The sequence below is a fragment of the Dreissena polymorpha genome, chromosome 3 (assembly GCF_020536995.1).
Source record: "Dreissena polymorpha isolate Duluth1 chromosome 3, UMN_Dpol_1.0, whole genome shotgun sequence".
Classification (NCBI taxonomy): domain Eukaryota; kingdom Metazoa; phylum Mollusca; class Bivalvia; order Myida; family Dreissenidae; genus Dreissena; species Dreissena polymorpha.
The window spans coordinates 69,932,961-69,993,930 of record NC_068357.1 but is presented as its reverse complement, the minus strand read 5'-3'; the positions used below and the strand labels follow the sequence as shown (position 1 = coordinate 69,993,930).

The 60,970-nt window shown below is 36.2% G+C and overlaps 3 protein-coding genes across 7 annotated transcripts in view; all 3 read right to left on the bottom strand.

The window, feature by feature from the left end:
- Nucleotides 1-2,591: 2,591 nt before the first annotated feature.
- On the bottom strand, nt 2,592-18,574 carry LOC127872321 (neuronal acetylcholine receptor subunit alpha-7-like). Its single transcript, XM_052415650.1, has 2 exons — nt 17,544-18,574; nt 2,592-2,937 (listed from the first exon to the last, which is right to left on the bottom strand). The coding sequence occupies exons 1-2, from the start codon at nt 18,572-18,574 to the stop codon at nt 2,592-2,594; spliced, it is 1,377 nt and encodes a 458-aa protein (XP_052271610.1).
- Nucleotides 18,575-38,081: 19,507 nt separating this feature from the next.
- LOC127874648 (neuronal acetylcholine receptor subunit alpha-7-like) lies at nt 38,082-39,525 on the bottom strand. The gene has a single exon (XM_052419122.1). It carries the CDS (start codon nt 39,485-39,487, stop codon nt 38,144-38,146), a length of 1,344 nt encoding a protein of 447 aa, XP_052275082.1. The 5' UTR covers nt 39,488-39,525; the 3' UTR covers nt 38,082-38,143.
- Nucleotides 39,526-45,184: 5,659 nt separating this feature from the next.
- LOC127874632 (disheveled-associated activator of morphogenesis 1-like) overlaps nt 45,185-60,970 on the bottom strand; it is an 83,518-nt gene continuing 67,732 nt past the window's right edge. For 4 of the 5 annotated variants that reach the window (XM_052419091.1, XM_052419090.1, XM_052419088.1 and 1 more), the window contains 2 exons: nt 57,418-57,447; nt 45,185-51,151 (listed from right to left, as the gene is read on the bottom strand). In XM_052419091.1, the coding sequence (XP_052275051.1) occupies nt 51,024-51,151; nt 57,418-57,447 (158 nt within the window). In that variant the 3' untranslated portion in view covers nt 45,185-51,023. The remainder of the gene's footprint in view (nt 51,152-57,417; nt 57,448-60,970) is intronic. The other variant, XM_052419092.1, reaches the window with a different exon arrangement.

The following is a 60,970-nucleotide window of genomic DNA, read 5'->3' as shown; positions in this document are numbered from 1 at the left end:
ATAAAAGAAAGAATACCTAGCGCATGACTTAAACATTAAACAAATGTGGAAATTATATATCAAAGATTGTGAAAATAAAGGAATAACCAGTGTGAAATAATCAATGTATAGAAAGATTTTTTTGGGAAAATCACGATTTATCTTGTTTTCAAACCTAAAAAGGACCAGTGCTCCTTCTGTACATTATATGACAGAAGACAGGTAGCAGGCACAGTAAATGAAACACTGCAAAAAGAAAAGGAAAGAGCTCGTGAAGAAAATACGAAGAATAAAGAAAGAGCGAAGACAGACAAGAGTGTGTATGAAGCAACATTTGATCTGCAGGCAGTTCTTACAACACTATGTTCTTTAGTGAGGAAACTCTACTATTCAAGGAAACTATGCTGCTTTAACCTCACAATATATTCCTTAGGAGACAAGCAAGTCTGTCATGTATGGGATGCAACCCAATGTAAACGGGGAGCATGCGACATTACCACATGCTTATTAAAGAACACATTATCTGTGTGCCATAGAAGCAATAATAATGAAATAATATATTTTTCTGATACATGTGGAGGTCAAAATCGGAATCAGTATGTAAATGCGTCACTGTTGTATACACAAGTACCAAACCTTAAAGCCATTAGCCACAAATTTCTACTTTCAGGCCATTCCCAAATGGAATTTAGTCCATTCAACGACTGAACGTGCCAAAAAAAGTAACGCCAGTGTATGTTCCATCCCAATGGTGTACTTTAATTTCTCTGGCAAGAAAATCACAGCCATATTTAACTATACCAAGGAAATACAATCGTGTCATGGACTTCAAAGACTTTAAGAAAAAATGCACAAACCTGAAAACATCAGCCGCTGGACAAAGAATAAACTGGCTTAAGGTCAAGTGGATACAAGTACGAAGGGACAACTAAAGATCAGTATTTGTGAACTACAGATTTGAAGACAACCAATTTCAGGAAATTCAAGTACAGAAAACAACAAGAAAACAGAAAGGCGTTCATAACACTTTGCCAACTTGTGAGTCAGATTTAAAGCGTTGTTACGACACAAAACTGCCAATATCGATTCAAAAGAAAAATGACCTTGTTAATTGATGCTCAAAAAAAATAATTCCAGAGGAGTTTCATATTACGAGTCCTTACCGACGAGCAGTACGGAAAAGGATTGTGTACCTATGGAGTCAGATGAGGAAGATACTGATATTGAGTGAAGAATGTTGACAAAGTGGATATTATGGGTTCTCTGTATTTCTGTCAAAAACTGAAATTTGCAAAATTTAACTTTCAAGAATACTATTGTATTTTAACCTTAACAATACTATAATTGTTTACCTTTACAGATGTATCACATCTTCATAAACGTTTATACTTCACTGTTGTTAATAAAGTATAATCATCATATTCACTTTCCAGTTTTGTGGGGTGCAAAAATGTACCATATGTTATATGGTACCTTATTGTGCCTTTTTAGAATACAATACACATACACACGAAAAGTTCATGCAAAAAGGACCCAGGTGTGCATATGGTACCTTTTTGCATTTTGTTTACCTTAAATTGATATTATGGGCATTTTTCACTGTTGAATTGAGCTGAAAAGAATTAACAGGTCAAAAGAGTTAGTTAAAATGTGATTACTGTCCAATTATCTGCAACTCATCTTGCTACCAGTTGGTTATTAAATATATATTTTATATTCGATATCTTACGTGACTCACCCAGTTCTCTAAGCCGAAATGTCCGTAAAACAAAATTGTGTCTTTGTGTCGTATGAACGAATCTGCACTAAAACTAAATTTAGGTACAAATCCTACATGCATGATCAGTTTTCAAACGAAAGTACGGTTTATATTCAAATGAATTATTTTTCTCTTTCCGGGATATTGTTCTAGTATGTTGATGCGGCATTAACAAATCAAAGTGTATATGAAGTGAAAACACCAAAAAATAACAACGGTTGCGAAAGACACCTATAAACTGTTAGATGCCTATAATATCACTTAATATTGAATTATGCAATGTTAAATGTTTATGTTCATATAAAATCGTAAAAGGAACCATATGACATAATTGATCAATTATCAATTATACAACTGAAACATGTTCAATTTTTGCAAAAATGAAGGTTGTATTTATATCTAACCATATGCACAAGTTAATTTGATGTAGACTTTCAAATCTTTAAACGCGATTTTCTCAAAGTTATGAAAATGTCACTTGGTACCTTTTTGCACCAATGGGGCGATATTTACAGTATTTTACAATTACTGTGTGAAACGGTAGGGTTGTGTTTTCATGAAATGAAAAAGTAGGGTGATGTATTTAGCAAGCGGTCACGTGAACTATCAGTATATAAAGCGCTGCTCTTCTGGGAACAGGCAGTCTCTCAGTCAGCAGCTGGAGCGTGTGCGTCGCGACCGAGGCTAGAGTCACCCGCAGAAGATTCTCTCACCTGTACATATTTCCGTATAGAGGGGAACTTCTGCGGCGGCTCTGCTAATCCATCTGAGTCCGCCACCCTCGAGCCGGACGGCTTCTACACTGCTAGGCTCGCTGTCTTCTCAAAGATGCAGCGGTCTTTTCAACCGCTGTTTATCGTCGCGAGTGTGCTGGCCCGGACCTGCAAGAGGTCCCGTCTGAAGAGGGACGGGAACAGTGGGACAGCGAGATTACCAGTGTGGAGGTCATACGGGGCGGACATGGGGCCGGGCGCCGGCCCATGTTGATGTGGTCCCAAGAAAATCGAGGGGTGGCCTTAGAGAGGGACCCCGGGGCGACGGTACTCAGTACACACAACGCACTGGGGAAACCGTCTCGGGGATGACGACGACGGCAGGTGACATCCAGAGCGGCCATAAAGGCAGAGCTGGGAGCTAGAAGCGGGAAGAAGATCTCTTTGAAGATTGTCAGCACTCCCTTGGCGGAGTAGTCTTGTCCCCTTGAAGGCGGGGCATCCAGATATGAATTGTCTTGAATTTGTCTACCATTAAGGTCTTTTTGCCACCGTGCACTGGTCTATTTGGATCTAAAATATTTCTTTGGCGAACACCCGGGCAGCCGGGGTAAATATGACCTACTTTGGCCCAAAATTAAATTTTTCCCCTGAAAGGTCACAGGGTCTAGCCAAAATGACTCCGTGAAGGGGCGCGCTGGACCTGTAACTAAACTCTTGAATACACACACACACACGCGGAGCAGGCAGTCTGCGTTCGATTGCCGAACAGATCACAACGTTTAATACGTTGCAGTAATTAGAGACCATATACAATTAGAAGTATCTGTGACTTTGGATGCCTTTTGAGTGGGGGTGACTCAGGCAACTTTGCGCAATATACCATAGCCTGCTGGGTAAGCTTAAAACTCATATATTAGTCCGGGTCACAGGTTTCCTTTGGTAATATAAGACATTACACGTTTCTGGTCTTTTAGGTCAGCCTAAGCCAGGGACATTTCTGTGACTTTGGATGCCTTTTGAGTGGAGGTGACTCAATCAATTTTGCGCAATATACCATAGCTTGCTGGGTAGCCTAGAGACTCATATATTAATCCGGATCACAGTTTTCATTCGGAAATATTAGTCAGTGCACGTGTCAGGTCTCCTGGGTCAGCCTGAGTCGGTCAAGTTAATTATTATAGCTTGTACTACACTAATCCATTGTCCTCCTTGCACAGCGCATACATTGGACACGCTGCAAACACGTTAACATAGGTCGAAGTGACTCAAGTCACCCAAGTCGACCCAAGTCAACCCGAGTCGACCCAAGTCAACCCAAGATACCCCAACTCAACCCAAGTCGACCCAAGTCATCCAAGGTAAACCCAAGTCGACCAAAGTCAACCCGGGCAAGTCGACCCAAGTCACACATGGCATACGAAACCGGCTAGTAAAGTGATTAAACGTTCATCATCGAATAATACAATAATTATAAATCATTAATAGTATAAAAATTCATTGATTCTAATTTAAATTGAGGAAGTTGAGTATCTAATCAAACGACTAAGGAAAGCCTCAGCGAAATCCGTGTGTTGAAAAAAAATACCACCGGTGTTTGTTTCCATTGTATATATCCCGAAGTAACGGTAAACGCGTTACTCTACAACGTGGTTAACATCGACCAGCTCAGTTTTATTCTTCGTCCGATTACTCCAAGAGAGAATACAGTTAGCAGCAGGAAAACGGTTGCCCATGGGCTGTTGATTGAGGTTCTTGTGCAAACAATCGTGATGACAGTTAAGCCAACTGGTTAGATCAGGTCATGGGCCGTACTATGGGGTTAAGCGTAATTGCTGGTTGTCGCTGCAGCATAATCCGTCCCGGAGACGAGCTCTGTGATGCTTCCACGTACCGTTTAACCGGAAATACGGATGTGGCAAGGTTGCTTTTTCCGCCAGCCATGACGGCAGGGTGGGTCCCTCTGGGTTACCAGGGTTATCATCTTGTTCGAGCCATACGCCATTAGCTTGGTCGTCTAAATGATCGTAGCAGAGTCTTACTCTATTCACGGATAAGCCATATCATATCTCAGTCTCAACAACGAGAAACGGAAAAGCCGCTTTCCATAGCCAGATCGAGTAGTGGTCCCGACCTGCTGATATCTAAAATTGCACAGGATGCAATTACACGGAACATTGTCACCAGGTATGTGATCGCGCCTGATGCGGGATCATTATCCTTATTCCTTCGATACCGGAAAACTCGTCGATCCAGTGACTGAGGTTTGCCAAAAGAGCTCTCTGCAGCCATGCTGCCCACATGCGTGTACGGTACTTTGCTTAACAGCATCACCGCGCCATGAAACAATTGAGTGTAAAACATTCAAGCTAAACATCTCTGGACTCGCCATAACAAGGTCGACGTATCACAACCGAAGTAAGGGCTTTCATTTTGTATAGCGCAATACGCATTTCATTCCAGCGTCAACTTGTAACGTAAAGTCGAAAGACAAATGCCTTTGCATGATCAAATAGGGATCGTCAGACGCTCTTTCTTTCATCGAGCATGTCCCCAACTGAACGCGTCTCTTGAAGGCGCACCACAGATCAGCGACCTGATACTGGTGGAAGTTCACCTTAGCGTCATATACTTGTATCCCCTCATTATTCCTGGCGTTTTCTCGTGGTATTTACGCGCGCCCTCGGATTCCTTTTCAGGGACTTTAAGACCAGCCAGTTGGGCGCGAGTTTGTACCAGCCTGGCCTCCAAGATTTTCAAGGGTCTTGTCCTCCTACTAAAAAGGCTTCATACGGATTGGGGCTCGCAGAAATCTTTCTACCGGACCGTTTCCTCGCGGTTTGCTGGCTACTTATTTGTGAAAGAGCGCAAACCTCAGTATAATCCCAGTGCCGTATGCCGCATACTGGTCAGATTGGATAGACAAAGGAGCTGTCCACGTGGGAAAACATCATTTCATAGTTAGCTCGCACACTTGTTGTCGTTCTGAGTTGCAACATGTAGGTCCCTACACACTTTGGAACTTTCGTACGCAACCAGGTAATACCTGGTTCCCGTTCCATTATCGGGTAAGGTCCATTAAAGTCAATAGACATCAGGTAGTGCAAGCATATAAATGGCCTAATGGAGTCATAATTGGTTATGTCGACTTCCTTTCAGACTGACATTTGTCGCAACGCAGCATATGCAGCTTGATTTCAAGTTTCGTCTCTTACCAGTAAAAGCTCTGACGCAGAAGGACCTTAACCTTCATGCTTCTTTAATCATTCCTATAGCTGGTTATGAACCGCGTCCTGCTCAGCCTCTAAAATTGTTGCTCTAAAAAACATTTCTTAACCCTGTACGTTAACTGAATTTCGTGGTCCTTACATATTAATTAATACAAAATGATTAAAAACGCCGTCTAAACGTTAATTAAAAACATACGGGTTGTGCTCTGTTAAAAGGGGGTTTAATGTCTTTTTGCCACCGTGCACTGGTCTATTTGGATCTAAAATATTTCTTTGGCGAACACCCGGGCAGCCGGGGTAAATTTGACCTACTTTGGCCCAAAATTAAATTTTTCCCCTGAAAGGTCACAGGGTCTAGCCAAAATGACTCCGTGAAGGGGCGCGCTGGACCTGTAACTAAACTCTTGAATACACACACACACACGCGGAGCAGGCAGTCTGCGTTCGATTGCCGAACAGATCACAACGTTTAATACGTTGCAGTAATTAGAGACCATATACAATTAGAAGTATCTGTGACTTTGGATGCCTTTTGAGTGGGGGTGACTCAGGCAACTTTGCGCAATATACCATAGCCTGCTGGGTAAGCTTAAAACTCATATATTAGTCCGGGTCACAGGTTTCCTTTGGTAATATAAGACATTACACGTTTCTGGTCTTTTAGGTCAGCCTAAGCCAGGGACATTTCTGTGACTTTGGATGCCTTTTGAGTGGAGGTGACTCAATCAATTTTGCGCAATATACCATAGCTTGCTGGGTAGCCTAGAGACTCATATATTAATCCGGGTCACAGTTTTTTGGAAATATTAGTCAGTGCACGTGTCAGGTCTCCTGGGTCAGCCTGAGTCGGTCAAGTTAATTATTATAGCTTGTACTACACTAATCCATTGTCCTCCTTGCACAGCGCATACATTGGACACGCTGCAAACACGTTAACATAGGTCGAAGTGACTCAAGTCACCCAAGTCGACCCAAGTCAACCCGAGTCGACCCAAGTGAACCCAAGATACCCCAACTCAACCCAAGTCGACCCAAGTCATCCAAGGTAAACCCAAGTCGACCAAAGTCAACCCGGGCAAGTCGACCCAAGTCACACATGGCATACGAAACCGGCTAGTAAAGTGATTAAACGTTCATCATCGAATAATACAATAATTATAAATCATTAATAGTATAAAAATTCATTGATTCTAATTTAAATTGAGGAAGTTGAGTATCTAATCAAACGACTAAGGAAAGCCTCAGCGAAATCCGTGTGTTGAAAAAAAATACCACCGGTGTTTGTTTCCATTGTATATATCCCGAAGTAACGGTAAACGCGTTACTCTACAACGTGGTTAACATCGACCAGCTCAGTTTTATTCTTCGTCCGATTACTCCAAGAGAGAATACAGTTAGCAGCAGGAAAACGGTTGCCCATGGGCTGTTGATTGAGGTTCTTGTGCAAACAATCGTGATGACAGTTAAGCCAACTGGTTAGATCAGGTCATGGGCCGTACTATGGGGTTAAGCGTAATTGCTGGTTGTCGCTGCAGCATAATCCGTCCCGGAGACGAGCTCTGTGATGCTTCCACGTACCGTTTAACCGGAAATACGTATGTGGCAAGGTTGCTTTTTCCGCCAGCCATGACGGCAGGGTGGGTCCCTCTGGGTTACCAGGGTTATCATCTTGTTCGAGCCATACGCCATTAGCTTGGTCGTCTAAATGATCGTAGCAGAGTCTTACTCTATTCACGGATAAGCCATATCATATCTCAGTCTCAACAACGAGAAACGGAAAAGCCGCTTGCCATAGCCAGATCGAGTAGTGGTCCCGACCTGCTGATATCTAAAATTGCACAGGATGCAATTACACGGAACATTGTCACCAGGTATGTGATCGCGCCTGATGCGGGATCATTATCCTTATTCCTTCGATACCGGAAAACTCGTCGATCCAGTGACTGAGGTTTGCCAAAAGAGCTCTCTGCAGCCATGCTGCCCACATGCGTGTACGGTACTTTGCTTAACAGCATCACCGCGCCATGAAACAATTGAGTGTAAAACATTCAAGCTAAACATCTCTGGACTCGCCATAACAAGGTCGACGTATCACAACCGAAGTAAGGGCTTTCATTTTGTATAGCGCAATACGCATTTCATTCCAGCGTCAACTTGTAACGTAAAGTCGAAAGACAAATGCCTTTGCATGATCAAATAGGGATCGTCAGACGCTCTTTCTTTCATCGAGCATGTCCCCAACTGAACGCGTCTCTTGAAGGCGCACCACAGATCAGCGACCTGATACTGGTGGAAGTTCACCTTAGCGTCATATACTTGTATCCCCTCATTATTCCTGGCGTTTTCTCGTGGTATTTACGCGCGCCCTCGGATTCCTTTTCAGGGACTTTAAGACCAGCCAGTTTGGCGCGAGTTTGTACCAGCCTGGCCTCCAAGATTTTCAAGGGTCTTGTCCTCCTACTAAAAAGGCTTCATACGGATTGGGGCTCGCAGAAATCTTTCTACCGGACCGTTTCCTCGCGGTTTGCTGGCTACTTATTTGTGAAAGAGCGCAAACCTCAGTATAATCCCAGTGCCGTATGCCGCATACTGGTCAGATTGGATAGACAAAGGAGCTGTCCACGTGGGAAAACATCATTTCATAGTTAGCTCGCACACTTGTTGTCGTTCTGAGTTGCAACATGTAGGTCCCTACACACTTTGGAACTTTCGTACGCAACCAGGTAATACCTGGTTCCCGTTCCATTATCGGGTAAGGTCCATTAAAGTCAATAGACATCAGGTAGTGCAAGCATATAAATGGCCTAATGGAGTCATAATTGGTTATGTCGACTTCCTTTCAGACTGACATTTGTCGCAACGCAGCATATGCAGCTTGATTTCAAGTTTCGTCTCTTACCAGTAAAAGCTCTGACGCAGAAGGACCTTAACCTTCATGCTTCTTCAATCATTCCTATAGCTGGTTATGAACCGCGTCCTGCTCAGCCTCTAAAATTGTTGCTCTAAAAAACATTTCTTAACCCTGTACGTTAACTGAATTCCTGGTCCTTACATATTAATTAATACAAAATGATTAAAAACGCCGTCTAAACGTTAATTAAAAACATACGGGTTGTGCTCTGTTAAAAGGGGGTTTAATGCATGTGCGTAACGTGTCGTTCCAGATAAGCCTGTGCAGTCCTCACAGGCTAATCGAGAATGACACTTTCCACGGAAACTGGATTTTTGCTAAGAAGAGACTTCCTTTAATCGAAAACAAATCATAAAAGCGGAAAGTGTCATCACTGATTAGCCTGTGCGGACTGAACATGCTAATCTGGGACTACACGTCACGCACATGCATTAAACTCATTTCTCACAAAGCACGTCCAATATCAGTTTTAGTTTTGGCATCAGCAAATTCGGTCACAAACTAATCAAACATACGTTAAAATCACCACACAATTGAAATACTTAACAAAACAAGTCGCATAAAAATAATTAAATGAATAAGTGAATACATTATTGGTTTATATCGTTAGTGTTATCAAGATGCAAAAAATTAAGGTAATTCTTTCGTTTTAATATAGCATTGCTAATACATCTAGGAATACTTCTTAAATCTGTAGTGTAATCACTTGCCATTATAGATTTGATCTTATTAACATTAAGCGATTTGTTAAATTAATACTTAATTATCAAATCTGTTGTACATTTATATAAAACGTGATATTCCGATTTCTACCAAGTTTCCAAGTCCTGTTTTCTCTTGCAATGTTATTGTATCTGTCAGTTTCTAATGAGTTGCTCACTCCTTACTCTAAAACTTGTCAAAGCTTTTCAATAAATGGCAATCGTTATTAACAAGTTAAATATTTTGTGTATGCATAATAATTTCTAAGTTTTAGCATAATTATGTTACTTACTTTTCGAGTTTATCAAAATAGACCATGACTGGACGTATTGATCTCGAAGTCGTTGTTTGAGTTTTGGATAATGGTTTGTTCTGTTAACGTCTTCATGAAATATATAACGAAGCCTAAATTGTCAATACGGTCTTTGATAGCTTTTCACCAGTATAGTTTTATATGAGTATTAGCAAGTGCATTATATGTATTATTTATGATATTATTTTAGTTAATAAATCGTATCAGTGGCTTTGGTGAATTAATAATGTTTCACTATAATTTAAGAGTCCTTTCTTTTCAGTTTACAAATAATGGAAACGCCCTAGTTTGCCTAGGACGGCTGTGATGTCTCTTGGCGGAAAACTAATACATGTTTACAAAATTGTAGACGTACTTTGTAAACCTTTTTTTCAGACACCCACGCACTCCGCAAACTTAAAAATATCAGTGTTTAGAGGAAGTGTTAACAATTTATATTCCACTGCAGCATTTTTTATGTTTAAAGTATTATGAAAAATATGAGCAAACCAGTACTTATTTTTGCTATTCAATTCAATGCTAAATCTCATCATACTTAATATGCGATGCTGCATCGAAAGTGAGGTGTGCTAATTATGAATGTTGGATTATGATTATTATTTATAACAGGAACGTCAGGCTTATTTACACACCGGTAATCATAATATCTGACATGCCAAGGCCTTCAATAGCATAACGTACTAACTAAGCCAATTGATATTTAAACGCGTGGCGTATACTATTAGTTTCCGACACTAGTGATACCAATACCAATATCGTATTCTTCGATTTCGTTTCCCATAATCACTGCTGAGTTGGACGACTGCTGATTTGTAGACGAAAACTTCAACATCGAGTCCGACTGACCCAACATTATTCTCACTTACATGGACATTAACTTAAGAGAGATAACTTTACTGCAGGGTGTTTTATTTTACCTACTATACTACGTAATGTGTTCTTCACAACCTTAAAACCCTATTAACGCTATATACCTTGTAAGTGGAACTTAAACCCTATTAGAATATGTGAATATTTTATTTATGCAATCATAATTTCGTATTTGTTTTTCGCAATTATGATATTGTTCACATTAGTTGTATACTATTATCAATAAAACATATTTATAAGTCAATATTTGCTAAATTATACTTTTAATATGTTGTTCATATAAATATGCATTGCATTTACAAGAAAAGCAACATCAGTACAATGATTTACCGTAAAGTTCATGTTAAAAAGGTTAAGATTAAAATATCATAGATAAAAAATCTATCTAATACATATAGTTTCTTAGTTTAATTTCTTAAATCAAATGATTTAAGTTGCTCACAAAATTACACGAGTATAATTAATAAATATTTAAAGCCACATAAATACTCAAAATCAACGAACTACAACGAATACAAATGCTCGTTTTGTTTTTAAATAAAAAAAAAACAACCAACATTTTGTATCTCGTTAGATATATGTTACCAGACCAAATCTAGCGTTGAAATTGTGTCTATTGCTATAGAGAACACTGATTTTTTATGTGTTAATTTTATTTTCCGAAATATCTTACGAAATAGTCGTTGGTTTTTAGTGTTAAAGGGCTTTTAAATTGAGGTTGCGTTATGAGTGGACCCGGAGTGTGTCCAAGCACTCTACCTAATTTACTGACTAGACTGACACAAGTTGTGAAGCATTTTCAATTATAGGTTAGCGAGCACTGAACCGGATAGCCTAGGTAAAAAGCGCGTGTACCAATCATTACAAGGTTGTTCCCACAGTTTTATACGAAATCATGGCCTTTAACTTGTATCTGTTAAAATACTATTCAGGTAGCAAACAAATCGATATGTAGAAAAAGTTCTTTTATTACGCACTTGTATACCAAACAAAATCTGCCGGAGAGTCGTGTAATTTGAACAGTAGGTATATAGAGAACAGTTAAGTTGGTATAATGCGTCGTCGAAAACAGCTAAAGCAATATTCTCCTGAAAAGTGTAATGTTTGCTTTAGAAAATTAATGAATTGTATAAAGAAAGAAAATCAAAACTCAATTCAATTGCATAGATATACATTTAAGTTAAGAATACGCTGACCCACGCTGAAAAATATGAAAGGTATTCATGTAGATGTATTACAGTTTAGCCACAACAAAATGTTGATGTTTAAAATGACGTGTACCTAAGAAAGTTTGCCCGATTGTATTGCTGTCTCCTTTTGCGTTATTAATTTAAATATGAGCAGCGCTCTGTGAAAAGGGGGTTTAATTAATGTGCGTAAAATGTGTTCCCAGATAAGCCTGTGCATTCCGCACAGGCTGATCAGCGACGACACTTTCCGCCTTAACAAGATTCTTTCTAAGAAAAGACTTTAGTTAAACGAAAAATATCATAACAACGGAAAGTGCTGCCCCTGACAAGGCTGTGCGGACCGCACAGGCTAATCTGGGACGACTGTTTACGCACATTCATTAAACCTCCATTTCACAGAGCACGGTCCATATGTTTTGCATTTCTTTTTCAAAAACTTACATTGTTATAAATAATCATCAAAAAGCATATCGTGTCTATTATTAAAAGAAGAAATAAAAACTGGAAAAATACTTTATCCAAGGCAACGCTCACATCTACCCATGTGATTCCCAAGACTGAGCTATCATTGTCGTCCGTTTCTTGCTTGTGAAGGGGTTTGTCCTCGGTTCATGCTGAAGGCAGTGTCCCGAGACTATGCATGCCGGGGCAAGATCTATAGGAAGCGTTTTCCGGCCGAGCAAACTTGATTTCGTAATTGCGATATGTCCTATCCGCACTCTCTGACCCTGTCCGCCGTACACAGTAGCACCCTAAACACATAGCGATGGCCCTCCACGCGCCCCCGGCTGCTGCTTTTAAACCCCTTTTTCACAGATCACGACCCATGTTAATGTCAGTTTTGGCAGAATCAGCAAATTCATTTATTTGGTCACATGCTGATCAGGTAAACGTAAATGTTACCACACAAATGAAATACTTAACAAAATATCGCATAAATAAGTAAATGACTACGCGAATAAATTATTGGTTAACACCGTTAGTGTTATCAAGATGCGACAAAGTAAGGTACAACTTTCGTTTTAATACAGCATTGTTAATACATTAAGAAAAACTTCTTAATTGTGTAGTGTAAGCACTTGCCATCATAGATTTGAACTTATTGACAATGTAAAGCGAGTAGTTAACTTAATACTTAACCACTACATCTCTAGTACACATACATTTTCATAAAACGTGATATTCCGATTTCTACAGAGTTTGCAGTTCCTGTTTTGTCTTGCAATGTTTTTGTATCTATCAGTTTCTAATGAGTTGCTCACTCCTTACTAATTAAATCTTGTCAAAGCTTTTCAATGGCAATCGTTTATAACAATTTCAATATTTTGTTATGCATGATCCTTGTTAGCATAATTATGTAACTTACTTTGCGAATTTATCAAAATAGACCATGACTGGGCGTGTTGATCTCGAAGTCGTTGTTTGAGTTTTGGATAATGGTTTGTTATGTTAAAGGGATCTTTTCACGGTTTGGTAAATTGACAAAATTGAGAAAAGTTGTTTCAGATTCGCAAATTTTCGTTTTAGCTATGATATTTGTGAGGAAACAGTATATCTGAACATTTACCATGGTCTAATCTAGCCATTATATGCATCTTTTGACGATTTAAAAACCTAAAAATTATAAAGCGTTGCAACGCGAAACGATTGAATAATTTGGAGAGTTCAGTTGTTGTCGTTTAAATTTGTGAAACTACGAAGATTGCTTATATAACGTATAAAATACGCCTCTCATGTATGCTTGGCAGGATGGCCCAGTGGGCTAATGCGTTTTTACTCCAGGATACCAGGGGTCACTGGTTCGAGCCCTGCTGCAGGCTACTCCTTTTTCCTTTTTTAAATTTTATTTTTGATTTTTTTACTGGAGCTTTTAAAATCCAATGTTTACATTTATCAATATAAAGCATTTAATGACAAACTTGGAAACATTCAAAAATCTGTGACAAGGCCCCTTTAACGTCTTCATGCAAATTATAACTTAAACTTATTTTGTCAATACGGTCTTTAATAGCTTTTCACCAGTAAAGTTTTATATGACTGTTAGACAGTGCATTATATGTATTATATATGATATTATTGTCGTACATTAATCATATTATTGGCTTTAGTGAATTCATAATTTTGCACTATAGTTAAAGAGTCCTCTCTTAACAGGTTACAAATAATTCACCTAGCACGGCAGCATTTGATGTCTGTTTGTGGACAACTCAAATATATTTGAGACGTATTGTGTCAACCTTATTGTTTTTATAGACATCCACAAACTCCTCTAACTTAAACATATCAGTGTTTAGAGGAAATATTAAGAATTTATATTCAACTGGAGCATGTTTTAATGTTTAAAGTAGTAAGAATGTTTGAGCAACACCGTACTTAATTTCGCTATTCAACTCAATGCTAAATCAAATCTGCGATGCTGCATCAAAATCGGGGTGCAATAATTATGAATGTTGGATCATGATTATTATTTAAAACTGGAACGTCAGTCTGATTTACACACCGGTAATCATAATGTCTGACATGCCAAGGTCTTCAATAGCCTAACGTAAAAAATATTTCATATGATATGTAAAAGCGTGGCGTTAACTTTATTATTATCCGACTATGAGGATACCAATTCCATCATCTCCGATTTCGTTTCCCATAATCACTGCTGATTTGTACGACAAAAACTTCAACATCGAGTCCGACTGGCCCAACATTATTCTCATTTAAATAAAAATTACTTTAATAATATTTTATTGCATTTTCTTTCGTACATGCATTCATACAAATATACATATGGTGCATAGTGCATAGAGTAGATATACTACAAATTGATGTTATCGAATGTATAGAAAAAAGCAAAAGGGTTGGATAACAAGTTTTTACAACATTCGATGACGACCCTTCCCAGTATTTCCGATTCGGTAAATAGGGACATTGAACGCGCACATCTTGAGTGTAATATAAACAATTTAGTAAGTAAATAAACAGACTTGCTGACGACAAAAACATTTGGGAAATGTTTACACTCCAAATAGTTAAGAGAAAAAGGTACGCTAAGTTTTAAGAGAATGTTCTAATATAGGATTTAACTAAACTAAACATATATATACACACAAAAAGTGAAAAAAAAATGTTTTTTTAATTAATTGCTCCACAACAAAGAATACTTAATTACAATAAATTGCTCCACACAACCCAGCTCTACAAACTACAAAATAGCACATAATCTACAGAGAAAATGATTGAACTCTGAAATATAAATAAAACAAGCGAAAACATTGCAAATATTTTTACAGTCAAATATTTATATGAACCTGTTTGAAGTCTTCCAAACATAACACATTGTTTTGGTTATCAGTTAGTTCTGGGATATCGTATAATAGTTTGTTTGCATTAAGAGTGTGGTACGGACGAGTGTTGGTAAAGAGAACGATACGTTGCTCGGAGAAAAGAGGACATTTGAAGAAGAAATGATCTACGTCATCGACAGGACTATTACAAGCGCATTTTGAATTGTCACGTAGGTGGTTTAAGTGTTAATCGGAATTTAAGTCGCTACAGTGGTTTCTTAGCCATGCATGTAAAATATTTTGCTTTCGTTCGCCAACTAGGAAAACGAAGGAACTATAGGAGGATTGTACTGCCGCTTTACTGAACTTTTAAAACAAGAAAGTGTTGGTAAAGACCTTGTTTCGTTGTCAAGTTCGTTCCAGAACTTAAGAGACGAAGGAATAGTTGAATTTCAGTAAATCGCAAGTCTGCGGGCAATTATTGCATAGTCGCCACGATTACGTAACAAGTAAGGAATGTTATCTGTTGTGGCTGGGAAAATATCGTTTAAATATTGTGGTAAGGCACTTTTATTGTGTTTATATACGAAAGCAAGTTTTTGAATTTTCCGTCTGTCATCGAGAGAAACCCGACCAATTTCTTTTAGAAGTAGAGTAATTTTAGTTGATCTTGTTAATCCTGTTACAATACGAGCTGCATCCAATTGAATTTTGTCAAACAGTTCTTGTTCGTATTTTGCGCAGTTGTCCCAAACAACGGACGCATACTCTAACAAAGGTCTTAGATATGAAACGTATATCGGATTTAGTGTTTCTCGCTTGAGCTTGTATTTTAGCATTCACATGGATCCAAGGATTTGGGAAGCTGATTTTGTAATATTGTCAATATGTTTGTGTCATGAACCGTCTTCAATTAGCGTAATACCGAGATGTCTATGTTCTTTTAGATAGGATAAATGGAATACATAAATATTAACTATTTAGCGATAACTGTTCATTGAAAGGTCTTTTATTTAACCAACAATGCTTAGTAATGCGTTTTCACAAGCTTAAATCACTTTTTACGCTATATATTATAACTTATAAGTGAAACTTAAACCATGTTTGAATGTGTATATATTTTATTAATGGAATCATACTTTTGAATTTTTGCGATTATAACATTTTACAAATTAGTTAAAAACCATTATTAATAAAAAAAATGTACGTGTAACTCAATTCGTGTTATACTTTGAATAGTTTGTTCACATAAATATACATTGTATTTACAAGGGAAAAACAGCAAACGGATTTATGGTTCAGTACATGTTAAAAAGGTTTATTTAAACACATTTTATGAGAGAGAAAAAACACAGATACAAAATCTACCTAATACATATAGTTTATTTTTTTAAATCAAATAATTTCAGTTTCTCACAAAATTACACATGTATAATTAATATATATTTAAAATGAGGCTGCGTTATGAGTGGACCCGGAGTGTGTCCCAGCACTCTACCTAATTTACTGACTAGAATGACACAAGTTGGGAAGCATTTTCCATGATAGGTTAGAGAGCAATTAACCTGGTAGCCGAGGAAACAAGCGCGTGTACCAACAACTGTGCTTAACAGGCTGTTCCAACTTCTTTTATACGAAATCCTGGGCTGTTAAAATACTATTCAGGTAGCAAACAAATTGACATGTAGATAAAGTGCTTATATTACGCAATCGTATACCAAAACAGTTAAGTTGGTGTAATTCGTCGTCGAAAACAGCTAAAGCAACATTCTTCTGAAAAGCATAATGTTTGCGTAAGAAAGTTCATGAACTTCATGTTTTTGATTTTAAGGTAGTTGTACATAGCTGTACGGCACTTAATTTTGATGTGTTCTTTAAAATTTAGTGTTTCGTCTAAAAATGCACCCACATACCGTATGCATTTTTCTGCTTTAACAGTGTCACCAGCAATATCTATTTCTTTAGATTGACATTTATTTAATTGGGGTCTACTACCGAACATGATGAATTCCGTTTTTGATGCGTTCATTTTCAGTTTAATGCATGAGCGTCAAGTGCCGTCCCAGATTAGCCTATGTAGTTCGCACAGGCTAATCAGAGACGACACTCTCCCCTAAACTATATTTTTTTCAAAGAAGATATTTTCTTTAAACGAAAAATATCATACAAGCGGAACGTGTCGTCCCTCATAAGCCTTTGCAGACTGCACTGGTTAATCCGGGGCGACACTTTACGCACATGCATGAAACCTCCTTTTCACAGAGCGCATGTTTTGCATAACTCGTTCATAGATTTACATTGTGATAAATGATCATCAAAAAGCACAGCGTGTCTGTTATAAGAAGAAGAATGAAAAACATAAAAAATACTTTATCCAAGGCAATGCTCACTTCTTCCCATGTGATTTCCAAGACTGAGCTATCACTGTCGTCCGTTTCTTTTTTCTGAAGGGATTTGTCCTCGGGACGAGATGAAGGCAGAGTCCCGTTACTATGTGTAGGTCGGTCCAGTATTACATTACGATGGGTGTGGATCGAATACGGCATTGAATGCATGCCGGGGGAAGATCTATGGGAAGCGTTTTCCGGCCGAGCATACTTGATTTCGTCACTGCGATAAGTCCTATCCGCACTCTCTGACCCTGCCCGCCGTACACAGTAGCACCCTAAACACATAGCGATTGCCCTCCACGCGCCTCCCGGCTGCTGCTTTTCACTTATGTGGTACACGTGCAGGCTGCATATGACGGCGAGCGTGATGGCGACACTGATGACGAGCACCGACACCAGATAGGAGCTAAACAGCGACATCGGATTCGAGTTTTTCGGAAGGTTGTCTCCCACGAGCGTCAGGAAAACCGCAATGGACAGCAGCACCGTCAGGCAAAAGGAGATGCGCTCCCCGCACTCGGTAGGGATCAGAAAGACCAGGATATTCAACGCGGACATAATTATCAATGGAAGAAGCACATTTACTATCGCAAATCGAGGCTTCCTCTCTAACACGACATTGAAATTAACCATGAAGCTGTAAATCTCTGATGTAACGCTTGTGTCCATGAGATCCCAGGCGCCATTAGGCGAGTAGTAGGTCAATTCAACTTTGTGATATAGTGGATATAGACTCATTTTATCGAAACCGTAGTTTGCCGGCATGAAATTAAGGCTGCATGTTTGCGTATCCCAGGGATAGAAAGTGACGTCGACGTTGCAAGATGATGTAAACACGTTGCCTGTATAATACACGCAAATCCCCGACGCATTGACTTTCACTGTATGCCAGTCCTCAGACAAACGTTCATTTTTATTAACATTGTTCATAAGCATCATTTGTGGAACCCAAATCTTGCTGACGTCAATATAGAGATTATCAATACCGCCGTAGTCCTTAGGGTCCCAAACCAGTCGCTTATCCTGCCATGCGAGGTACAATAGCGCAGTAAATGATATTTTCTCTTCGACTTCGTTAAAATCTTGAATAGAGACGAGATCCATCCATATGGACACTACGACCTGTATCGACTCATTCAACACAGGCCTGAACATTTTGCTGTAACCCACCATTAAGTCACTAAATAAACGCTCAGCGTCCGTCACCGTCTTAGCGGGCACCCCGTTGAATGACGTCATTATCACGGTAAGAGAAGCCGCCAAAACAACCCAGATTGGCATCATCGTTTGTCTGCAAAAAGCCGTGGATAAATTAAGCATAACAGAGACATAGATCTACTTCTCTATCTACACTTTACATGTGTATAAAGCTGTATACTAGAAGTGACTACCCGCCACGGAAACGTCAGTGATTCAAACAAAACTTTAACGCCATGAGCTACTATGATAATACACGGACGCAATTTCGATGAAAATGACCATCAAGCAGAATTTGTGCCATTTGACAAAGCGCAGTTTCACATATATGACATGTTCAATCTGATACAGAACAATTAAGGTAGCTTCCGTTCATTGATCAACATCGAACAAATGATAATAACAAAAATAAAATAGTATAACTGGTTACCTCGAGGATAAACAAGGTGTATTCCTTTTATGTGTTCGTGTGTTATTGTAGAGAAAGATCTGTTATTGTTGTCACCGTCTTCCCACAAGTGACACGGTTGAATAATTGCCCTTGCAATGAATCTTTACTTTCGAGCTTAATTTAGAAATTTAGAAATCGAGCAAACAATCACAGAGCGTTGAACAAAATTCAAGTTGCGGTACTATAAATACAGTCGATTGGTGTATAGCGGATAGCTAAGGACTTCGAGTCTCATTTCAACGTTAACACCATGCATTCAGTTATTAAACAATTAAACCTAGATAGACACATGTCTTTCCTATTGAAACATGCCAGCGGTTTTAAATTTCCGAATAAATATTATTTGTTTACAGCGCGAATTTCATGGAACACTGATTCAGCCATTACCGGATCGCTTAGGTCTTTATCGGATTACATGGGTAAAAAAAATTGCAATATATGTACATTTTTAGAAAGGAAATTCATTTCTGCGTTTAATAAGACCAAGTTCATGGAAATCGCTGCACAATTGATGAAGTAATGGCTGTTCAAATCGATGCACCCTATATTCGGGTCATTTTGAGTTTAATACCTTGTTATATATATATTATTATTATTTGATAGTGAAAAATATGTTTTCAGAGACATCGATTTTTCGTTATAATTTGATTATTTTTTATTTAAAATGATGTTTTCACTAATTAATATCATAGCCACACGCTAACCACATGTGTATTGGACAACTTCAATTGAGTTTATATTTATTTTGAGACAATCCCGTCATTCCTGAATATAAGTCACCACATGTCCGTTATTCACTAAATCCCGAGTTACAGCTTTCATGCTTATTTTATATGGTACCCATCAATTTGGTTTCTGAGCATTTTTACTTCTGTAAAGGACACATAATACTAAAATATTACATCAATGAACATTATGTTTACCAAACAAAATCTGCAACATTCAAGAAACCATTCGTCTGCACTTTTCCTGTCGTCACAAAAACGGTGCTTAAATAACGTGACCTTGTTACGCTTCCAAAAAAAGAAACAGTTGTAAACATTGACACACGTCAACAAAAACATGAATTGACTTAACAATGATAGGCTTTTTGTATTCAATTCATAGAAAACTATAAATCTTAACATAAATAACAGTATTTTGCAAAAAAAACGTTTAACCTATCCGTTACTCACTAAAATCCGCTATACACCAATCGACTGAAGTACACGGTCACAGAACGCAGCAAAGCGCGGTGAGTTGGACAAGAAATAGGACAATTGTGGAGAGAACGATAGAATTAGTATGCTCAATGTACAGGGACTTGTTGGAAAACGGTATAATAAATTAGAGTCGATCGAAATGCGAGAACTGTTTGCAAAAAATGATATCTTGTTATTTACTGAAACATGGTCGAATAGCATGTACAATTGCTCTGTAGATGGGTGTCATTCGTATATATTAAATAGAAGCGTTAAATTAAAAGTCTCAAAAAGAGATAGTGGTGGGATAATTATCTTTATTTCTGATCAATTTAAAAACGATGTTGAATTTTTGAAAAATCATGATTACTGTTTAATGTGGATTAAATTAAAAGGCCATTTGTTTAAAAGCAAAAGCGTTGTTTTACTCTGTTTAGCATATAATGTGCCACAAGGAAGTAGTAGAGAAATGTTTGTAAATGAAAGCATATTTGATTTAATTTTAAACGATATGATACAATTTCAACTTAATTTTGATAACAAGTGTGAATTTATTGTTTGTGGTGACTTTAATTCAAGAATTAGTAGTAAACCTGATTATGTTGAAAACGATGATTTACAACGTTTCGATTTATTACCAGATGATTTTGTTGCAGATATTATTTACCAAGGAAAAGTCAAGATAAAAATTTAAACGAGAACGGTTAATGTTTACTAGATTTTTGTAAAATGTCTAGTTTGAAAGTGTTAAATGGTAGAGTAGGGGTCGATAGTCAAATAGGAAAGTTTACTTGTGTAACGAGTCGAGGATCGAGTGTTATTGATTTAGTTATGTGTACGCCGTTGTTATTTTCATGTATTGATCAGTTTGAAGTACTTGATCCGAATTTATTATCGGATCACTGTGTGGTACAATTTCGCATGACTTCTGTTAAAAATTATTGTTGTTTTAATGAAAGTGTTATAAATGAATGTGATAAAGTATCGCACGTATTTAAATGGGATAGTGACAAAAAGGATATCTATATACAATCTTTCAATAATGCAGAAACTTCTCAATCTCAATGATTAATATATGTAATACTATCGATCTTACAAATAGTGTTGCGTCATTAGATAATTGTTTAAAAAAAAATTGTTCTGTAATTGATAATGTCTGTTCACCTTTATTTAAGAAGACAATAAACACTCAAGTTAGAGGAAAACATCGTGTACATAAAAATAATATATGGTTTAATGATGAGTGTCAAAAGGCAAAATCTGATTTTTATAATAACTTGAATATATATAGAAAGGACAGGTCGGATGAAAATAAAATTTTGATGGTTCAATCCCGGAGCAAGTTTAAATGTTTGATAAGAACAAATAAATATAATTATGATTCAGAGCAGACGAAGATTTTAGAACGTAATAGATTTTTAGACGCAACAAATATTGGAAGCTATTAAAGGGATCGGTAAAGTCTTTCAAGTCAGATAAATTAAAAACTGATGACTTTTTTCGATATTTTAAATCCATTAATGATCCAGACACACATTTTTATCAGCCAGATGAAGACGTTCTGTATTTTAATGAAAGATATCTTAACGAGGAATTTCAGGTAATGTTTGATGATTTAAATGTCGAATCATCACAAGACGAAATTAAAAAGGCATGTACATCTTTAAAAACAAAAGGAAAATCTTCTGGTCCTGATAACGTTTTAAACGAGTTTCTTAAACACGGTGTTAGAAATTAAAACTTTTTGAGGGAATTATATTTACTTTTTAATAGAATCATTGATAATGGTTATTTCCCTGAAACTTGGAGCGAGGTTCCACTGCATAAGAAGGGGGATTTAGACGACCCGAGCAATTATAGAGGAATAACACTATTAAGTATCATAGGAAAATTATTTAGTAAAATAATTAATAGTCGATTGAACTTATGGGGGGAAAATATAATGTATATATAGAAGCTCAAGCCGGATATCGAAAAGGCATGGGTACTATTGACAATATTTTTGTACTGCAGGGTATTTTTACGCATATTTTGAATCAAAGTAAAAAACTGTACACAGCATTTGTCGACATTACGAAGGCATTTGACTTTATAGTTCGAGATATCATTTGGTATAAATTGATCAAATTAGGGGTACGTGGTAAAATTTTGAATTAAGTAAGATCAATGTACAATGTTGTTAAATCGAAAATCAAATTTAATAATGAAATCAGTACTGATTCGTTTACATGCTATTTTGGAGTGAGACAAGGTGAATCGTTATCGCCATTTTTGTTTTCGATGTACTTAAATGATATCGAGGAACAAATTTATGCTTAATAAGTTTGAAGGAGTTAATCTTGGTATGTTAAAATTGTTTTATTGTTATATGCTGATGACATTGTAATATTTGCGGAATCGGAATCTGGACTTCAAAATGGACTAGATTTATTAGAGCAGTATTGTACTAAATGGAAGCTATGTGTTACTGTAGACACAACAAAAAATACTGATTTTTAAAAAAGGCGGACAGAAAAGACGAAATTTAAAGTTTTATTACAAAGGAAACATTGTAGAAATATTGAATAGTTTTACATACTTAGGCATAGTATTTACCACTGGGGGTGTTCTTTCACTTACATATGACGCACTCTCAGGACAGGCTCTTAAAGCAATATACAAGTTGAATGCAGATTTAATTAAATACCCAGATATATTAGTTAATCAAAGACTTGAACTTTTTAATAAACTTATTGAGCCTATTCTAAGCTATGGCTGTGAAGTATGGGGGTTAAATTATAGTGTTCAGATCGAAAGAATTCATATACGATACTGTAAACAAGTGTAAGGGGTGAGGTTGCAAACACAAAATAATTTTGTTTATGGGAAACTTGGACGTGTGCCACTAATAAATAAACGTATCATCTGTGTGTTAAAGTACTGGTTTAAAATATTACAATTTGATAATGTCAAGTACATAAAAAATATTTATGATATGTTATTACATGATTACGATATATATCCAGATAAAATGTCTTGGGTCAATCTGTCAAGGAATTATTAGACAGATTATGATTTAGTGAAGTAGGGTTTTTTTCAAGGTGTAGGAGATATTACTTTATTTTTATCCATAGTAAAACAACGAATATCTGATATGTTTTTGCGAAACTGGTCAAGTGAACTTCAAAACACGACCAGAGGTAGAAGTTATAGCCTTTACAGTAGCTTTAAGTTTCAACCATATTTAAATGAAGTAAATGTTTCAAAATTTAGAATTGCATTAACTCGTTTTAGAGTATCTGCCCATAGACTTGAAGTGGAAGCAGGGAGATGGCACAAGCCTGAAAAAATACCGTTTCAAAACAGAAAATGCAAACGCTGTAACGTTCTTGAGGACGAATTTCATTTTTTACTGGAATGCCCAATGTTTACGAATTTACGAAAGCAGTATATAAAAAAATAATATTGGAAAAACACAGACATGATCAAGTTTATTGACCTTTTACAGATTGAAAATGAAAAAAGCGTACGAAATCTATCTATTTTTGTTTTTAAAGCTTTTAAAATGAGAGCTGACTTGTGTTATCAATAGCTTCTCTCCATGTACTGACATTTATTTATCATTTTAATATTAAATATACAAACATAACTATAAAGGGTATACTAATTGTTTGTACTAAGACTGTTTCTGTACGTCATTGATCATATGTGTATGTTTGTTGTAATATATGTGTACTCATTGCCTTTAGCCTAATGTATGTTGAAATAAACTCTATATCCATATTGAAGCCATTGTCGGGTATGTACCCCGCTGGTATTTTACAATAGGCTCCTTGGAGGTGCTAATGAATGACATGGTAATTACCTTCAGGGAAGATTATATTTACATATTAAGCAGGAATGTAGATGAAAAGCAAAATTGGTTTTGTAATAGTTGGTCATTGAAGTATTCCAATATTTGATCGTCTGGTAATCAATATAATTATAAAAGCAAGATCTGAAATTGTAACGCTGTTGAATCCTTTTCTGCAGAAGGCAATTAGAAACACTTTGAAATAAAGATTTTCTTCTTTTCTTGTCTCAAAATTTTATAAAACAAAATGTATTCGATATTACTTCTTTTGCATGAATGCTTTCAGAGTCAAATGCTGCAATGGTTAATGGTTAAATTCATTTTATATGAATGACTTGAAAGAGAGTGAGTCCATTCATTAATTCCACAATAGTAAAAAATGGGGATAACCATGAAAACATTATAATTTAATTTCAAGCCTTTTTTCAAGCACAGATCTTTATAAACTTTCTCTACAATCAATGCTTGTATTAAAAGAAAAAAACCCATCTCCAGCTCTGCTGTTGAAATGTTTTTTCCATGTTATCTGTTACAAAAGTATTAGAAGGCGTTGTAGTAGGCAAAGGTTATTTCTAAATATTGAGTTTTTAGAGAAGAATTAAGATAGAGTATCTCTATACTACCAGCATATTTTGCTACTTTATAAAATATTGTGGTCTAACTCTTTACCAAACGATAAATTTTGGACCTTTCAAAATTGAAAGAGTTTGCAGACGACAATTAACTTTTTGCCAAACACACATTTTGGACCTTTCTGAATCGAAAAAGACTGCAGACTACAATCGAAATTGTAATATAATATGAAGAAGTTGCTGTGGTAGCTATGGTAGGGTAGAAATCATTGAGGGAAAAGTAGAAATTGCTCATCTTTCTAGAGTCGTCTGCAAAAAACTCAACATCTTGTTATTGATGAGCAATTTCTCCTTTCATCACAATGATTTCTACCCATCCAAACCTATTTCTTTATATTCCTTCACAATTTTATATGTCGTCTGCAATCTCTTTCAAATTGAGATATATATATATATATATATATATATATATATACTCTTTATTTCCACTTCTCAGTGATTTTGAAACATACAATATAAAAAAGCAGCAAATATACATTCACATATATGAATATAGAATCAAGTACTATTTACATAAACCATAATTTACATATGAATATTATATATAAAGAGATCCACAAGACGTCTGTTTGTTTTAAAGCACATAACAGTTAATTTTACGTAACACACATATGAATGTTAAAGTTACATATACTCCTAGTTGTCTCGTCATCGAGGGTGTTTGCCGCTGATAGCAATAGTGTCACCATATCATATGAGTTTGTATTGGGTAGAATGTTACACGCTCGTAGGTTTGTCAGATTATCAGATGATACGAGTCTTCAATCTTGGACAAGGTATATGTACTTCAGAGCACAGCATTCAGTTCAAAATTAACGCGTTTATTCTAAAACAATGCGAACAATTTTAACGGGTATAAAACAGCATAGAGTCCTTCTATAGTCCAACAAACTATCATGTAGATGGAAAACACCGAGGTGGGGCATTGACACGCCTTACATACATGGTCGTTCCAATCAATTGTAGCAATACTATCAAAAAAGCACAAATAAACATGAAGATGTTTATGAGAATATCGCTGGCACTATGGCCTAGAATATAACTTTTTGTATTGAATGGTCGCGCGAAAATGACCACCATAATTGTTCCGTATTGATGCCCGGAATTTCGTGGGAAAAAAAACAATTGTTTTAGGAGGTATATTTTCGCTTCAAAGATGTTCTCTAATAGGCGACGACACCACTATTGGATGCCGTCGTCGCCATAGTAACACATATTGCGTTTAAGTCTTCTTGTGTATCACTGCGCCCGAATTCCCGTGCATGCAACGAAGTAAATGCAGAAACGTTTTTCGTAGTAATATCCGTTGACGATGTTCTTGTGAATACAGCGTTCACTTGACCTTCGTTCGTGTGTGCGACTGTATCATCGTTCCAGGCTTAATCAATCGTTGACATGCTCACGTAGTCGCACCTTAGGTTCAATGCCGGTCGCCTCTAGGAGAACTCGCTGCCCTGCCGCTAATCATCGGGCTTCTCTACCGGACGACAGCTCGCGAGCTATGGCTCAGCTTTTCATTCTTCGCCAAATACGTCTCACATCCTCAAGTACAACTAGTACTTGTCTTTCTGCCATCACTGCAGCCCTCAATTACTCTTCAATAGAGCGAAGTATTATCTTCGGAATGTTTTCAGACTTCGATGGTAAATCCGGCAGTTTTTCCTGCTAGATACATTTAACTTACATTGACTCTTATCTTCTCGCTGTGCCTATAACGGACTTGACCCGAAATAAAGAGGATCAGAAACACCCGCACATTTGGACATCACGTGTACATGTTCATCTTGCAGGACATTGGATACTGTCAAAGATTGCTAAGCTTTCCGTTCCGATGTGGGTTGCGGGAGGGATTTTGAGACAAGGCCAATTCAGAGAGAGACAGAAACTATTCAGAGGAATTGCTGGTCGTCTTTGAACCTGTTGGCAGTGTGATACATGCAGCTGTTTAGGAGGGCGACTCGGACAAGATCTTTACCCCAGTATTAGACTATTTAAGTCGTTTGGCATATCGGCGAGTACATTTATACGAATATGTCGGGTTAAGAAGGGGGCTGATGTGCCGCAGTAGCAGTGTCCAGGGGGCCCTCGCACAGTATGTTGTGCGCTGCTTATTGTGAACGAAGACACCGACATGGTTGATCTGGTAACCAGATAAAACGCTCGTGTGGTTCGAGAAACTGACTGCGAAGGTACATGAACAGCTAGTACGTCACTTGAGGCGATAGATGATGGCCCGTACGAAAACATCTGTATGGGGTCAAGCTTTAGCCATGCCGAAATCATTAATGTTTTCATTGAGGTCAGCATCGACGGGCTCAGTTAAGTGCTTCGTCCGATTTCTCCCACAGAGGGTACTTGCAACAGGAAAACAGCAGGTTGCGCTACACAGGAGATATTGATTGAAGTACTGGTGCAAACAATCGTATTGACGGTTAAGCCAACTGGTTAGATAAGATAATGGGTCGTATTATGGGATAAAACGTAAATGCTGGTTGTCGCTGCAGCATAATATGCTCTGAGGACGAACTCTGTGACGCTTCTACGTACCGTTCAACTGGAAATGCAGATGCGACAAGGGTATTATCCGCCTGCTATAACGGTGGGTCCCTCTGTGTTGTTAGGGTTCTCATCCAGTTCGGACCATTCGTCATTAGATTGGTCGTCTAAATGATCGCAGCAGGGTCTTACTCTATTCACGGGCAAGTAATATCATATCGCAGTCTCAACACCGAAAAAAGGCAACTCTGATTTCCGAAGCCGGCCAAGTAGTTGTTCCCATCAGGTGACATCTAAATTTTTACAGGATGCAATACATGGAGCCTTGTCGCGCATGATTCGGTACACGATCGTATTTATTCTTGCCTCGATACCGGACAAATCGTCAATCCAGGGATTGAGGTTTGTCCCAAGACTTAATTTTGTACATCAGCAAGGCAGCAAAGGTTTTCAAGCGTCTTGTCAACCTACTAGAAAGTCACCATACGCATTGGAGCTCGCATACATCTTTCTACCGGACCGTTTCCTCGCGGTTTGCTGGCTACCTTTTCCCTTGTTTGTGAAAGAGCGCAAACCTCATAAACATCTCACTTTCGTATGCCGCACATTGGCGTCGGCACATTGGGGCAAATGGGGTCAGCTGACTCCCCCTTGGAAAATCGGTGAGCGAAGAAAAGTTGAATTTGGTAAAATCTAAACCTGTACAATTATTATTCCTGAATTGAACAATTTGGGTCAGAATCACTCCTTGTTAATTTCACACGAACATCAACTCCCATTTACATGTAAACAAATCATGGATGTGGTTATTGCACAATTTATTAACTCTCAAAACATTGTTTTAAACATGATTCATTCGCGCGAAATCGAGGGGAGAAGTAAATCAATTAACATTTATTCAGTCCCTGAATAGGAAGTGAATGCGACGTGGGTCTCTGTTCTCGATGATTTCGTCATGTACCAAAATTAAAACATTCGTAATGTTTTCTAGAAACTGCATGCTGATGTAGGTACCTTCATGGACATTCATGGAAAGAAAATCCCCACTGTAAGCATCTTATGTAGATGAAAAACTTCTTCGAGGAAATGACTAATACACTGGTCCCATCCTGAAATGGAGCCTTCCGATTCCTATCACGGCTTATCTATCACATAAGTAATTGTGGGTTAAACATAATGAATGTCTCCAGATGATGAGTGATGACTGACTCATAACCCTCCAGATTAGGTCGCCGTGGTGTAATGGATATGGTGTCCGCCTAGCGACCGGGAGGTTACGGGTTCGATCCCCACCGTGGGAGCGTTCTTTAGATCTCCTCAAAGACACCAAGTACTGGTTCTAGGCCCAGGAAACGGACTCGAGAGCGTTTATATAAGCCTAAGGCTTTCGATGCAATCGAGCTAAAATAAATAGGTTTAAACTAACCCTCCAGATAAACTTCATTGTGCACCATTATCTCATTATCTGGCCTTATTCTTAAAATTTTCTTCGCCTCCGGCGACAAAGGAAGAAAAAAAAACCTTGACCTCCTAGGGTCATTCCTGCAGACGCCCATGCAATGCAATGGAGTCCGCATTGGTTCTGTCGACTTCCGCTCAGACTGGCATTCGTCGCAGCGCAGCATATGAAGCCTGATTTAAAGTTTTGTCTCTTACGTGCAAAAGTTCTGACGTAGAAGGGCCTAAGTGTTCTGGCTTCTGCAAGTGGTCAAATATCTTGTCAAGTACCTCGTTCTGCTTGGAAAGCCATCTAAAATTGTTTCACTAAAAACATTGTTTAACCTTGTATTCGCAAATTTCACTGAATTTCTATTCCTTACATATTTATTAATACATTAATACACTTTAAAAAACGCGGTCTAAACGTTAATTTAAAATAAATTTGGGCCGTGCTCTGTGGAAGGGAGTTTAATGCATGTGCGTAAAGTGTCGTCCCAGATTAGCCTGTGCAGTCCACACTTGCTAATCAGGGACGATACTTTCCGCCTAAACTGGATTTTCCTAAGAAGACTTTCTTTTAAATGAGCGGAAAGTGTCATCCCTGATTAGCCTACGCGGACTGCTCAGACTAATCTAGGACGACACTTTACGCACATGCATTAAACCTATTTTTCACAGAGGATGGCTCATATCAGTGTCAGTTTTGGCAGTATCAGCACAGTCATTTATTCGGTCACATACTGATCAAGTATACGATAAAATGACCACAACAATGAAAAACTTAACAAAACATCGCACAAATATAATTAAATGAATAAGTGAATAAATTATTGGTTAACATCATTAGTGTTATCAAGTTGCAACAAAGTAAGGTAATACTCTCGTTTAAATATAGCATTGTTAAAACAATAAGAAATAGTTTTAATTGTGTAGCGTAAGCACTTGCCATCATAGATTTGATCTTATTGAGACTGTAAAGCAAGTTGTTAACGTGATACTTAATTACGAAATCTCTAGTACACATACATTTATATAAAAGTGATATTCCGATTTCTACCAAGTGTGAATTTCTTGTTTTCTCTTGAATGTTATTGTATCTAACAGTTTATTATGAGTTGCTCAATCCTTACTCTAAATCTTGTCAAAGCTTTTCAATGGTAATCGTTATTAACAAGTTAAATATTTGTTTATGAATAATCTTTAAATGTAATCATTCAAAATGTAACTAACATTTTGAATAAATTATATAATAGACCATGAATTGACGTTTTGATCTGGAAGTAGTTGTTTGAGTTTTGGATATACCATTTGGTTTGTTATGTTAACGTCTTCACGCAATATATAAATAAAGCCTAAATTGACATAACGGTCTTAAAGGCTCGTAAAAGGTGAAAAATCCAATTATTATGCATATAAACTGGTTTATTTTTTTCCGGATTTCAGTAAATTTTGCATAAACAATGATAATAGCATACCTTAGGTGCAACGTTGTCACGAATTATGGAAGATATACCCATTTCATAATTTGCAGAAATGTTTACAACTTTGCAGTTTCCGAAAATTTTCGCTCTCTCCGATGTTCCTCGGCTTCTTTCGTAAAGTACGCATATATCGAAGACGTAGTACAAACAACACAATATCCTCGTAAACAAAGAAAGAAAACATGAGTTCGCTAAGATATTTTTGTGCTGTACAATATTTTGTTTTACATGAAATTACATCATGCATACTTGTTTTGATAATGATTGTAATTGCGACTTTGCTGAAATACTAATTTTAAAGAAACTTATTGCAACTGGACTCGGTCATGTGATACACAGTATTTTTGACGATGCGAACAGCATCGTCCAAGGTAGCATAACCGTCAAAAAAAATTCACAATGGCGACCTATGTAAAAGACCGAGCCAGTCCGATTGAGATAACTCGATTTTTCACTTACTTCCCTTTTGCATTCGCCACTGCGTAGGAGATTGCTCGTCATTGATAACATTCTCCTAGCAGAGTTGTCGCTCGTGTTTCAACATTCAACAATGGCCGCCCCCGTGAGAGTCTCGATTCAAAACTTTCTTACTGCATAAATTGGCTTGTTTCGCTATTTAGAAGCTGTCATTTGGGATATATGAATTATTTATTCACTAAATCTCCGCTTATGACAACAATAGTTGGAATTCGAAGGATATATACTCGATGTGAATGAAGGACTTTCTGGATCGTAACAGCTTGACACGGCAAAACTGGCATACTGGTATTTTTAGTTATCAATATAAGTCACATTGTGCTTTATAAATTGTATTCGAGCATTTTGCGACTTATTGAATGACTATGATACCCGATATCAACATTTCATCGGGGATTTGCAGATCACCAAGCTGTCCTGAAATTCAACATTGATTTCAAACTCTTTACTGGTTTGTACTATTTCTTAGTGTTAGTACTTTTTTTATCATTTTAAAGTTAAATGAACTGTGTCACAGTAAAAGAGACATTAAGGCGATTGTGGCCAGTTTGGATCTAGATCAGCCTGCAGTCGCTTGAAAGCTGTTTGCTTAAAAGCGTTTTTCTGACAATAACAAATAATTTAATTGGATACTGATTTGACTGCGCTTTTCCTGTGACCTGGCTCAAATAATTGAATTGTCATTAATCAAATTATTTATTTCGAACATTAATCAATTGTTTTTCTTGTCCCTCGGGATCAATGACTCCAGCACTTTCCTGTTGAGAATTGAATACTGCTAAAGGCGATGCTAGGGGTCGTGAGAGATGTTGCACCTTCCAGTATCGCTCGATTGTTCATTGTCGGCTCGGGTACTACGTACATGTACCCCGGGTACTCTTAAGTATACTTACATGTATCCCGGGTACGGTAAATATACTAAAATGTACCCGGGAAATTTAACCCTAAATCCGTCGTTGTCGACTATTTTTTGTAATAATTATATATACACATCAGGGCTTAACTCTAACTTTTTTTTCAACTAGCCCGTTCGGGCTAGTAAATGCAGAACCTACTAGCCCTGACCAATCTTTCATGTGCCCTGACCCAAGTATTATAAAAACCTTTATATTTATCATTCAACTTGTATTTTCTTGTGCTTGGAGATGCGCAATTATGATGAAATCATTCTTATTAGATTGCCTTACTAATGCTATTGAATTCAATATTCATCTATTTAAGACATCTATTTGTAATCTTCACGCCATTTCTGGAGAAATTTTCTTGTTTTTTTATTTCCTCATACTTTCTCTTACTTTCCTCCTTCCCTTTTCTTTTCGTATCCGAGGAACCCCCATCCCCACCCGTAAAGCCAAACTTAAACAACGACATGAACGTTAAAACCTTTTTTACAAAGATTGCCGGGTTACCGTCTTACAAGAAATGGTAAGTGAATCTTAGCAAAATAACGTGTTACGGTAGTTGTAACAATTGTACAGGGTTAACTCTCTACTAAAAGCCGGGATCGACCATTAATATTAGTTTTGCTAATTGAATTGCGTAAAAAATATTGTCAAAACACTTCTAATCTAAATAAAGTCTCTATCTTCCTCTAAATGGATTTATTAATCGTCTAAAGGATGGAATAACTTTTCCATAATGACAACAACTTAAAATTATTTAAAATTGATAAATAACTATTAATTTTATAGTTACTTTGTGTTAATGTCGAGTTTTATACCTTCATCATTCCGGACGATCCTGGGCGATTCCGGCTTTTAGTTTCAAACGTATTTTCATTGAGAAAACACGTCACTTCGAGGAAACCAATCAAAAACCGTGTCTAGCGGCATTCCGTTTAAAAATAGGTACTGACTTGTTTTACCAGGAAAACCGCCGGGGATTTTCTGAATTGTCGGCCTCTTTTTGATTGCAATCAGGGGGTTCCGAATCTATTTCGAGATACGATCCGTTTGTTGTCTCCGAACTCACTCTGGGATTTAATTGTCATCTGATCGTACTGTATAAAGATGTTTGCATCTTTGAAAAGCTTATTTAAAACGCAGTTTATTGATATAGAACATATAATCCCGCCCAAAATACACACCACCGGTCAGGCATGTTCCTGGGACATTGGCTAGCCCGGACCAAGGTACGGGCAGTGAATGTCGTTCAGACGTGCCTTAGTGTTAAGCCCTGCACATTTATGTCAATTTTCTATAGAATGGCCTCTATATTATCGGAACACATACTCAAAAAGCATGTTGATGCAGTGTTTTTTGAAGAGAAGTGTGTTTAAGATAATAGGTTGCGCGTTTTACGACATCGGATTTTGGGCGCGAATACAACTCGGGTACAGTCTAATATAGACCGAGTACAATTACGTTTATTTACCATACCTGGGGTACATGTAAGTATACTTAGAGTACCCAGGGTACATATAAGTATACTTAAGAGTACCCGGGGTACATGTCAGTAGTACCAGAGCCGACAATGTCCAATCGAGCTCCATTATCCCTCATGAACCGACTCAAAAAACCGAGTCGGCAATATTTGACTTAATTTTTGGTTTGGTTGCTCTCGAGGGATCGAAAATTTCAGAATCTTTCTAAAAGCCTCACGGGTTTGATCCCCAGAAGCGCCATTGAAAACTAGCATACTTTGTTATCTAAAAGGCTGCTAAACCTGATATACAATGATAATGTGAATTTTCTCTCACATGATGTTCATCAGTCATATTATATAAAAACTTACAACAGTAGTAAACAACTGCACAATAATTAATGAACGCATCTTTCATTTGTCTTTGACACTTTAATTTTGACATGGCCTAGATTTAAATATGTGACTGGACTTTACCAGCACTCTTGTAACAGAGCTAAAGTTTAAATGTACCATTGAAGATCACCTAAATCCAGATTTGCTATTATAGACGTGTGGAAAGTTTTAAGGGTGTGACAAGTAAGCAAAAATTGGTCATTACCCAGAGGCCACAACTGATCTATGACTGTATTAAAACAAGAAAAATCAGTGCCTGATTTAGATTTTCTTAGATAGTTCAATAAAAACTAATTTAATAAGCCTGGTAACAGTTTAACGGTAATGCTACCAATGTGTCACACCAGGGCCTTGAATTTGAAATCTAGGAGATGCATGGTCATTTCTTCATGAAATCAGGACACAAAATTGTATTTTAAGTCCTTAATTGACCTGGCTATAGTTCTCAGATTATTATAAGCTCAATCAGTATATTTATATCATTATTTATGCTTTGTGTATTGTAAACATATACACAATCATGCAGTTACATGATAGCAATAAATAATATCAAAGCTACCCATACTATAAAGGTCATTGACAGAGCTTATGGTCAAAATGTGAACACATTGAGTGTAATCGCCCTCTCATGCCAGCAAAAACAACACGTTGACAGGTTGTCATTTTTGACAGTTCTACTTTCACTTTCATTTTGTGATATCAAACTATTAACAATAATGTGGCTGAGAAAAATATCGCCATTGCTTTTTATGCCCCCGGTAGGGTGGCCTATATCAGTTGAACTGTCAGTCAGTCAGTCAGTCAGTGTGTCAGCCTGTCCGTCCGTCCGAAAACTTTAATGGCCATAACTTTTTTAATATTGAACATAGCAACTTGATATTTGACATACATGTGCATCTCATGGAGCTGCACATTTTCAGTTGTGAAAGGTGAAGGTCATCCTTCAAGGTCAAATGTCAAATATAAAGCGTCTGTCAGTCTGTCCAAAAACTTTAACATTAGCCATAACTTTTTCAATATTGGTGTGCATGCGTATCTCATAGAGCTGCACATATTGATTGGTGAAAGGTCAAGGTCATCCTTCAAGGTCAAGGTCAAAGGTCAAATTTTGCAATATTGAAGATAGCAACTCCATATTCGGCATGCATGTGTATGTCATGGAGCTGCACATTTTGAGTGGTGAAAGGTCAAGGTCATCCTTCAAGGTCAAAGGTAAAATATATGGCTTCAAACCTGCGCAGCAGTGGGCGTTGTATTTCACAAACACAGCTTTTGTTTAATATATTTTCTGCACATTTCTTCAAAAAACTTACATCAATACACGATTTTCTTCGTTAATTCAATCATTCCTGACAGACTTGTGTACATATTTCGCTTACATTTTGACGCGCGTAGGTAGGACCGCATTACCGCTTCCGAAATGTGTATTCATACTATTGCCTTCGAGGAACTTATCTGATGTTTGACGGAAAGGGCCGAAAATGTGCGAGTGTGGGTCAAGTTCCCCACAGGTACTACTTTCCCGTTCCCCCAATTTTTTTTCCGTACCTAAAATTTTGCGTACCCAATTTTTTTTCGCACCCAATTTTTGTTTCATCCCCAATTTTTTGTTCGTACCCAAAAAATTTTCGGTCCCAATTTTTTGGTTCCCAAATATTTTTTCGTACTCAAACTTGTTTTCATACCCAAATTTTTTTCGCAAAATTTTTGTACCAAATTTTTTTTCGTACCAACATACACAATTGTGGTGATTGTGGTGATGTAGATAAACTTAACTTGATGCTTTTATATCCATCCTCTCAAAAGCATCGTCACACCAGTACTGTCAGTACTTTGATTTTGTTATCGGAAGACCGGCTCGGAAACGATCGGCATGAATGAGCAAACAGCAATGTATATAAAATAAACTGATTGTTTGTAAACACAATTGACTTGGATGACACTGTATTTTGAGCTCGAAATAAGTTGTATTGCTAATTTTTTTATATAACAGTTTTTGATAACCTTTGTAAATAAAATATGCAAAAAAATATTTAAAAATCGGTAATAATTACCGATCGTCACCATTTACGGGCCTTTGAATAGCTTTTCACAAGTATAGTTTATAGGAGTGTTAGCACCTCCGGAAACCCGATACGCTGTGAAAAGTTTGATGCGCTACGAAAAGTTGCCGATAGATTTCGCTGAATTTCGGTAGGGTAAGTAAATCGAGTTCTATAATTGTTATTTAAAGGCATTTTTGAAATAAAATATGTTTTGGTATATGCAAAGGAGGTATTACCATGTATGTTACTAAATACTGGTTACTATTATTCAGGATTTATTGAAATATGGCTATTTAACGTCGACGATGCAGGGATGTATACCATATTTAGCACTTAATTTACAAATTTCTTTAAAGGTATGCCAGTGAAAAAGGTTTTGCACCGACAATTATATCAACCAATGTCCACGAGTAGCATGTCCGCCAGGGTTTCTTTAAAAAAATCGTATTGATGGAAAAAATTGACTTTACATTCAACATGTTGAAGAAAAAATTATATGACCTGGTGCAGTTCAAAAGATGTAAAGATATGACAGGAGTGCAGTTCGTTCATAAGTGCATCATGTGTGATATTCTTTTCGTATATAAATCGTATTAGTGGATTTGGTGAATTGATAATTTGCGCTATAATTTAACCTTTTCCCACCCAAAAGCAACGTGAAAATAGCTATGTGCAAACAAAACCAGAACAGCCTGCTAGTAACTTTGCTGCTCATCGGTATCTAAGGATTGGAAATGAAGCCTTTAAAGCTTGAATCTAGTAAGAAAGGTCTTTAATTAATGTAACTTTCTAAGGCACTACAAATGCGTCAAAATACATTAATAAGTGGCAAAGGGTTAAAAGTCCTCTTTTTACAGTTTACAGATACATTGTAATCGAAAACGTATTAGTTCGCCTAGGACGGCTACATTTGATGTCTCTTGGCGGACAACTAATATATTTAGATGTATTTTTGTCAACCTTATTGCTTTTCTAGACATCCACACACTCCGCAAACTTAAAAATATCAGTGTTTAGAGGAAATATTAACGATTTATATTCAACTGGTGATTTATTTAATTTATTTTATGTTTAAAGTAGTGAGAATGTTTGAGCAACACAGTTCTTAATATCGCTATTCAATTCAATGCTAAATCAAATCTGCGATGCTGAATCGAAATCGGGGTGCAATAATTATTAATGTTGGATCATGATTATTATTTATAACAGGAACGTCAGGCTTATTTACATCGGTTATCATAATGTCTGACATGCCAAGGTCTTCAATAGCATAACGAACGAACTGTTTCATATGATATGTAAACGCGTGGCGTTTACTTTATTAGTATCCGACACTGGGGATACCAATGTCGTATTCTTCGATTTCGTTTCCCATAATCACTGCTGATTTAGACGACTGCTGATTTGTACGACGACAACTTCAACATCGAGTCCGACTGGCCCAACATTATTCTCACTTACATGGAAATTAACTAAAGAGTGATAACTGTACATTGAACGGTCTTTGATTTAACCAATTATGCGAAGTATTGTGTTCTTCACAAACTTAAAACACTATTAACGCTATATAATATACATAATAAGTGAAACATAAACCCTTTTAGAATATGTAATTATTTTATTAATGCAATGATAATATTGTATTTGTTCGCTTTTATAACATTTTTCAAATATGTTATACAGTATTATAAGTACAAAATATGTATAAGTCAGTTTGTATTATACCTTTAATATTTTGTTCACATAAATATACATTGCATTTCCAAAGAAAACAAACAGCAAAATGATTTACGGTTCAGTGCATGTTAAAAAGGTATATTTAAACATATATTTATGACAAAAATATCACAGTAAAAAATCTCTCTATTATAGTTTACTTTCTAAAATCAAATCATTTTAGTTTCTCACAAAATAACACGGGCATAATTAATAAATATTTGAATTGAGGCTCCGTTTTGAGTTGACCCGGAGTGTGCCCCGGCACTCTAACTAATTTACTTACAAGACTTACAAAAATGTGAAGCATTTTCAATTATAGGTTAGCGAGCAATGAACAGGGTAGCCAGGCTGTTCCCACTTTTATATACGAAATCCTGGCCTTTAACTTGTATTTGTTTAAATACTATTCAGGTAGCAAACAAACCGATATCAAGATAAAATGCTTTTATAACGCACTTGTATACCAAACAAAATGTACCGGTGAATCGTGTAATTTACATATTTTAGAGAAACAGTTAAGTTACTATAATGTGTCTTCGAAACCAGCTAAAGCAACAACAGAAAAGTGTAATGTATGCTTTAGAAAGTTAATGAATTGTTTAAAGAACGAACATCAAAACTCAATTCAATGGCATAGATATACAATTAAGTTAAGAATACGTTGAACCACACAGAACTGTTATCAGTGAAAGGTATTCATGGAGATGTACTACATTTTAGCCGCAAGAAATTGTTGATGTGGTAATTGATGTGTACCTAGTGAGTGTCACCGATTGTATTGCTATTCCCTTTCGTGTCATAATGTTTGATATGAGCGACGCTCTGTGAAAAAGATGGTTTAATACATGTGCGTCAAGTGTCGTCCCAGATAAGCCTGTGCAGTCTGCACAGGCTTATCAGGGACGACACTTTCCGCCTAAACTAGTTTTTTTTCTAAAAAGAGACTTTCTTCAAACGAAAAATATCATAACAGCGGAAAGTGTCGTCCCTGATAAGCCTGTGCGGACTGCACAAGCTTATATATATCTCTGACGACACTTAAGGTACATGCATTAAACCTCCTTTCACAACGCACGACCCATATGTTTTGCATAACTCTTTCATAGACTTACATTGTGATAAATGATTATCAAAAAGCACAGCGTGTCTGTTATTAAAAGAAGAATGAAAAACAGGAAAAATACTTTATCCAAGGCAATGCTCACTTCTGCCCATGTGATTTCCAAGACTGAGCTATCACTGTCGTCCGTTTCTTTCTTCTGAAGGGGTTTGTCCTCGGGACGATCTGAAGGCAGAGTCCCGTAACTATGTGTAGGTCGGTACAGTATTACACCACGATTAGTGTGGCTCGAATACGGGATTGAATGCATGCCGTGGGAAGATCTATGGGAAGCGTTTTCTGGCCGAGCAAACTTGATTTTGTCACTGCGATTAGTCCTATCCGCACTCTCTGACCCGGTCCGCCGAACATAGTAGCACTCTAAACACATAGCGATGGCCCTCCACGCGCCTCCCGGCTGTTGCTTTTCACTTCTGTGGTACACGTGCAAGCTGCATATGACGGAAAGTGTGATGGCGGCGCTGATGGCGAGCACCGACACCAGATAGTAGCTGAACAGCGACATCGGATTCGAGTTTTTCGGAAGGTTGTCTCCAACAAGCGTCAGGAAAACCGCAATAGACAGCAGCACCGTAAGGCAAAAGGAGATGCGCTCCCCGCACTCTGTAGGGATCAGAAAGACCAGGATATTCAGCGCGGACATAATTATCAATGGAAGTATCACATTCACTATCGCAAATCGGGGCTTTCTCTCTAACACGACATTGAACCTAACCATGAAGCTGTAAAGCTCTGATGTAACGCTTGTGTCCATGAGATCCCAGGCGCCATTAGGCGAGTAGTAGGTCAATTGAACTTTGTGATATATTGGATATAGAATCATCTTATCGACACCGTAGTTTGCCGGCATGAAGTCAAGGCTGCATGTTTGCGTATCCCAGGGATAGAAAGTGACGTCGACGTCGCACGATGATGTAAACACGTTGGCTATAACATACAAGCACCACCCTGACGCATTGACTCTCACTGTATGCCAGTCCTCAGACAAACGTTCATTTTTATTAACAACATTCGTAAGCATCAATTGCGGAGCCCAAATCTTGCTGACGTCAATATAGAGATTATCAATACCGCCGTAGTCCTTCGGGTCCCAAACCAGTCGCTCATCATTCCATGCGAGATACAATAGCGCAGTAAATGATATTTTCTCTTCGACTTCGTTAAAATCTTGAATAGAGACGATATCCAACCCAGGTACTACTATGACCTGTTTCGACTGATTCAACACAGGCCTGAACATTTTGCTGTAACCCACCATTAAGTTACTGAATAAACGTTCAACGTCCGTGATCGACTGAGCGTGCACCCCGTTGAATGACGTCATAAACACGGTAAGAGAAGCCGCCAGAGCAAACCAGATTTGCGACATCGTTGGTCTGAAAAAAAAACGTTGATAAGTTATGTATACCAGAGACATAGATCTACTTCTCTGTCTTTACTTTGCATGTGTATAAAGCTCTATACTAGAAGTGTCTGCCGGCCATGAAAACGTTAGAGGTTCAAACAACAATTCAAAGCCATGAATACATGAAAATAATGATCACTCAAACTAATGAAAAAAATCTGCAATTTTAAAATAAGTAACCTATTATAAGCGCCGTTTATTTTCAAAATCATCTACACACTCGTACAGCGACAGATCACGTTAAATGTTAAACATAGTGACCACATTACAAATAATATACGGACGCAATATCGATGAAAATAACCATCAAGTAGAATCTGTGCCATCTGACAAAGCGAAGTTTAACATTTATGACATGTTCAATCTGATGCAGAACAATTAAGGTAGCTTCCGTTCCTTTGCTCAACATCGAACAAATGATAATAACATAAACAAAATAGTATAACTGGTTACCTTTTGGATAAACAAGGTGTATTCCTTTGATGTTTTCGTGTGTTATTGTAGAGAAAAATCAGTCATTTTTGTCACCGTCTTCCCACAAGTGACACGGTTGAAATAAGACCCATGCCATGAATGTTTGCTTTCAAGCTTATTTAGGCAATTATACCTATTGAAGCCATTGTTGGGTATATACCCCGCTGGTATTTTGCAATAGGCTCCTTGGAGCTGCTTACGAAATACATAGTAATTACCTAAGGTGAAGATTATATTTACATATAAAGTACGGTAGGGATGTAGACGAAAAGCAAAATTGGTATTGTAATAGTTGGTCATTGAAGTATTGGAATATTCGATCGTCTGGTATTCAATATAATTATTAAAACAAGATCTGAAATTGTAACGCTGTTTTGTAATAAAGCTCCTAGCTCACTGATATATAGTATAATATATTTAAAGCATTAAACATATTCAAAGACATATTTACTTTAATCGTAGTCCAGTTTTGGTTCCAACTACAAAGGTTTAATATGTGTTACTTCAAGCGTTATGATTTAAAGGCTTTTAACGTAATTTAATTTTATCAATCATTTAAAACGTGTTATATTTTTCATGTGTCTAGGCACTATTTGTAATCTTTTTTTTGAAAAAGGTCGCAATTTGGTTGTTACATACTTATTTATGAAGGATAATATTTGACTGTATTGATAATAAGCTTTTACCATAGTTGAATTTAGGCGAAACGGAATGGAAACATGCACATCTATCATATGACGTGCTATACATCGACCGCGTCAAATATACTCATGACCGTCCACCCCTCGGTCAAGAACCGGATTTGCCACCACGTTGCCAACGCGACAACGGAGGGCAGCGTCTGAATAGCAGCGGAAACCTACACGATCATGAACTACCGACTTGAGACGGCCGGAAGCAGCTAACAGTTATATCCTTAAAAGTAAAGTGTCTTGACACCCATCTCGAGGACAGTGATTTTCTTATTTATTCAAAGAACTTTTGTCCATATTGAAAATTTTGAGTGTTTCCCATGCTCACGTCCGAAAATCAACAGAAAAGCGAAGGGACATAGTGGTGGTATAATATAAAACTATAAAACAGTTTATCAGGGTAAAATTGTAGTTCTTAATATAACTGACAAAGAGTCATTTGGTATGAACTACTTAAATCTGTTTTTGCGGTTTTGAAAACGCTGTGTATGTTTGTTGCGAACAGTAAATAGCAAACTAACTAGCAAACACTTAGATTTTATTGACATAATCGAACAATGTACAAATTATACCCTACTTGGTGAAGTATTTTAATAGGAGAGTTGATCTCGCGGATAGGTTGAATGTCGGATCGGGTAGATAATTTAAACCTAAAACGCTATATTAATATGCCTGAAGCCTATTCGCTTTGTGTACTTTGAATGTCCCTATTTACCGAATCGGAAATACTGGGAAGGGTCGTCATCTAATGTTGGTAAAACTTGTGACCCAACCCTTTTGCTTTTTCTATACATTCGATAACATCAATTTGAATTATATCTACTCTATGCACTATGCACCATGTGTATATTTGTATGAATGCATGTACGAAAGAAAATGCAATAAAATATTATTTAAGTTAAGCCTATTTACCTATTTATATTATACCGCAACGATTATCGGCGTATAGCCAAACGAATACGTTTGGCCATAAACTTCTTACCCTTTGTAAAGAAAATAAGTATAAGAAATTCCGGGCTACTTTCTGCACGTGCATACGACGCATTGACACACATTTTTGCCCAGTTACAATTACTTGTTAAAATCGATATCGCAGAATTGCAGGTCATTTAATCTTTAGGGGAAGATATTATGGTTTCTCGAAAAAAGTTGATATCACGGTATTGCTTTCACCATGAGGAAACAAACACTACCGAAATAGTGTAGTGTCATGAACACGGGAAAATTTTGTTACTAACTAACCACACATGTTTACCGTACTCGGTCAGCCCGTTTGGAAATCGTTCTTTAAAGACTGGTTTGACTGCTGAAATGTGCCATATTGCTATAAATAACACAGGTTGACTTCAATTTTCAGTCATACGCAAATGGGTCGTATGCCGTATGCGGCCAGCGTTGCTTTAGACCAGCCTGCGCATTTCCCAGTCTGGTCAGGCAATACCCTATCCAAACACGAGACGATCAATTCCTTTGTGATTTAATAGCGTACAACGCAGCTCCTGACCGGACTGTTCAATTGAGCCGAAATGTGCTTTATTTCATAACTAATTGACTCAAAGCCTGAGCTTTGTAAATATGGAACTAAGGCCACTCCAAATTGATCTGTTGGTCTACGGATTTTTTTGAAAAAAAGTTGAAGAGGCGAGCGAGAAAAAAAAATAGATCTATATATTTTTTTGGAAAACAGGACAATTCTCCAGCGAGCGAAGAGCGAAGAATACAAAAAAAATATCACATTTCGATATAAAAAAAATTGCATTATCAAGAGATACAGGTTTATACAGCTATATTTTACATTCAAATTAATTCTTATACAAAGAATATATATCTAAAGTTGCACTGAAGGTTTCTCTATTGAGTTACCTGAGTGCGCACTTAATGCGGCTTCCATCTCTGTGCGGAGATGTAGTGTCTGCGTGCTTTCCCCAATACCGTCGTCGTCGGCTGCTGCGTGCTGAGTGCAGCGGAATTTTTTTTTAAATAACGAGGACCAGCACAGGGGGGGGGGAGGGTCTCGCGGAACCCGGATACTGTTAGCCCGAATTTTTGGTTTTCAAAAAGGGGGATTTAGATTTTTCCATATCGTTACATACTGGTTACAGATGTTCGTTTTTATTTAATTTTTTTAGAAATCGTACCTTTCCGTCATTGATTCAGATAGCGTGCCCTTAGGATTAAATTGTTTCTATGTTGTTAAGTCGCGGTTGTTAACGAGGCAGGTGGCTGATATATTTCATGGGTTGGGTGTAAGTTATATTTTGTACCGTAATCCCTTCCGTCGTTGTATTAAGAGAGTGTTGTTGTTGTTATACTGGGTTAAAATGTGTATCCTGTCAGCCCTTGTCCGTCCGTGGCGTCGTCACAGGGCACAGACCAGGGGGCCCTATTGACAGTACAGATGTGACCCGTTGACTATGCCCTGCGACGGGGTAACTATAGGTCGGTTTTCATATCCGTGCCATGCTCGGGCCGTGATAGTACCGTAGGCTCCCTCTGAGCGGGCACGGGCGAGTGGCCCCATTGACAGTACAGAAGTGACCCGTCATCCGTGCCCGCCCAGGGGATCCCTTCATGGCTATAGTCGACGGACAATCTGTAACCTGTTATTCTCTATATATCAGTACGAGATTTGTGGAAAATGCTTTTTTGGGGAAACAAACTGTAAACCTTCATAAGCAGACTCAACAGATTTCAAATGTCAGTACTGTGGAGAAGTTGTAACCAACGAAAAGTTTTTCTCTGTGATGTGAATGGCAACACCAAAGAAAACAATTTTGTGACACTTGCGGTACAAAATTTTACAAAAGCGATTCCAAAAGGACTCATTGAAAGCGTCACACTTATGGCAGAGTAGCAGTAAAAAGTTCAGAGCTCGGTTTCGGTTTAACTTTTGCCCCATGTTTTTTTTTATTTAACAGCCCAACTTTGAAGACACTAGATCAATTTATATTAGAAAGTTTCGGATATTTTTCAATTTTTATAATGTCGAGAAATTCCGAAAGCACAAAAACAAATTCTTACAAATATCACAACATAAATGTGTAGTCTTTGGTCAAGGCACAACCCGTATTTTCATATGGCCCAGTATGCATAAAATGAAGAAATACACATGCAAAGTGTTCAGATATGTTTCTATGGTGATTTTGATTGTCACGATAATGATTGGCAAAATGATCATATATAAGACATTCATTTCGAATGGATATTGATTTTTCCCAGGAAAATGTGTACACTCAAAAGCACTCCTGACACAATAAGCTCATATTTATAATTTCACAAAAGCGGCTCAAAATATGGACTCGAAATTTCTTACATCAGTGTTGAAGTATATTGTTGCATTTAATTCACCCAACTCTGATGCATTGGCACTTCTGGACCAAGTGTGGTTTCCGTGTGCTACACGTGGAGATGGAATTTTATAAACGAGTTTTATTTTTGTAATAATTATTTTTAGCTCACCTTTGCGCAAGGTGCTCAAGGTCATCTATTGCGATCACGTTATGTCCGACACCCATTGTCGTGCTGTGTGCAGTAGGCTTTCGTCTACTTTATGCAAGTTACCACTCTAGGGTCGACATTTATCATCGAATCTTGACGAAACTTGGTCAAAATGTTTATGTAGATGATATATGACTCGATGTTGTTGAAAGGTGGTCAGAACGTAATATCTTGACAAAATATGGGCAGTTTGAATCAGGATCTACCGCGTTCAAAAACATAGGTCGCAGGTGCTATCTTAGAAAAAGTTTGTTACCACACTAAATGCCACATTTATGACTCAATCTTTATGAAACATGATAAGAAATTTTATCTTGACAATATATAGTACAAGTTGACCTGCCTTTCAGCAGAGTCATTCTCCCGTTTGTACTTACAACATTCAGGTTAATCCTTATCTCTACATCTTCATCGCAAAATGGTTAAGATAAGTCAATATCTTGCAAGAAAACAGATATCAACAATATTGATATATTTCATTTGATATAAAATCCTTCTCACCTTATACCAATTAATGCATACAATTGGGCAACGCATGCATGACAATTTTTGTTTCAAAAATCGTAGTGTGCAATAATTATTATATTACTGCGATTTGCTGTTTGCATATTTTGCAATTCAATACATAAATAACATATATGTTGATTTTACAAAAATCGATTTTTGCGCCTCTAAAAAACTATAATTTGCATCCGGACCAAAATAGTGATAGGATTATAATAGGGTCTTATTAGCAGTGAAATTCCCCTAACGACGGCTAAACTACGGTATCTGTGCTTAACATTAAGAAAGATAGAAAGATACAACAGTCTACTCCTTACCCTCAACATGCATGAACATATCATGTGGCGCCCATGTAATTAAATCAAACAGTTAAAAATCTTGTAAAGATATATTATTTTTGTTCTGACCTTCATAAACAAATTGGTCCATCAAACACAATTTCAACATGTAAAATTGCATATGCATTTATTAATTTATAAATAGCATGTGCTAAAATGACAATATACAGACATTCTATTGACATTACAAAGTTGTATATACATATAATTTTCTATGTAAGAAAACACATCATAAGCTAGGAATTTTCTGACAGAATAAATAGCACAGGTAGTGACTATACAAAGACACAATGAGTAAAACTAAAATAAGTTAACCTAATTTGAGGCAACATAACTTGGCAACTATTTCCGATCCATTGAAACATCAAATACTTTGTTATTTACATACAACAAGCGTTTTTTCCGAAAACGAAACAAAAAAACACACCTAATTCTAATTGCTGGAAAAAGATTAACATGTTCATGTAAAATAGTAGCTTAACTTCACAATTAGGTACAATGTTTATATTGTAAAATATTCTACCAGTTCAGTCGAACAAACCATCTAGGAAGCATTTGTAGCAAATATATAAGCCAAGCTCTGGGAAAAAGGGGCTTAATGGATATGGGTAAATGTCCAAAATTAGCCTGTGCAATATCACAGGCCAAACAGGGATGACACTTTCTGCTCACTTTCCACTTTTATAGTATTTTTCTTTTAAGGAAGTATCTTAAAGAAAATCTAGTAAAGGAAAAAGTGTAATCCCTGATCAGCCTGTGTTGACTGTACAGCATGCATTAAACCCGGTTTTTGCAGAGTGAGGCTCCATTATATGAGTCGCGTTCTGAGAAAACTGGGCATAATGCATGTGCATAAAGTGTCAACCCAGATTAGCCTGTGCAGTCCACACAGGCAAATCAGGGACAACACTTTCTGCCTAAATTGGATAAATGAAAAATGTCATACAAGAGGAAAGTGTCGTCCCTGATTAGCCTGTGCGGATTGCACAGGCTAATCTGGGATGACACTTACCGCACATGCATTAAACCCCGTTTTCCCAGAGTGAGGCTCCAATATATTAGTTGTAAAAAGATTATGAACTGAATAGGACAATCTGTGTTGAAGATGTTTACATTCTTGCCAGTACTGAGATACATGATCAGGATATATTATCTATGTTAAATAATTATTTATTATTATACATTCAATGCATAGTTGATTATTAAATATAACATGGAAGTACAAATGATAAGCATGATTGAATAAAAAGTAAGTGTGGTTTTTAGACAGTCTTACCATTAAATGTAGGCATGACACATGACATACGTAAGTGACATGATGTTAGTTTTTAGACAAATGGAAGTAAAGTAATAATTGACATTATGTTATGCCACATTAAGACATGTTTGCTGAAACTTAGTTATATAACATGAGGGTCAGTTGATACCCGAGCAATACTTCAAACATCACATAATAGAAAACACTACACCAAATGAAACGGAAAATTATTGTAAATTTAGACATAAAGATGCCAAGTACATGCAATTATTGGCTCAATCGTATATTTACATAGACAGATCGGAAAACAGTGAAAAGTCTACAAAATATTATATAGCATGGAATGTTCAGAATCGGAAAAAGAGGGACGTCAAAATAGTTCATGTCAAGTCTTAAAAAGACAATGTTTTACATAATTTTACAATGAGTGTAGGTAGTAAGCAGACAACTAGTTTATTGACAAACAACTGTCTCTTAAATATTTGAAAAAAAGGAATTTGATTTTCATATTTATATAAGTAAATAATTAATACTATTTATGCCAATTACAAAATGAAGTTAATGCCAATGTTAATATTATTATTCTATATACATGAAAACATTATAAGTCAAAACATGTTACATAGAATTGGTTGGTGCAATTACATGCACTCAGACTGAAAAGTTAAATGTTACAGGCTAAAATAGGTTATACATAATTTCAGACAGAGTACTATCTATAACGATAGCTTCCCTTGAACGTACAAAATGCTATATAGATGACAATGTAGTAATTATCAGGTGATATATAGATACTTATTAACAGACACACAAGGCTGTTGAGAAAATATATTTGATATTTATCATTTAAAAAAACATTGCAATAATTCAAAACAAGCTAGGAAAACGGGATATATTCGCGCAAGAAATTATTTAAAGAGAGATGATCAGTTTAGATTGTTTTACATGCACTTTTAAAATATTGTTTGTGTCATTTTTTTCATATTGTTAATGCTTATTACAATCATTTTAAATACTAAAATATCACACATACATAAGAAACTACATACTATTAACACTTGAATGTGATTTAAGGGTACTTAAAATATTTATAAACATAATTAAAAAATAAATTGTAAAAATTGTATAATCATACAATTAAGAAGGTTGTAACATTTGTGCTTTTCTCTTTCCGGATACATATTGTATTTCAATATTTTATTAAAGTAAGAGCCTGTTTATAAAATTAAGCATTCTGAATGAAATTTCTAAATTTAAGTAAATGTCGGCAATAAAAAAATCTTTCTATCGGAACAATTAGTATATATAATAATATTATGTCCCAATTATTTAAACTAGGTATACACTCAACAACAAAAACAAACATGTATATTTCAACCATTGTTACAACAAAACTTATTAAACTTCATGAAAAATTACAAAAGTCAAATTAAACACATGCTTTTATTGTATGATATACAAAAATTTATAAAATAGTGATTTTATACACTCAAGTAAAACATATAAATGGCATATATTAATATTTACTGCTTTTCCTTTACAATATATATCTGTTTTTACTACGAGGATCAGCAATTATAATACATAATTATGTTGCTAATGAAGTCATGATATATAGACATAATAAATAATATACAATCACACAAAGACAAGAGTTTGTTGGTCTGTTTCAATAATATAACCCATTCTAGATGTACATATTGCACATGGAAATTTAAAACAATATAAACAACAAAACAATCAACAAAACAAATACAATATCTGATCAATATTACTTAACTTGTCCATGCACAATTGTTTGCATCAACCACATTTTATATACAAAACAATGAAAAGACAACAATAATGAATAACATAATGGGTGAATTGGGGAGAAAATTTTGCTAAGATGGAAAACAATTTTCCGATTCATGCACAAATATTGGACAGAGCTTGAAATTATAAAGAATCATTCATAAACATAACTAAGACATATTGTTTGAAAGTTTTATTTTAAAAAAAAATGTAAGTCAAAAAAATGAGTATAGATTCAACCTTTTAAGATTGCAGTTCCAAAAAAATGTGCATGAATTTTCTAGTAAACAATAATTTCAAACCATGTATGATTTTTACTATGACATGATGATTAAATTATCATATACATGTATTTCCATTGTATGCAATTAATAAACATTATCCATGTGAATTTTAAATTAATTTGCACATTACACAAAAGCCAGGAATGTTCACATATTTAAGTTTAATTTGAGAACCACAATCTGTTGTTTTTTTGGAATGGACCAACGTTTTTAAAGTTGACATATTTTCATTGCACATGCAGATTGCTAAAAGCTTGATTGACAAAAATGTGCTAAAATTATCTAAACATGACATGCCTTATAATGTGCTTATAAATATATCATATACATTAATATAGTACTGCATTCTCACAGCTATATTTTGAACACTTCAAACATTTGCAGCACTCCTAAGAATAAATTACTTTTAATAGAAAAAACAAGAGATTGCCGAGCAATATTGTCCCCTATCGGTGAAACTCCACCATTGTCAGTAAAAAAATCTTTATTTTTTTTAAATATATTTGTTGCCATAGCAACCAGAATTCTTGATGTAGGAACAAAATGAAATGTCGTGCATAATGTCCATATTGCCATCTATCCATGTTTCAATTTTTATGAAAAAATATGAAGAACTTTTAAAGTTATCACAGGATCCAGAAAAGTGTGACAGACTGACAGACAGACAGACGGAGCGCAAACCACAAGTCCCCTCCCGTTTCACCATTAGGGGACAAAAACACAAAGAAAAACATTAACTATGAAGTCTTCCCTAAAGCATGGGAGAAACAGGAATAAACAGCAACAAAACAAACAACAACCTTTGATAACAATAATCTCATGGAATCTGTAAAAAAATGTACTCATTATATGCATACTGTAATTAAATTACACACTCTTTCAACATGTTCTAATGGTATAGCCTATATATAAGTAATTTAGAATTAACATCATTAATAATTAGGTAAATGAGTTCAATAATTGTTTATTTACAAAAAACTCATTAATCTCTATTGGTCAACACTTTAAATTTATTGGACAAGGTCCATGCTCTTATTTGTTTCAAAATGCTGTTAAAACAGCATACACATTAACCAATATCATTGTATTTATGTCCTATAATTTCAGTATCAACCATAAACAAATGACATTTGTTAAACATTATCCAATCACTAAAAAAAATATGCTCATCAATTTCTACTTTGTAAATTTTGAGTCTGAAACTGTAATATCTGAAATAAACATGTTCAGCAGGTACCACAGTTTTGTACACATTGTTTAAAATTGAGTCCCACTTTTTTAAAACAGGGAATAATTCAAGTGTTGTCTCAGATATGCCTGTGAAGTCCACATAGGCTTATCAGGGCAACACTTTCCACTGTATGGTATTTTTCCTTTAAAGGAAGCCTTATCTTAGAGCAAATCTAGTTTAGGTGGAAAGTGTTGTCCTCTTGGCCTGTGTAGACTGCACAGGCTAATCTGGTGTGACCTTACACACCTGCATTAAGTCCCAATTTTGCAGGACAAGTCTCAATTATTCTCTAATGGATTTGAATGAAGCAGCAACACAAGGTAGACAACAAGACGTTCTACACCTGAAATATGTCTTTTTGGCACTCAATTTGATAACAATAACTTGCAACTTATATAATGACATGATTCATTCAGCCATAGAAGGTCTAAAACAATAGAAATTTCAAAACCTCGTATTCATGTTCTTACCCATGTTGTTACCCTTGCTAAATTTGCAGACAGGAAAATTATTATTTAACATTATGCCAGTTGTCTTTAATATTTCCTTTCATGTTCTATTACTGTTCTTCCTTCTTCCTTCCAAAACCTACACTCTAAAATCTATTCAAATTGCAGAAAATCATTAATGTATTTGTTTTACATTTGTCTAAAATTCAAAACAGGCCAAACAGCATTTTAAATGTCACAAACAAGTTCAACATTGTTTGTTTAATTATAGACGTTGGCATTGGCTTAATTGACATATTCCCACCCCCTCAAAATATTTCTTTGTGTCAAGAGTACACCACATTTTGATCATGATAATACAATTTTATTGCAAGTACTTCCTCCCAAAGAATTCCTGACACATCCAGTAACATAATATGAAAACAGGATTGTAAACACTAACATTGTTTCAATTTTGCATGAACTACACACTACCATTGCACAGAAAATCCTTCAATAGACTAATACTCAAGAGGTATTGACTTTCAGAAATCCTTCCAAGACCTTGTTCAAGTCACTCACTGTGAATGTGTTAACTTGGGGAAATCCTAGCAAGCAATCCAAGACATTGTTCAATGCACTCATCGTCAATGTGTTAAATTTAAGAAATTCTTCCAAGACCTTGTTCAATTCACTCATTGTCTATTTGTTGACTGTGGAAATCCTGGAAAGCAATCCAAGACATTGTTCAATTCACTCATCGTCAATGTGTTGAATTTCAGAAATCCTTCCAATACCTTGTTCAATTCACTCATTTCTATTTGTTGAGTTGTGGAAATCCTGGAAAGCAATCCAAGACAGTGTTCAATTCACTCATCGTCAATGTGTTGTCCTGGCAAGCAGTCTCTCAACTCACTTGGCAGTGTTTTGACTTACGGATATCCTGCCAATTCCTCAATTCACTCGTTCCCTAGACGTATTCACTTGTGCGGAGATTCGCTTCTTGTTTCTCTTCATTTTGGCCATTTCTTCTCCAAATATGTCGCCAGTTCTCAAAGCCGAGACAAGGTCGTCAAACTCACCTGAGAAATATATAATTAATATAAATGAGCTTTGCTGTGTGAAAAGGGGTGAATGCATGTGAGTAAAGGTGTAGTACGCACTGGCTTATCAGGAATGACACTTCTGCCTAAACTAGACTTTTTCTAGGAAGAGTTGTACTTTAAACGAAAAATATCATAGAAGCGGAAAGTGTCATCCCTGATCGGACTGCACAGGCCAATCTGGGACGACACTTAACCACCTGAATTAAACCCCCTTTTCATGGAGCGAGGCTCAAATACACAATTTGAGCTCAATTACACTATGGATATGATAGATAAACTTTAAAAACTTTGCTTGCTCCACCTGTCCTTTTGATTTAATTGATTGGGTTATGCAATCATGTGTTTTTATGTACCTCTGAATTATCAACAATAACTCTATAATTGCCAGTTCCATTACGTATCTAATCAATAGTTTATTAGGATAATCCAGGTAAAATTGTTATAAATCAAATTTACATTCCTTAAACTAGGACTATACAAAAAAAAAGATTCAAGAGTATTTTCAGTAAACCTACAACTTTTTATGCATTTGCATGCAATAATAAAATAAGTTGTAAAAGATTTCTGGATGCAGACAGTGATAAGATCATGATTATGATAGAAGTAAAACGGCTTTTTTTTCGTTTGCACATATCCAATTTTCAAATCAATGTCATGGCGTCAGAAAAATAAAAACAAACCAGAAATGTAACTCTCTGATTATACTCCTTTAATTGACGTTTCGGCATAATGCCTTTATCAAAACATTGGAAATTATATGTTAACTACATTTTTACGTCTTTTGACTGCACAATTTAAATAACAAAGAAAAATGTTTTTAAACGTCAAATGACGTTGTACATGATGACGTCATAAATGGCGTTATATAAAATGGCGCCAAAAAAATGTAAAAATTCGCCAAAAATGAAATGACGTTAAACACTTACATATTGTATCTTAATCCTATGTTAAATGTGTGCTTTATATATTTAATAAATTGATATTTTACAATAAAATAATCATCATCATATGTAATTATAATCTACCTTAACTTATTATCATAAACTAAATAGGGTAAACTTAAACAGAATCTACAAAAAAGAGGATATCCAAATAAATTTGTAAACCATGAGCTATCCCGAGTTGATAATTTAAATAGGAAAGACTTACTTAAGAAGAAAGAAACAAATAAAACAGCCAACAAGAGAGTACCACTAGCTATAACTTATTCTAACAACCTTCCAAATATCCACTCAATAATTCGAAAACATACAGACAAACTATATAAATCAGACAGAATGAAAAATATATTCCCAGACGTACCAATAGTTGCATACAGACGAGATAGAAATATCGGTGACATTTTAGTTCATGGAAAAACAAATAAAGAGATAAACAAACGTTTTCAACTAATACCACAATCGTGTAAGACTAATTGTATAGTCTGTAAAATGTTGAAAAGAGGTTTTCATAACAACCCAAAAAGTGACATTCCAAACGAAGCAATAAAACAGAACTGTAACATTTATAACTTGGTGTACGGTATATTTTGTATTAAATGCCAAAAGATGGTATACGTCGGAGAGACAAGCAGATCATTAAAGGAACGTGCCAAAGAACACGAGGCTGACGTGCGAATACGAAGAGAGAAACCAATCTCAGAACATTTCAATGGTGCTGGCCACAGAGTGCAGGATATGGGTGTATCAGTGTTAACACAAATAAGAGACAGTTCCCATTATTACAGACTTATTAAAGAATTGGAATTTATAAAGAAGTTTCAAACGCAATCACCAAATGGACTAAATACAAAAAATCAACTTGATGTCCTGCTACGGGAAACTATCTTGTAAAAAATATATGTGAAAAACATTTTATATTAATCATCAACATAAATGAATGTAAAAATAATAGTACTTTATGCAATTTATCTTGTCCATAATGTGTATATGATATATAGAATAGCAAGTATATATGATTATTTAATCAAATATCATTAGAATATTATACATAGATATGGATTGAAATAATAAGAGTCATTAAATAAGTTTACCCTATTTAGTTTATGATAATAAGTTAAGGTAGATTATAATTACATATGATGATGATTATTTTATTGTAAAATATCAATTTATTAAATATATAAAGCACACATTTAACATAGGATTAAGATACAATATGTAAGTGTTTAACGTCATTTCATTTTTGGCGAATTTTTACATTTTTTTGGCGCCATTTTATATAACGCCATTTATGACGTCATCATGTACAACGTCATTTGACGTTTAAAAACATTTTTCTTTGTTATTTAAATTGTGCAGTCAAAAGACGTAAAAATGTAGTTAACATATAATTTCCAATGTTTTGATAAAGGCATTATGCCGAAACGTCAATTAAAGGAGTATAATCAGAGAGTTATAATTTTTTAATATCCCTTTGGATAATTCAACTAAACCAGAAATGTTTGTAAAACTTGCAGCCAAGTGGTCAATATATGCAATTGTTCTTGATCTCAAAATTCAAATGGGTCTTTTCTAAAGACTACCCAACATACTCATTATGCTCCCTTTGAAGAAGTGGAAGTATGTTGCTTTGCAACTGTCTTTATGTAGGTCTGCAGACCATTTGGTTTCCACCCGCTATCTTTATTTTGAGGTCAAAAGTCAAGGTCAAAGGAGCTCAAAACATTAGTTTACAAACACATACTATCATACACAACTTTCTGGTATGCTTGTTACCTGGGAGGACAGAAAGACACGTATTAATTTTGAGGTAAATATGAAATTAGACCATGCTATGTGAAAAAGGGGTTAAATGCATGTGCGTAAAGTGTCGTCCCAGATTAACCTGTGCAGTCCGCACAACACTTTCTGCTTTTATGGTATTTTTCGTTTACAGAAAGTTTCTTTGTTGCAAAAATCCAGTTTAAGCGGAAAGTGTTGTCCCTGATCTGCCGGTGCAGACTTCACAGGCTAATCTGGGACCACACTTTTAGCACATGCATTTAACCACTTTTTTCACAGAGCACGGCCCAATTCAGTTCTTAACAATATCCCGAGGATGCATTGACCCTTGATGATTCAAATTGGTTTTCAGGTTTCTCAGAAGAAAGGACAATACTTCTATCAACTTTGTTGCCAACAAAATCAAATCTTCCCTCCCAATATCAATTGTAGCCATGCTCACAATGGAAGCTTAAAATGTTCTCCACATTTAGTGTAAAAAGTAACAAAGAAATATACCAGCATTTCTTCCAAGCTAAAAGAACTCGTGGGTACAAATGAGTATAATATCTTTTTATGAAGTCTTTAATGAACTGTTTAACACACACAAAGCAAAGCTATGTACAGCAAATGAATATTGTGTATTTAGCCCTCTAAGCATATATTTGGCTAACAATTAAAGTTCTTAAGCTATAAATGATTATGAAGAAAGATCCCATGGTTGTAAATTTGCAAACTGAAGCTCGTATAAATGTTGCAAAATGAGCACTTATAAATGATAATTAAATACTAATGTAATGCTTTCATTGACAGCTTTTGACAAAGGTAATGAAGACATGTAGACGTGAATTATGTACCATACAGCCAACAACATGTTGTCTGTTTACAATTACCACAGGCTTGAAAATGTAGTAAGAGTCTTTCACATAAATGAAACAATCGAAATGTACAAAAATGATGATGTTTTTATAGTATTGCATGAAATAATTAGCTGTTATTTGTGACCATCACGCTTAGATACCCAGCAAAATGAAAACTGAAAAGGTAACACAAATGAGAATCGCTCTGTGAAAAGGGGATTTAATGCATGTGCGTATAGTGTCGTCCCAGATTAGCCTGTGCGGACTGCGACAGGGTCAACACCTTCTGTTTCATGATATTTTTCGTTTAAAGAAAGTCTCTTCTTAGCAAAAATCCTGTTTAGGTGGAATGTGTTGTCCCTGATTAGCCTGTGCAGACTGCACGGGCTAATCTGGGACAACACTTTTAGCACATGCATTAAACTCCCTTTTCACAGAGCACAGCCCATTAATCTTTTTAGAGCTGCATATCATTTACTAGCGTTACAGTCTTCACGCTAAATATTTAAGACCAATAGCCCTTCGGGCTTATCAGATAAAAAAAATAATAGCCCGAAAACATTTTCAATAGCCCGAAAAGGTCAACATAAAAGTTATGACTTTTTTGGCCAGGAACAAAAAAAATTCCTTTTCCAATCAGAAACAACTACTTCTAATGAGTACAACATGTATTATTCGTGTTTGAAAGCAACAGCAAAGGCATGCTCCGCTGACATCTCCATATCTCAGTGTTTCAGATTGCATCATTGGTCACAATTTCCTCTGGACAGGTGTCCTAAATGGTCATTTTTTTCAGGACATTTGTCCTTAATCATAAAAAAAAAATCTAAGAGAGTTGTAAGCGCCCCGAGCCCTAACTAATTGTATTTTTTAGTCTTTCTAGTTGCAATTTCTGGTGAATACAATGCGAAATTTTATATATCATACCATTTGTATCACCGCATGTGTATTCGTCATACAATAGAAATGTTCATAAAGAACGTTGAAAATAGTCGACAACAATACTGTATCCGAACACGACAGTCCGAAAAAATGTATGTGTTTTGCACATAAAATAAAATGTGCATATCGTTAGATTCCAAAAAATGAAAACCATTTACCTAGGAAATACGTAATAAATATATAAATTTGTTAACATATTGCTTAACTATATGCAACTGCAGTGCTTTATTTTGCTAATCGATCAATTTTTCATTTGCAACCTTTCGCTGACTCGTACGATTTTCGAAAAGTAGCGAAGATTTTGTGTCAGTTACCGATCATGTCCGCGCTATCCGCTAACCACTAAAAAACTGCCAATAAAATCGTCCATGTCCGGAGTCTATGTAAGAGTGGAACACAGACGTGTTGATTGGCTAACGACTTGTACCGACTTCTTCCATTGATTATTTTTTTAACACAAAGTGGCTGACCGGTGTTGATGTATTTTTTTCACTTTGTTGACAATTTTAAGCTCAAATATTTAATCGACCGATCGGGCTATTTAAAATGCATTTATTATCGACCGACCGTCCCAAGAATCGACTCGGGCTTCGGGCTTATAGTCTAATTCGAAGACTGCCGTTATATGTGAAAGAGGTATCGTGTCTTGTCTTTTTTTTTTAATTGTCATTTTAACTATAAAACATTATAATTGTGATGTATATTCAAATCATGTTTTTAAGTCACTTCAAACAAAAAATAAGAACTCAGTAACTTGTCTTAAAAGAGGGCCATTTGGATAACAGCCCTTGATCTCTCACCTGAGACCAAAAGGAACTGACCCATTGTGATAAGCTTTTATGCTGTTTCATCATCTATTTTATTTTATTTTTTAGTTTTTTCCCCCACGTTACCCAGTTCCAAATTTAGCTGAGATATAATTGGTATTTAAATGTTGCTTCTAGAGGGTTCACAGCCTTTTTATTCCATTTGAGTTAGTGGTTTCTGACCCAACATGACCAATCTAGAATTGGGCTGAGATAAAATTCTGACAAATATTCAAACAAGTATCAGGACAATTGGAAAATACATAAAATATGTAGTGTGTTGTTAAGCTAATTCTTTAATTTTGAACCCTTATAAGTTTTTTACCCCAGGTGACCCTTTTAAAAACTTGGTCCAGACGTCATTGGGGCGAATGTTCTGACCAGGATTTGTGAAGATTGGGCAATAAAAGAGGGCTCTAGTGTTCAGAAGGCAAACAATGACAGCCCACAAGGGACAAAAGGCAATTACAAATACCATTCATGCCCATTTTGTTATCTTTACATGTGTTAACCTTAAATATGAGCCATGATCTATGGAAAAGGGCTAAATACATGTGCGTAAAGTGTCATCTCATGGATGTCACTTTTCGCTAAAACTAGAATTTTGCAAAGAAGAGACTTTCTGTAAACAAAAAATACCATACAAGTGGAAATCGTCATCCCTGATTAGCCTGTGCTGACTGCACAGGCTAATCTAGGACAACACTTCAAGCACATGCATTAAACCCTCTTTTCACAGAGCTTGGCTTAATTACATTTAATTGTTACTTTATATAACAAGAAATATAAAGACCCAGACAGACATGAGAACACAAGCTATTAAGAAATGACAAGCAGCAGTATAGTAAATAATTTGATTTAATGGCAAATATATAATGATAAGCCTTGGAAACGTTGAAAGTAAATGGATATTTTAGAGATATTAATAATACTTTTAAGTGTCTTTTCCTTCTCCCTTGGCTCTAAAAAACAACAATAATTAACCCTGTAACTAATTTACTTTATCTTAAGTAACAAGAAACTGTCGGAGACGGGTGATGCTCCCCAAAGTGTTTTTTTGTCACAATATTGCACTATATATTCAGATAAAAGGAAACGTCTTGAGGGCACAGTATTTGGGGGGGGGACAAGAATATTTTGTTATTAAATTTCAAAGGGCCATATCTCTGTGAAAAATCATCAGACCAGAACCCGCTGATAATATGCATATTTCCTCTTGGCAGTGAAGCTTCCTATAAAGTTTCATTGAATTCCGGTCATTAGTTGCGGAGAAATAGCCCTGACAAGAATTGCACTATATGTACAGTTAATGGAACATTTCAAAGGACCATAACTCTGTGAAAAATCATCAAACCAGAACCCGCTGATAATATGCACATCTCCTCATGGTAGTGAAGCTTCCCATAAAGTTTCATTGAATTCCGGTCATTAGTTGCTGAGAAATAGCCCGGACAAAATTTGTGCACGGAGGGACAGCAGACAAAGCGGCGACTATATGCTACCCTCAAAATTTTTTGGGGGAGCATAATAAATACAAAGAATTAAGGCTTTAATTGCTTTTAAATAGATGTCACTAATTTTACAGAATAAGAAGAGTTTAGAAGTTTATGTTTACAGCTCAATGAAGTACATTTTTATATTGAGAATTGCATCAGATATGTGTGAAGTCTTTTTTTCAAATAAAATGGATTGCATTATCCTTCATTTCTGTGTGACAGCAACTGACAGCGAGTGATATATGACATCACATTCAGTTTCAATAAATCATTAATATGACAAACTACATTTATCGGTTCTCAAATTATGCCATGCAATTTTACAATTCATGCTGATTATTTCTTAGTTGTTATATGTTTCAAGATAACAATATGCTACTACAATAATTTGATTATGTTGTTATTTTCAATACATATAAATACATGAATATGTAAACAACTAACTCATATTAGGCTTCAACAACCAAAACACCTAGTTTTCTTATAAACAATGTGTTGTAAGCCAGTTAGAAAGCTAAACAAGAGCTGTCAGAGGACAGCGCGCTCGACTATTCTAGTGCTTGACAGTATAACGTAAGCCATCATGGGAAAATTGTTCATTTTCAATAATTTATTAGTCACACGTTAAAAAATAAAAAAAAAGGAAAAAAATAGGGGGGTATAATGTGGGGTGTGGTAATTTATTAGATGTTTAAAAAAAAAAAATGGGGGGGGGGTTACGGGGGGGGTAGGGGGGGTGGGGTGGTGAGAGGGGGTTATAATGTGGGGTGTGGTAATTTATTAGACGATGTTTAAAAAAAAAATGTTTGGGGGTGTGGGGGTAGGGGGGGTGGGGGGTGAGAGGGGGGTATAATGTGGGGTGTGGTAATATTTTTTTTTGGGGGGGGGGTGGGGGTGAGAGGGGGGTATAGTGTGGGGTGTGTTAATTTATTAGATGATGTTTAAAAAAAATAAAATTGGGGGGGGGGGTACGGGGGTAGGGGGGTGGGGTGGTGAGAGGGGGGTATAATGTGGGGTGTGGTAATTTATTAGATGATGTTTAAAAAAAATGTTTGGGGGTGTGGGGGAAGGGGGGTGTGGGGGTAGGGGGGTTGGGGATGGGGGTGAGAGAGGGGTATAATGTGTGGTGTGGTAATTTATTAGACGATGTTTACAAAAAAAAATTGGGGGGTGAGGTTGGGGGGGAAGGAGGGATTCTGGTAGGGGCGTGTGGTATTGTTTGGGTGGAATCCATTGTGGTATTCAGGTAAGTGTTGTTTTGTCAAAGTAATAATAAAATGTGATCATAATTAAAGAAGTAATGGCAATTTAAGCAAAAGGTTCAATTATCTAAGTGTAAAAGGGGCCATAATTATGTCAATATGCTTGATACAGTGGTCTGCTCTTGTTTATAGGTTGGGGTCATGTTGGTAAACAAGTATGCAACATATAAAAGCAATATGTCACAGGATATAGGAAATATTTGGGGTAGTAAGCAAACTTTAACATAGATTTATCAATAATATGCATATTCTAAGTATAAAAGGGGCAATAATTATGACAAAATGCATGATAGAGTTGTCTGCTCTTGTTTATAGGTTGGGGTCATGTTGGTAAACAAGTATGCAAAATATAAAAGCAATATGTCAAGGGACAATGAAAATAAATGGGGTAGTACAAAAACTTTAACATTTGCTGCATATTCTATTTTTAAGTGGAAAAGGGGCCATAATTATGACAAAATGCTTGATAGAGTTGTCTGCTCTTGTTTATAGGTTGGGGTCATGTATGTAAACAAGTATGCAAAATATGAAAGCAATATGTCAAGGGACAAAGAAAATATTTTGGGTAGTACGAAAACTTTAACATTTGCACGCAGACGAAGACGAAGACGCCGGGGTGAGTAGGATAGCTCCACTATATATATTTCATATATAATAGTCGAGCTTAAAATAATTGTGGGATGGAGATAAACAAATAATTTTCTTTATGGTCAACAATGTTTGCCAGAGTTTGACCTTTGTTATTACGTTCTTTTTCATCCAACATGCCAGACCCCTCAATCTGGGAGGGAAAGTCCCATTTTTGGGGTGTTTATCCTTGCGTCCTGATATAAGACAATTTTGTGCCGATATTCGTAAAAAACAAAGTATGTTCTAAAAGTTTACAATAATATTTTTTATTAAAGCTCTCTCTGGCTAAAACTTACTCGAGGTTGCACCAGTGTTGTTTTTGGCACCTAATCAGCAAATAAATTATTTTATAAGGAATTAACACCATGGGGTTTTTATGACAGGGGTCGCTAATTGCTATTGATAGATGTGTGAGATGTAAACAGAGTGTCTTCTGTCACTTTAAGGAAATATTATGATAAAAAAATGCGGATTTTTTAAAGAATGCCATTTGCACGAATTTCTTGCCATAATTTTTAATTTGTCGCCATTGGCAACAATAGCAATTGACAGCCAGAACCCTGAGTCACTCTCATGGCGATAGTGCGTATTTTTGTTTACTTCCAGAAAATGGGACTCTAGTTTGTGTTCATGAAATATTTAAACACATTTATGGCCGATGTTGGCCAGAAAAATATAGTTTTTGTGAGTAATATACTGAATACTGACTAAAGTAAAGGTGGAACGATTGATCGGTTTTGGTGTCATGGTGGGACTATCCCGCTTTTAGGTAAAAGGTCCTGACACTTTTTATAGAATGTGTTGCGATTTGGACCTGAGCAATTATGGCATGTGTGAACTGTATTTAGTTCTTCTTAAAAGCTTAGTGCTTTTACGAGTACATACCTACAGCTCAGAGTTCTTCCTGATAAAATTAAATTCCATGCCAAATAATTAAGTCTCAAGTTTGTCTATAAAACAGCATTCGATCAAACTAAGACATTGTAACAATTACAATACCTGTTACCATTGACATCAATTTGAGTGTTTTAGTGGCTCAAACAAAAAGTTGATAAAAACCATAATCAAACCCAAATCCTAAGTTTTGAATTGACAAT

Bases quoted from the DNA above. Each gene is read 5' to 3' on its own strand.
- LOC127872321 (XM_052415650.1), bottom strand. From the start codon at position 18,574: ATGACGTCATTCAACGGGGTGCCCGCTAAGACGGTGACGGACGCTGAG. The intron at 2,938-17,543 runs GTATGCTCGGCC...CCCGCCTTCAAG, and splicing joins TATCGCAGTGACGAAATCAA to GGGACAAGACTACTCCGCCA.
- LOC127874648 (XM_052419122.1), bottom strand. From the start codon at position 39,487: ATGACGTCATTCAACGGGGTGCACGCTCAGTCGATCACGGACGTTGAA.